Source organism: Bolinopsis microptera, chromosome 6, assembly GCF_026151205.1.
Source record: "Bolinopsis microptera isolate Bmic1 chromosome 6, MBARI_Bmic_1.0, whole genome shotgun sequence".
Lineage (NCBI taxonomy): Eukaryota > Metazoa > Ctenophora > Tentaculata > Lobata > Bolinopsidae > Bolinopsis > Bolinopsis microptera.
In genome coordinates this window covers 20,684,747-20,756,835 of record NC_087077.1, presented here as the reverse complement: position 1 = coordinate 20,756,835, position 72,089 = coordinate 20,684,747, and the positions used below count along the sequence as shown (strand labels likewise).

Sequence of the window (72,089 nt, the reverse complement as noted above, 5' to 3'; positions counted from 1 at the left end):
AGACTCAAAAGACTTTAATAATTATTACCTATTACATATAAAATTTTTGTCTTGTAGCGCGATGCACTACTGGGTTGCGTCACGCATCAAATAATTTTTCTTGCAACCACAATCTTCGGTAGATCGGTGAAATGCACCACTGTGCCTCACCGAGCTGCGAAGGAATTTGTATCACGTGGTGACCCCCACTGTCGCTTCACTATACCCCTGTAGAGTTTGACAAATTGACAAATTTTTGTCGTACGTTGTATGACCCGCCGCGCACGAGTGCACGGTTCCCCTAGCTGTATCGTAAGAACACCTAGTGAAACGACCGTGGAGGTCACAACGTTGTACAATTTAATTTTTAACACCACTTGGGGGTACAATTTTTGGGCTTTAAAACTCGAGTTTTAAAGCCCAAAAAACCCTGGTTAGGTGAAGAATAGGATCCATATGCTTTTGCGCCACTTCGGGCGCGCTTGTTTCACAAGTGAGGCGGTCGCGCGCTACTGCAAGCGCTACTGCAAGCGCTACTGCAAGCGCAAGGGCTCTGGATATAATAATAGAGCAACTCCTTTTCCTTGGCCAATTTTTATTTTTCATGCTGATTTGGAAGCCATTAAAGCATTTGACCCAATCAAAAAGGTTTCAGTTGTATATCTTTTACGGTTTTTGCGGAAAGTCGCGTTAAAGTTGATGCCGTGGTGTCAGTAAAATGGTACGGATCCATTAATATATACCGTATCGCTTTATATATTATAGTAAAATTAATGCTGCACATTTTTAAACATCCTTTACTCAACAGAAAAAATTAAAAATCTACCTGGACTGTTGACTGACTTTTGTTAATGACTTTTAATGTTAAAGAATAAATGATATTATTTGTAAACTATTATAATATAGTTTATTAAGGGTACAATGGGTCGTTCACATATAACGTAATCATGTTTTGGACAATTTTCAATCCCTCGCCCCCCCTCCGTAATTTACACATTGTGTAAATTATGCAATGTGTCAAAATACACTAGCGTAATTATTTGGAAACCCCCACCCTCCCCCTAGGCTGATTACGTAATATGTGATTGACCCCATAACCAATAACAGGTAGTGAAAAACAACATTTATTTTTGAAAAACTATGATCAGCTGCACTGCAGGGCTGGTCACGACCAGGGTCCTCTCGGATACCCCGTCTCGGAGGTCGGGCCAATGGAGCGCTCCATTGCTGTACTAACAACCATTGTAACCCTATTTTGTCTGCTTTAATTGATACTAAATAAAATTGTTGTTTTCTTGAAATTGTTGTTTTTTATCACTCTGAAGGCCCCACAGTTCCTACATGGACGCACGGCCGGAAGCACATGTAGGGACGGAAAGTCCCAAGAGTCGCTCATAGCATCCGTCACAGATCCAAAGCAGAAGGAAAAGGAAAGAAAGAACGAGAAAAACAGAAGAGAGCTGAAGGACTACTTTCCATCTTCATCACGAAGGCTGTCTTTGTGCTTGAGGTTCAGACTGTACATTTTTCTGATGGTTGAGCATGAAAGTCTAATCAAGTTCACATCTTCGTTAAGGTTGCCGTAAAGATCTTGGGTACGAGAGAGAGAGTGTTGACAATGTTGGTCAGTCCGTTGTCATAATTGCTGTTTTCCAAGCAGCTTTACTAGCTCTGGTAAACTTGTCTCTGATAGCCTTCCCTTGAGGGCAGGAAGTGATAAAGTGTGTTTCATCCTCTATGATCCCGATTGATCCTTTCAGTTCACAAAAGGTGCAAGTTCTGCTCTCAAGAGGTGTGTTGTCGTATCCCCCAATTTCTATGCTGAGTCTGTGAGAATTGCACCTTATTTGAGCTGTTGATCTTCTGTCATCGAGAGTTCTTTCATAATCGAGGTAAGGCTCCCATGCAAAGACTGTTTTGACGTCCTTGTAGAAAGTGAGTTTCCTGCTCTCATTAATCTTTGATCTCCAGGAGTCTGTAAACAGCTTTTGAAAGTTATTAACCAGCTCGTCTGGACTGGAAGCGTCTGCAAAGGCAGTTGCATTGAGTAGAAGCGAACAGTTCCTTGCATATGCTTCAGGATCAATGTTGTTGAAGCACTTGATGATGTTTTCTATTCCAGAGTACCACGAAAGGAATCAGCGGACTTTCAAAGTTTTAGGACTAGAATTATCAATAATTGACACATTAAAATGTTTGTTAAAATCCTCCCTTTGTCTAAAACCATGATCCGACAAATGGAAATGTAAGCCTAAAACAGCACTTAAAATTTTATAATATTTGACCCTATAATGTTCTCCAGTCCTAACTACTATCCTATACTTGTTCAAAAGTGGTAGAAAATCATAAAACATTGACACTAACATGTTTGTTATATTTAGGTGTAATGAGATGGCTGAATACAGTAATCCACTCCGAAAATTCAAAGTTGTCTTCCTCGGCGAACAGAGTGGTATGTTTGATTACTAGATTAAGATATTGAGTTTTTGACTGAAAAGCATGTCGCTTACAAAATGTAACATTATGCTCGGACTGGTGTATATCATAATATTGATTTTAAATAACTTGTTACCTTATTGATAGATATCTTTACGTATTCGATAATAATGTCTTATTAATATAATATGTAAGTTAATATACGATTCAACTTAATTTCAGTTGGAAAAACCTCTCTAATAACAAGGTTTATGTATGACAGCTTTGACACCACTTATCAGGTACGCAAAACCAAGTTTTTCTGTTTTAAAATCTGATCAGCTTGCTCGAAAAACGAATTAGATAATTTGTAACAGCCAGACCTGTCCACTTGTACTTTATCTAGTGTATGATATATTATGCTGTACATATTGTTATGCTATTGTTGTGTGATGATATCATTATGTTGTCATGTCCATCCAGGTTATGTATTTAGCTTATTTGAACTTCTATAATGCTTGTGGTCACTGGATACCTATCCGTACCCAAAGAACAGATTTGCAGTTAGCCATCTTATAGATAACTAGACTCGGATTATTACAAAGTGGCAGCAGCATTCATAGAATTCGACAAGTCGATATCGAGGATCGATTAAATTTAAACAAATTCTTTAATAAATAAATAAATAAAGTAAAACATTAAACTTATATTATATATATTATATTCCTTTTATTTGTCACAACTAACATGAACACACCAGGGTCCCACAAATTATCACCAGAAGCCACATCTATTGAATACCATTATATCGGCAGGCTACGATTGGTATTGACTTTCTGTCTAAGACGATGTACCTGGAAGACCGAACAGTAAGACTACAGTTGTGGGACACGGCGGGACAGGAGAGATTCAGGAGTCTTATCCCATCTTATATTAGGGACTCTACTGTTGCTGTCGTCGTATATGATATCACTAGTGAGTACTGACTACTTAGTATACACTATAGCAGTGTAGGAATCATGTATTATATACATTTTTATTACGACTATATTATGTATTATACATTATTATGCATTATTTAAAGGTATTATTATTAGGAATAAATTATGTAGTATACACATTATACACCTTGCCTCATTACGAGCAGCCCTCGCTGGAGCTATTCAATATTAAACACAAGTTTTATCTGTTAAAAGACAAGTCACATGCTGCATCACAAGAAAAAACTCCTATAATAACCTCCTAAACTCAGATGCAAGTTCATTTCAACAAGTCAACAAGTGGATTGACGACGTGAGGACAGAACGTGGACACGATGTTATCATTATGTTGGTGGGCAATAAAACAGATCTCGCTGATAAACGGTCAGTCTACTTTCCTTAATCTACTTTTATTGAAGGATTATTGCATATTATCAAAGAGTACTTTTATGTATTTCTCACAATTGCATGCGTTAAATAAAATATATCAATACTATTGAGTAAGAGGTATCAGGTATGGCAATCTTTGGCGAAAGATTTCAAATTTCAAATGGCCCAAGTTCTTAGGCCGCTTATAATAGGCCAGGCTCAATGAAAAAATCTGGTGAGGCCGGTTTTCAGCTGTTTTATTGGGCATGAGATCATGCAGCAGCTTCTAGAAACTGAACTGTATCCATTTTACTGAACAAATTTGATTTTACATTTGATCGTATATATCCACCTACATGATCACATAATTTTCACCTGTAGCTGTTGTGAGTTGAGGCCCTTTCCGTATTTCAATATCACACCAACACGTCAGTCAAGTAACTAATAGAATAAGCGCACTGCTGCCAACCACGTTAAATGGGGGGGGGGGGGGGGGGGGGGGAAGGGGAATTTAGCGGGACATTTAGCCGGATATTTCTTTAAAAATGTATTTCCTATATACCCTGAAATGCATATTTTTCGTCAAAAGTTGACTTAAAAATGTTGAAAAATTATGTTTATGTAATCATATTAATCAGGGTAGCATGAAACGTAAACAATAGTAGTTTCCAGAAAAACTTTGGAAACAATTTTGACTTGGTAAAAAGGTTTCGGTCCGAGTCATTCTCGAAACTTATCTCTGAAGGCAGGGCCCCGCTTCCGAGCTCCTATTCCATAGAAGACTAGAGGCTTGAATTTTGAGATCGCATTACAAGGGGGAACCTTGGGGCTTGGAGTCCAAAATCGTTTATCGAGGGGTGAGTGCGGACTTCGAAAAACTAAACAAATATTTTCGGCTCATAATAATCAGGGTAACATGAAACGTAAACAAAAGTGATTTCTAGAAAAACATTCGAAAACACTCAGAAAATTTTCTTGATACGTACCTCTGAAGGCAAGCTCTTCGCTTCCAAGCTCGGTTTGCATGCTTTCCGGAGGCATGCTTTCCGAGATTGAATCGCAAAGGAGAAGCCTCGCTATGTTATGAATATAATTATAAGCTATTTTTAAGATAGGATCCTTCCGATTGCCCAACATATGCGCAAAAAATTCTCATAATGTTTGTACGCCAATGTCCGCTAATGTCCCAAAAAACACGTACGTTGTCTCATAGAATCCAAAAAGGACAAGATATTGGCGGACATGTCCCCCCCCCCCCCCCCCCCCCCCCCCCCCCCCATTTATGGAATTCCATTTACTGGACCCGATAAATCGCAATCGGGTACATGAGTTACATCAAAGTGCCGCAGATGATCAAATAAATGAAACCAGAAACGTTACGGTGAATGGACATTGAACAAAGAAATGTATACGTTAATTCCATGATGTTATCATTTTATCTTTCACGGCGGTGAAAACATCTGTTTTTTTGAAGAGCAACCTTTGTAAAGATTAATTTTGCATAATGCTGTGTAACTTTATTAATTGTAACTCTAAAAACAAAGAGAGTTCCCACCACACATCTGATTACGTTGCTCAAGAGTCTTATCTTGCTCAATTTAAAGATGTTTTGATAGATAATGGAGTGGGCTAAGTTAAAGTTACGTTTCAACTCTTCTCGCCAGTAAGCTTCTTTTTTCCAGTAGTCCTGATAATAACTTTTTGGGTTTAACATCAGGAGGGGAGGTAGGGGGAGGGTGGTTGTCATATCTCGTGAGATGAAGTCTAGAAGGGGGAAGAATACTTCTTTACATTGTACATCTCAGTTGTGGCTCTTCTGTTTTAACAAATTTTATGTTTAAATTTCTTAATTTTACCTCTAAATTCAAGGACGTAAACTGTTAGAGAAGAGTTTTCATTAAGAGTTTTTGTTTCAGTGACAAAATTTAACTGTATTTTTCACCCTCTCATTTACTTAGGGGGTTAACGAAATCCTCTTAAATCAATCTATGGTTTAAATTTAGAGAACAGTCTTGTCACCCTAACTGTATCTAATGTATAATCTGTAGTCTGTATTTGATAGTTTAAAATATAAGTAACTAATGTACAGCCTGTAGTCTGTATTTTATATATCAATGTATTATATATATATATAAGTAACTAATGTTTTTATTAGTTTTATGTATAAGTAAAATATCTCAGTCCTTTAGCTTTCTTAAAGACTTTATTAACCCATTTATGGTGTACTCACATGGAAACCCTTTACAAATACCAATATATGTACAGTACAAAATAGTGCAGTATTAATATATAGGATTTCTTAAAACATTAATCAATGAAACACAGGTTTCAGCTATGCTAGGGGAGGCCGAGGGGGGGATCATGTGGGGACCACATATCCCAGCCTCCAAGGATACTCAAAGGGCACAACAAATCAGCCTAGAGAAACAATCTGAAAGAAAAAAAGCTCCAGAAAAAGAGTGTAATTGCAGGACGCCTCGAAGTGCCCCTCAAAGGACAATGGCGCTTGGCCAAATGCATAGTATACCAACAACCGTTATAACGGCATCTTAACAAGGAAAACGCCTAATGGGATTGAGCTGAAAACATTTTAAGACACGGTTACAATCATCGACACGGGATAGTTTTAAGAATTCAAAAGCACAGACTGAGTACCGAGGTTATTCAAAATAGATATGGGACATCAAGGAGAAGATGATGAATATAGCATAGACTGGAAATTATTACTAAATCGAAGAAATATAAGGCGGAGCGGTGCATTGTGGCCTCTGCTAGAACGAGAAAACTATACATACTTAAAACCCCAGGCATTATTAATAAAGATCAGAAATTATTTCTAAATGTAGGCACTCTAGGAAATTCTAGTTTAGACATATTTAGGTAGTATTTATTAGTTATTAAGGATTTGTATTATTTATAATAGGTTTTAGTATAATGAGTAAATAATTGTTTATTAATTGTTAATTATAAAATTTGATAAGGAGCACTGAGTAGTATTTAAGTTTGCCATTTTTATGTTAAGTAGTCACAGAAGATTGCTTTTTCAAACATGAAAACTTATAGATTGACAATTGCATAGTTTGCTTTGTACCGATATTTCATGCTCCCTAGCTACAGCTTAAAGCCCTTTTTCTATAAAGAAGAAAACCATTTGTGTATTTTATATATAGATATATAACATATAACCCTTGTTAATGTCAGCTGTTTGGAGCTCAAATGAAAGTTTATCTATGGATTGAAATAACCTCCAAACTACAGTAAAACAAGTTACATGCCTCTAAAATTCTAAAAAAGCGGTAAATAACTAAAAGGATAAATCTACAATTATTGCTTGTCCACGATGTCTTAAGGCTTTGACCAAGGGATTTGTTGAATGGAGCTGTTTTCGAAATCAACCAACCACAGTCTGTGATACAGTACGGGACCAGTTTAGAACGTAGAACCAGAGGCTGGTTTCAAATACATGTTCCAATTGGGATACAATTTAAAACCCATTTAACACAAACGTGTTCCAGCTGACTGATGACGCAATTAAAAATGATTGCCGATAATGAAATATTAAATACTGAATAATTGCGTTAACCAAGACAAGGCCGAGTTAGTACCGTCCCACTTGCCTGTTGCAACATAGCCTCACAAATGGGAGTAGGGTAGATACGGATAATAATAATAAAATACAATGTAAGACATAAGACGTAGGAAAATAATTACAAGAATACAAAAAATTAAATAGAAAAAAAAAAGGGAAAACAATATAAAGAAATGTGTTTTGACGGAAGGAAAAAAGTCTTAAAAGGATAATGAGGACAAATGGAGAATAAGAGGGGAAATTATAGGGGGCACCCAACTGTTGGTAGTGCGGTAATTATCGTTAATTATGAAGTGGTTGGGGTCCTGTGGGACGCTTATTGAAGCGCAGCTTTATTAAAAAGTGGTAAATTACAGTACTTTTTCCCTTCTTTTATCATTGGTAAATATTAATACCGTAATATGGTGGTCAAGTAGCGGGTTCAATGAGTTTTAGGAGAACCTGCAAATTTGCATTGACGGAAACCACATTTCACAACAACCTTTCAATGATGAGTTATAAGATACGAAGTCTGGTAAACCAAAGGTTAGAGAGTAAGTGGAGGAATATTAATTTTGAGAAAGCGCGAAACTTAGGTGCCCTCAAAAATTATCTGATTGGAGTGGACAAAAATCGAGCTGCGATAATTGTGCATTGTAGGCTCATTTTCATTATCAACAGTATGAAAGATTCGTCAAAATAAGAGATTTTGCCCCAACCGCTGTAAATAATATCTCAAATCGATTGATCGAGTATGCTTTTTCTTAATAACTTGGCAATTTCCATTGTCCTGACCTATTAAAATTCAAGACAATCAACCATTCGAAAGGAGAGTGATTAATTGACAAAGTCTTTAAATCCAAAAACATGACCAATGCAAGCTCCACTTAACAGATTAATATGGGCTCCCACAGAATGGCGTTCACTATTTCTATGCTGCTTTTAATAACAGCTCAAAAGGAAAGATGAAACTAAATAAGACATGGTTTTTTGAAAATAATATTGGAACTGGAAGAGTAAATACGAAAAAAATTCGTCGACTAAAAGAGACTCGTTTAAGCTGCGATGTATTATAAGGTTTGACTTTTATTTGAGGAAAGAGTTTTGAGTTATAATCAGACACCGAATGAAATCAAAAATCTGTGATAATTGAAAAGCAAAATTTTATAAGGATCCAATGATACCACTGTGTATCCAGACGTTTTTAATAGGTATCTGAGAACGTTTATTAGTCTTTAAAGGAGGGAATACATGTCTCCTAATGCCCTCTCTAATCCCAGGTATTAGAGTTTTTATTAGGAGTTTCTATCAGACTGGAAATAAAACACCAATTTTAATTTCTGAATCACACAACTCTTTTATAATTTAACCGCGAAAGTTCAGCCGGATGGGGGATGAGTAGAAATAAAATTTAGTTCCTGGTCAATCTCAGTAATCAAAAAACAACTGATCTACCTATTATAGTGATAGTAAAGTAAAACTGATCGACTGACCAATAACGCATCTATGAATGAGTAATAGTGTAAAATAGATGAATAAATCAACAAATTGTGTCTCCCACCTGCTGCAATTTGTGAGTAATTCAATCTCAAGCCACTACACAATACACACTACACTATTACACATTACAGCAACACTTCATGGTGCTGCATCATGTACCGTAAAATTAAGAACAACAGGCCAGATCACACGTTTTTCATGCAAGTAGTGAAGTGACGAAAGAATCCAAAGAAGACGATTTTTTAAACCAACGATTCAGTACTGCAACGGCAATCTGCATCCAAGGTATCAAGGGTCCGGACTGTGAATAACTTCACATAATTTCACTTTTCCGTCAACAGGATGGTTGAACACACCACCGGCACCCGTCTCACATACTAAAATATTTTAACAGCTATATAGTCAGGCGGTGAGTAGTGGTTTATAATTTGGTTCAATGATTTCCTTTATGACATGTCAAGTATCATGACAAAGGACGGATCAGTTCAATGAAATCCAATATTTTTCACAGATCTGAGATCTACATTATATAACATGACCTGATGTCCCTGGCCAGCAAGTCTTTCTGACATTTTTCACTGCTAATGAGGTTATATTTAAAAACGATTTCAAGGCGAATCTTGACGTTGTGACGTCGTGACGAGGAAAAACATTATATTCCATTTAATTTGTAAACTTTTGGAGAGATGAGATCATTCTAGATATTATGTTAATTCATTGAAGATACCAAGAGGCAATAATCCATTTTTTTTTCAAAAAAACTATTTTGAGTGGATCCTTTCTGACTGATTTTCCGAAAAATGAACAATAACAGGGATTTATCTGTTCGGTTTAATAGAAAGTGATCTTTGAAGTGAATATCACGTGATCCGCCCTGGTGTCCACTCTTTAGAAAGTATCTTGTGTCCTTTGCCTTCGTGTCCGGATCCCAGAACTTGTAATTTTTTATGTCTTAGGGAACTACGAGACTTTCTAGAATCTTAGTATGGAAAGGAGTTGGCTTAGAAGTATATTACATACCTTGCTAGAAGGTAATAATATACCTTTCACAAAAAAAAACGTCAAATTATGTCAAGGAAGAAACCAGGAACGATTAATAATATATTAAATTGATCATGGTGCACATCACGTGCATCACTAAAGTAACCGTGTACTGTCAGCAGGACTATAGTGGTTAGTTAGAACAATATCTCATCTTAAGTATGAATAAGTGTAGTTTAACCTCACGTACTGTCAGCTAGGACAAATATAGCACATGCTGTACTGTTCGATAGTTATGATAAAGCTAAGAGGTTAATCATGGACATAATTAAAATGCAGATAATTCTCGAAATTCCCTAAAATATTTGGCTTGAAAAATGCAACAAGATTACGAACCAAAAGGCATAGCAAAAACAGCTGATGTATCAGCACACAAGATTCAGGACAGTAAGCAAAAGACTGGTCACTAACCGCGAAATAAATCAACCTGACAATCAGTCGTCAAAAGTCTTAACGTGATGAACTTTGAGTTTTTATCAATCTTGTAATTGGTTATCCGCCACCAACAGTCTCCTTAAAAAAGGAGTTCATTCACGCGATGTACATTCACTTCTTATACTTAACTGCAGTATTTAGATACCGACCCAGACAGCTAGTGCCTTTAATTACAATACATAAATATAGCTCTTGATCAGGTAAAGCAGCTCCCACTATTGAAAATCGCTCCCGTGATAATAAGAACCCGATAATCTGTCCAAATTTAATGGCTTTAAAATAAGAATTTTAAATCACCTCGTACGATCAAGCTCAACTCCTTATTTAAGTAGAAACATAGGTATGCGACGGTGTATAATCTTTAAAATGCAAATTTTAAAACTATACTCAAGCAGCTTGACGACAAATCAGCTCAAATAGTAACTTTAAGTGGTCAGTCGCATAACAAGTTCGTGCGGACGATTACAATTACATCTCTCTCGGCGAATATCTTATAGACATATCAAAACCTATTAACCTTTTAATCAAAGACTTGCGGAAATTAAATCTCTTCTTCATTTTCGCTGGTACGTTCAGATAAGCGATGGCGTTGCGTATATCCACGGTACAAGGGTACGCACAGAGACTAAAGACTCAAAATGTGTTTTTAACTAGAAGCTAACATGATCAAAATAGTTTATTAATCAAATGAAATGTAGATTTTGCAACTCAGATTGACTATTTTTATAATCGGTGCTTCTTAAATCAATAGCAAGCACGAAAAAAAGCTGTGCCGCTCTGCCCACTGCCGCTGAGGATGTGAGCTATGAAATGAACGTGAAACTTTCTTCACAAATATCTTTGCAGAGATTTTCGGGAAAGCCCGAGTATATAGAACACGGTGGACATGGCAAGTACTTGTGTAGAACACCCTGCTACCGCAGCCCTGATATATTGCCAGGATAAACCCTACAACACTAAATCTGACGTTGGTGAGTCGTCTCGACGTAATGGAGACAGTAGATGAGTCTAGTATGAGAGGTATGAGTATGCTGCGCTATAATTTACATTTAAAATACGCGTTATTTTGCAACGACGTCGCGTCGTCATATTAAAAAGAATTCCAGCCAAAACGGGTCGTCTGGGGTATGAAGTTTCTAATGCGTTTTTTTTGAGATCCTAACCTGGAGTAATGATTAATTTCGTTCAAAGAATGTTATATTGACGAAATAGTAATATTCTCAATGGTTATACTTTAAAATGTTCACCAGCTGCATTTTGATTTGCTCGCCATTGGTAATATTATGGAGAACTCCGTGCCAAGGAGTTGGGGGGAATAAATAAATTGAGTATACTCATCACGAGTTCGCTGATTCGGCCGTAAAATATTGAATATGGATCATGCCTGGAGGAGGATTATTTGAAAACATATATAAATAAGTGCAGTGATAACGAAAAAGTTTTGTTTTAGCAGCGAGCTTTTCAAAATACCTGTGATAAAAAATCGTCTTCAGCGTGGGATCATGGGATGTTGCCCCGGTCAAAATAACGTGCTTGATATTTGACGTATAAAATGGTATGATGTTATTTAGGTTTTGCATTAGCAAGTTTTGGTTGGATTGGGCTGAGCGGCGAGATCTATCCGCAATTAATGGGCAGGGGGGTCTTTATGAAATTTCTCTCGAAATTGATTTTTAAAGTTGTTTCTAATAGAAGGGGAGTGAAATCTACCTGCTACTTGGTCCCATGGAAAAAATTTTGTTCCTAGCCGAAAATTATTGCCGGTCAAAGTTCAGCAAGCGCTCAATTGTTATTGTATTGCGCGGAGCGATTTTCAAACGCGCGGCCCTGCAATCGAGTCTAAAAATCCATCTTCCTCCTACATTTTTTGAGCAATCAATCACCTTGAAACTTTCAGGATAAGTATCTAAGGACCTGTTAGAACTTTTGCTTGTTTTAGGAATATCGAGATATGCTTTACAAAAATTTTTTATTCGATTTTGAAACTCTTCTCTTGGACCCCCCCCTCCCGTCCCCCCCCCCCTCCTCCTCGTTTTTTGACGAATTTTTCAGGTCCAAGATTTTCAAAATCGAAAAAAAATTTAAAAGGCCTATCTCGAAATTTCTAAACGAGCAAAAAAAAAAAAAAAATTATTCTAAATGGTCAATAGAACTTATCCTGAAAGTTTCAAGGTGATTGCTCAAAAAGATGTAGGGAGAAGATAGATTATTTAGACTCGATTTATCCAGAGGCGCGCATTGAAAACGCTCGCGCAAATACAATTACACATGAGCGCTGACCTTTGACCTGAATAATTTCGGCTAGGAAACAAATTTTTTCGCATGGACCCAAAAATAATCTGGTAGAATCACCCCCTCTATCAGAAACAACTATAAAAAATCATTTCGAGAGAAAATTGCATAAAGACCCCCCCCCCCCCTGCCCCCTTAACAAGTAAAATGGACGACATCGGACCCCCCCACATTTTATTTTTGGTCGAATTGTCGAAGTCCGTGGTGTGCTTTGTTGTGGCCTTGTGCAGTATTATAGTAGCGGTATTATATCAAGGTGGGCATAGTGACTACTGACTGGCGTTGGGCGATTGCACCTAACATTACACCGGTAAGAAGTTTCCAATAGTCCTCGATTTATGGTATCAATCAATAAATTCCACTTCGACATGCGGCAAAACTTTCGAGAATGCACCATTTCAAGATTAAGGTTGGATAATATAATCTGCAGAAACGTCGAGACAATCAAAATAAAACACATATCCGCCTGATATCTCTTCCTTTAAGAGATAAGGTTAGTTCACAAATCAACGGGCAAGATTATCAACTAAAAATAACTAATATGCAATTAAGTTATGAAATATTACCCATCGTTCATTATATGTTATTGTAACTTACAGTTACATTATTCAACGTTTTAGAGAGTTTATTCATGAAATATAAATATCAGTTGGTCAAAATCATATTTTCAGGCGTAAGGGATTTTGCTTTACGAGCTTTGTCGCATTGAAAAACCAGCTTTCAATGCATCTAATTTGGTAGTTTTTTCTCTAAACGTGAACCGTAACTTCAGATAATAGTAAAACACACCAGACGGACATGTAAACTGTTCTAGGTGCGATATATTTTGGTAAAATAGTGCGATTCCGCACCCGCCCACAAACTTCATTATGAGCGGCAGATTTTGGACAAAAAACATCTGCCAAATTTTCAGTCTTTAAGTATTTAATTCGGTTTGATTATTCAAGTTCAACACGTAGTATTATAAAGTGTTGCCTTATATTACACTATTGTTATATTTTAACACGACAATTCAAGATTTTCGGCATTTTTAGTTTATTTATCGGACTAAGTTATACCAAGATTCTTCCTACTGTATTAAAAAACGATTAAAAAAATATCTGCTAAAATTGTAAAAGGACGCCCAAAAAATTGACAAATATTGCCAAGGTTTGTCAGTAGCTTTGTAGGTTCATAAAACAATAGAGATCTGCCTGTCCGTTACTAATAACATTCGATAAGGTAATTGAAGTAAGTAATCAATATTATTACTTTTAATAAACTAAAAAGACCTTCACAATGCAACATGAAGTTCCTACTCCTAGTCCTACTCATTGTGTATTTGTGCACGTTGGCGACTACCTGAAGTAAAGTGAGTCAATTTCATCTGTCCGACCGAATTGCGATCCAGCTTGACTATTTTACAAGTTTATTCAGTTGTAAAAATTTCACCCCCATTTGCCGGCCGGCCGCAAAAGGCCCGGCCATCTCTACGCGCCGAGAGATGGCCGGCTTTTGCGGCCCGGCCCGCTAGCGGCGCGATCAATGGTCCAAACACACACAATAGTCACGCAGAATTGATCTCACGAGAATTATCTCAGATTGAAATAACGAATATACTATGAGGCTCTCACCTGGCCCAGTGTACGTGGCCCAGTAAATATAATCCTTACGATTGTCAATCTCATATTCATCAGCGTGGCACTTTGAATTTATTACGATGTTTACAGATTGATCACGAAAACCACCACCAGTGACCTGATCTTGCCATGATAGTGGAATCTGCTAGATTGTAAACTAAATATATAACCATATTTATTATGCAACCAATCATATTCAATTATTTAATCAAATCGCGGGCAATAAGTCTGATAATTTTTACATAGATTTAGAATCTAATCTACAAATTGAAGAACGGTTGACAAATTTAATCATAAGCATTCTTGCTCTCATAAGAAAGAACTGTTGTATTGTGTTTTTCATTAGAATCACCAAACAATCTCGGGTACTTCGAAAGAAAGTCTTGAGACTTTGAAAAAAATATCTTGAAAACTGTGCGAAACATCTGTGTGACATAAGTCAGGTAGCTGTGTTAACAAGATAGTGAAAGGAAGTACGAGAACGAAATCCCATGATGTACTCAAACGTGGTGAAGATGCTGATCGAGAAGAGTTTGCAGAACTCCGCCGAGTCCCGGCCCACGTAATAAATATTCTAAATTATTTTTATTTGGTGGGTAATACTGATCTCAAGGAAAGAGAGTCGGTTTTCATCTTGGGAGGCAAACAGTTTGGCAGGAAGACTAAGGACGTAAAGTTTATTTCCAAAAATGAGAGCCGATATGGTAACTCTGTCAAATAGATTAACGCGAGATGAACGCTCGAGTGCAATCATGAACTTGGTCGGTCCTTTCTTATTAAAAGATTATTCTATGAACAGTAAAATGTTAAGACTCATACTAAGAATAATAGTATATAATTCATTGCATTCTCTACAAAATCCTTTTAATATTCTCCCCCTCTCCCTATTCTGTCCTCCCCGAATGATGAATGATAAAACTAGATTGAACAGCAGATTCCACGTTCGCGATCGCCAATTTGAATTATATTCAACTTTATAGAGATTAGTTCTGCACTGCCTAAGATCCTTGTCACAATAAAAATGACAGTAACACACGTTAACATCGAACGTCTATCCTAATCTGCCAGAAGTAAAGGAACAACTTTCCGTTTTACATCACCGACAAAGAAACTGAAAGACATACGTAAATTTCATGATTTATTTGAGAAATGACGATTAAAGGATGGCAAAAACTCTAGAATTGGCTACTCTAGTAGCTATTTTGAGAATCATTTTACCTGTAGCTGTGCGTGCTCCTTATAACAGGCTGTTATGTAGAGAATTACTTTAGTGTCCAGTAAAATTGGTTTCGTTGGAATGATGGACAGGGTTTAATCCTGCCTTCCGAGACATTAAATGGCGTTATAGAGTCTGCGACAACTGCTTAAACTGTCCCTTCATTCTGTCAATGAAATAATGAAGGAACTAACTGGGGGTGTGTCTGGCAACTGACAAGGTGCCAATCAGCACATTCCCGGTCTCTCTAAGACTAGGTAATATAAATTACACGTGATACTGATCACGTTGGTAAACTGATGGATTTAGGATGTTCAGCACAGTAGCATGACACCCATCTCAACTGGGGACCAAGATAAGATAATGACAAAACAATAACAAGTTACTTGGACCTTTCAAATAGATTAACCCTCGCCTTATCGAAAGAATTAGAAGGTTCGGAAATTTTCCCTGAGCCCGCCCCAGAGGTCGTACTGTACCTCATTCTAATTGATGGTGATACACGTTTTTCAGATCACAAATTTTTTTTATCAAGACACTTATTTTACTTCAGGTTTAATCCAACAGCCACATTGTTACACGAAGTGCAACCAGCCAATTTGAACAGGAAGCCAAAGGAATTTTATCTGGCCCATTGACGGATTAAGGAGTGTGTACCATACTTTCTTTCGCCCGAGACTTGTGCTGCACTTGTGCAGCTCTCATTTAACCCTCACAACCCGATTTCTCGAATATTCGGCTGAGTAGAACGGGGGCCTGCATAGACCACTCATGATCCATAGCTGAACGTCAACGACGCCCGCCCCACACCCGAGGCAGACAGTGGGATTTTAACTCGCAACCTTACGATTGTAAGGCTGGCGTTCTATAACCAACTGGCGCTACCTGGCCGTTAATATATTACGAAAAATTAAATCCCAATTCTATACAAGGAAATCTAAACTTAAAAGATTTAATTTTTAGTTTTTTGTGATTATTTACTTTTTGATTCAGAAAAATTGGGTGTGTGTAAGAATTAACGACAAGTATATCAAAACAATTATCCAATTTAACGCAATATAAACTATAAGCAATACAATCTAATGCAATATAAACATACATGTAAACCCTATCAAAAAACAAAACTCACAAAAGAACATTTCAAATTTCTTTAGTGAATTACAAAGATTAAACAAACTTTCTAACTCTCGAGAAGAATAGATAGCTTAAAAAAAACAGTTAAAATCACAGATACCTGTTCATGTCTCATTTCCAGACGTGTTCAATACTCAAACGCTAATAAACAATTGTTTCATGCTGGATCAGTTTTACTTCTCACTCAGCCTTCATCTTCAGCTCACACCCGTCAATCCACAACACCCTCTTCAAATGTTCTCTCAACATCAACTCAGCAGGAGTCAGGATATTATCCAGACAGATCCCTCTTAACGGAGAGGTCGGTGTACCCTCGTATACACACACACACTTGGGCAACTCAGGTCGAACACTGAGATCCACAATGTGTAGTCGGTGTGTTCATGTATTGTCACCATTTTCATCAACGTAGTGGGCAGAACATATTCCTTGGGGATATCAGCAAGTCGTTCAACTTGTAACCATTCGAGTCACGTCTTGTTCTGCATTCTTTGTCTTGCCGCTGTGAGTGGCCATGGTCGCTGCCTTGACGAAGCGACTGGGTGATCAGTAATCTCCTGGTGTCCAGAGAAACCTGTTCCAACCTTTGGGTTCATCATTGTTTTTGTCCTTTGTGATGAATATTTGAAGCCTCAACTCTGTTCGCAGCATGGTAGGGTAGTTCATCAGGTTTCGTCATGTCCATTCGTAGTCTGAGAGTTGGTCATAGCTCCGATGAGTGTTCTCGCAGTACTTCATTCCGTGCTTGGTGTAATCAAGCACCAAAGCTGTCCAGTGACTCGTGGAAAAAAAAAAAACGTAGTGTAATGGAACAGACCTCCAGTCCAAGATCTCCTTTGGGTCCAGACCTTTGGGAAGACTTTGTTCTTTCAAATCCTTCCTCGCTGTTTTTAACCGTATGTAACATAGCCAGGACGTATGATGCTAATTTGGTCTGTGGGATGAATCTTGTCCACATTCTTCCTTGATGGAAGCAGGGTCTTTGAATGGTCGTATTCGGTGAGATTAAGGGTACTGGCAACCATAACCTTCACTGTTGATTCCTCTAGATTGCTGTTGCCCATACATTATGAAACGATACCTTGAACCTCAATACGTCAAAGTCGCTCTCCAAAGACAAAAGGATCGTCCACAGTTTTACAGTGAGGGGCATCACGTGTTTCTGTGTCCCTGCTGGCTTCTGTCACGATAGAGTTGCTGCGTGGAACTGGAACCTCACAAACTCCAAACTCCGTCCGACCCAAGACACTTCCATCATCTGCCATGAGTCGAATGTTCGTGGCATGAGAGCGCCAGGAGGAGGAGGGGTTGCTGCGAATACTTGGACCAACATCTTAATTGAAATCTGGAGGGTTTAGGCAGCTTTATAGAAACCAAACGATGAAAGGAATTACTCCGACCTAATTATCTCTAAAGCTGCTATAATTTCCTCCCTCTAAGTAATTAGGCTTGTGTGCTGCAGATGCTGAATGGCGTAAAGACCACGAACAAACCTCCTGGCATAGACATACTGATTGGATTCCTAACGATAAACATAACCCATATAAGATATAGAGGATAGTACCTGACTAGTAGCTATTTGCTGAATCGGACGATGGGGTGATCCCAGGTCGTGAATGCTGATTTGATTGTAATTTACTGCTTCGGTTCTAATTGTTCCCTAATGGGCTATTATTGTGAATAACCTGTACCCAGTAAAACTTGACTAATGAAGCAACTCGATTCGATCAGGACTAGCCAGGATTCTTCTTTGAGGGGGGCCTGTCGCGAGCAAGCGAGCCGACCGTCCAATCAAGCTGCGAAGCGAGCCAAGCTGTGGCAGGGGGTCTAGGGGCGCAGCCCCCAGCGGGTCCCAGGGGGGGGGAGCCCCATGGCGGGGCTAGGGGGGCGCAAGCCCCACGAAATTTTGAGTTTGCGAAACAGGGTGTTTTAGACACTTTTGGCAGTAAAGAAATTTGTTAGGACAGCAATAAACTGGGATTTGACAAGAATCAAGTACTCCGAACATTTGGTAACTTTCACAACAGCAATCTGCATTCCTCCAATCAGAATTTACGACTTACCTCATGCCTCAATCGTCTTAAGATATTTTACATTCCTACGGTCTAGGGGTAAACTATTGTCTATAATTATAGAAGTCTTCTAGACTGTTTGCTTGGATTTTAATGACATATTATTTACTATTCCACCAGATTCAAATCTTGTTGACTGACTGCATATAAACACAGCCCAGTTACCAGGCGACCATGGGCTAGGGGGCTTTATCATTTTATCTGGGTTCGATTTTTTCCGGGGGGCTGTGCCGCCCCCCTAGCCCCCCCCCCTGCCTACGTGCCCAGTCATCGATCACTATCAGTACAAGATTCCTATCTTCCGTTTACTTTTCATAGTCCCCCTGTTTTGTTTGACTGACTGCAGTCTAAACCACAGCCCAGTTACAGGCGACCATTGGACTAGGGGGCCTTATCTTTTTTCTGGGGTTCGAATGTTCCGGAGGGGGGGGCTCCGCCCCCCTACCCCCCCCCCCCCCCGGCAACGTGCCTGTCATCGATCACTATCAGGTACAGATTCCTATCTTTTTTCCGTTTACTTTTCATAGTCATGTTTTGTTTTCCTTCTCAGTTGAAGGATCTTCAAGGGAAAACAAGTTCTTTTTCACTAGACTCGAAAGAATTTTAGAAACTCAATTAAGAATAATATTTTCGATATGGGGAAATTTTTTATACTCCGAATCTCACATACGATAAAGCTCATACGAATAAAGCACATACGAATAAACTCAATATTGCTTTATTTGTGATAGGCTTGCATCGCAATTTCAAATCGCGCTTGATAGAAAGCGATTCTGGTCTAACACTCAGACTGACCCACGGACCAAATCATCTGGCAAGACAAAAAGATTGGGATTCCCTACGATAAACATACCCCAAATAGATATAGCGATAGTACTGACTAGTAGCTTTTTGCTGAATCGGACGATGGGGTGATCCTAGTCGGGAATGCAGATTTGATTGTAATGTTACGCTGCTCGGTTCTAATTGTTCCATAATGGGTATTATTGAATAAACATGGTTATCCAGTATAAACTTGACTAATGAAGCTACTCAGCGCTCATCAATCAGGTACAAGATTCTATCTTTCCGTTTTATTTATCATGGTCATGTTTATGTTTAACCTTCTAGTTTGAAGTTGAAAGATCTCAAGGGAAACAAGTCTTGTCACAGAGCTCGAAAGAATTAGAAACTCTTTACAGATAATTTTTCGATATGGGGAAATGTTTTATACCCGAATCTCACAACGGATAAAAGCTCATACAAATAAGCACATACGAATAAAGCCTCAATATTGGCTTTTTATTTGTTATAAGCTTGCACGCAAATTTTCAAATCGAGCTCCGATTCTTGGTCTAACACTCTAACTTATGGTCTAACGTTATGGTATAATCTGATCTAACTTATGGTCGATCAGGTCGGCATCACCCAGCAAAAAGAGGAAAGCCGGATCAACAACAAGAAACCGACGAGTAGACGGCCCCGTACCCAGGTGGTTAACTTTGGTGCTAACAACTTAAGGGGAGCCGTGAATAAGGCCCAAGAAGTCCACTGAGAATTCAAGTAAACATTTTAAGAAAATATTTAAGGTTTTAAGCATAATGGGTTTTGTTTGATTAATCATGTGTATATATGATTAGAAACATATGTTTATTGTTTAGCTATGAATCACAGAAAGCAAAAAGAAAACGGGAAAATATTTCGAACGGGAAGTTCTTGATAAATTTAAGGGAATTTCGTTTGTTAACCGTTTTTTCTTTGAAACGATTCCAATTTTCCAGCAGAGAAGTATATGATACAAGCCCAGCGAAAGATCTTTTGAAAACTGAATATCATACACCACAAAAAGATTGAATGTCGACCCTCTTATTTCATAATGAAAGAATAATAGTAATACAGTCCCCCGCAGAAAACAAATCTTAAAACAGCTTTGAGATCAACTGTATAAATTGTATAAAAAACAAAGTGAACAGTTGATGGATAAACGACTTAAAAAACCGTTTCCCGAAATTGGAGGTTAAAGCACTGGCAGTCAAGCGTTAAGCGTTTGCGTGATTTTTATCGACTTTTTCGACATGAACGATAAAATATTCTATTTAGATACACTGGTAGACTAAGAATGACAGTGGTGTAAAATTGCAATGTGCTACTCTCCTGCTGCGTTTCAAGAAAAATTCGATTCAAATTAAACTAATGTCAATATGACCAGCTTGTCAGGCCTCTCACAGCGAATAATTTCCGACGAACTGTCCAGATTTCTCGTAAACCCGGGATTTAAACCTTCCTCGTCCTCGCCAAATTTCAACATCCGGATGACCTATATTTTGACTTAAATCTGCTCGAAGGTTGTAAATAAGTCGGTAAATATGAAGTCTCGTACGAATTAATACAGCAAAGAAGCCCCAAGAAAACCCGTCACAGATAGGGAAGAAAGTAATGAACAAAAACAATTGGTCTTCGTGGTGTTGATTAATGATTAAAAACGCTCGGTATCTCGTCCCAGGCTGAATCGTGAAGTTTTATTGTAACTATATCGTTTTGGGATTAGTGGGTTTCACGTTAAAATTGATGGACCATGCATGTTTAAGTCACCTTTTTTGGTTTGATTACAACTGACGCATAATTAAGAATTAACAGTAGGAGCCGGCCACTGGCGGAGCTGAAGATGATCACGTGCGCACTGTGATGTAGTGGCACGATCTCATGAGTAATTACAGTGTTCACAAAATCAATAAAAAATATGTGTCGTCAGGAAATTAATTTTAAAAGTTCTATCCAATCGCGATATTGACATGACGATCATGTTTACAAACCAAATTATTGATGACATTAAGCATGCATGTTGTGGATTTTGCTGGGGGAAGGAATGCCTGGGCGGGTTACGACCCACCATTTTGAAATTAACAAAAGTTTCTTGTCCCAGATTCGAAGGTTACCAAGAAGAAGTAAGAAGAAAAAGAGCAACAGCAGAATCTCAAGAAGCTTGAAGATGTTTAAGAAACCAAACCCGACGAGATTGTTCCTTCTAATTAGAGACCCTGTTTGTGGCTGACATGAAGTTGAACAGTTCACATGAGGCTTATAAAAAATAGAAATAAAGGTAGATAATGCTATTATTTTAAATAACTAGCTCGTTCGTTAGGTTTGTCGTGTCCTAAAACAGAAAAAATGTTTTCCCTTTTGTTATTGAAAACAATATTGTTTAATCATCCCGGTAACACACGTTGAACCTGCGCTAGCCGCAATGTTCATTGTGAACTGAAATGCGCTTAGTATCACCCCAAACTCATCCACGAATGATATTTGTCTCTTAACCAAGATAGCACATCAGTAGCCCCCTGGTAGACTGCAGTACCCCTTCAGACCTGCAGATGAACTGCTGCCCGTCCCATCTAAAACAAAATGATCCTGATAGGATAACAGTTCCCCCGACTATCCGGAGAAGAACCACCTCCTCCTGCACAGGCTTCGCCAAGAAAGGTATGTAGCGCGAGATCTTGAATACACTTTTTACATGGTTTGAAAATATAATCGTTATACATCTAAATATAGATGAAGACCTGAAAATAAATGACGTACCCATAAAATCGGTAACAAATATCAAGAAACTGTTGGCTTATAATGTACATAATTGGCTATGTGGCCGATAACTATTTCCACTAAAAGATGACTAAATGTCTGTCTTGCAATGGTTAGATTAAAAAGAGGGGTAAAAGCTAACGAATTGGATCTAGTTTGATAGGAACCGTTTTACCGGGAACTACTCCGGCCCTACCAGACGTTTTTACTATTTTATAATTCTTACGTATTGCTTGCAAACTGATAGACCAAATACTCCAAGGGTATAATATGCAAATTTGTGATGCAGTTTCCCTTTCAGTTTCCCTGAATCAAGACAAGAAGGTTTTTATGACCGAATACCAAACGTCTGCAACAGAGGTTCCTCTCCAGGACCACCTGCCTCTCATTAACCAACCTCACCCCACCCCCGGCTCCATTCCACGTGTCTTCACACCCCCCACGTGTCTTCACACCCCACACGTGTCTTCACACCACCACGGGAAGTCTTTCCAATGCCCTACCTGCCCCTCCAGTAACGCACGAAGTTTGTTGCTGTTTCCTAACAGTAAAGTGTCGTCAACCAACAACCCAGCCAAGCATGGGGACAAGTGAATTACCTAAACGCGAGAGCAGCACCATTTGCTCCCAAATCTTCTTCTCTCCACATTTTCAAACAGTAATGTTGACAGTAGGACCGTACGCCATAAAACCACCTGTCAACACCCCTATTTCGCATTCCCAAAGGCCAAGCGGCACAAATCACGACCACAAATACCAAAAATTTCCATTAAGCCTGCTAGAATTTCTAAAGCAGTATATTATCCAGAAGAAAGTTTTGAGGTAAATGGATCTCTGATCAAAAAACGGTGGAGGTCCCAATCCACATACTTCTCCTATGAACGCTGACAGATTCCTGAAATGGTAACTAACCATTTTTATGCATATGTTTAGAGTTACAGTCGCTAGATAATTAATCATACAAAAAATTCAGTGAAATGGTTTAAACTTTAAATCGCTCTTATCAATACTGCGTTGATATTTGGTGAGGTGCTATTAAGTGGTATAATTCAACTCGATTTGATACCTATAGATTTCTATTATGACAATGACCATAGCTGCAATTTGTGTAATCTGCAACTCCTTATAAACTCTCTTTAAATACTCTTGTAAATTCTTTGTAAACTCTTTGTAAACTCCTTTGTAAACTCTTGTAATCTTTTAAAACTCTTTAAAAAACTCTTTGATAAAGACTATGTCCCACAGAGAGGGTGGTGAAGGTAACATTACACCACGTCCGGACCTGACCTGCAAGTACCTGTTTCCTGCAAATCCTCTCTCTGATCTCAGGAAAATGAGCCTCCAGGCAAGCTTCCGGAGGTACATGGAAGAGTTGGGGGCGCTGGTAATGCCCACAAGTGGGAAATACCATTGATATCGGGCTATCGGTTAGAATGCCTTGGTTTTCCCCATTTTTTTTTTTATTTTCCTATTTCATTAAACAATTGTTTTGTTCTACTATATCGGTGAGAGAGGTTTCTTAAAATATGGCTTTTGCTCTATTGACCTCATAACACCGGTCAAAATTAGATAGTTTTTGACAATGTGGAATCTGATTGAAAAGCGAGACCATTTTGATTTTTGGGCAGCAATAATTGTTGGACGTGGGTATCGAGAGAAATTGGTCAAATTAAATCGAAATCAAATCAAGAAAAATGGCATTTACATCATCACTACATCTAAAAACAGATGTCTCCTAATTCGTTGTCAAAAAAAATCAAGGGAAATTTAAAACGCTAATCAAGACATGCCCCCTGCAGAAACTGGAACACTGAAAGTCTCCTTTCAAGCGATACAAAGATCCGCAGGAACTTCTTCCAGGACAATACGAACAACATATTTTATTTTGAATTATTCTTTCTACCGGATATTCTCTTTTCCCATTTTCTGCGGATATATTTATGACAGACTTAGTCTTGTGATCCCCTCTCGTGACGCCAAATACTTTGATAATAAACGTGGTGCGATTAAGGATTTTCTATAGAAAGGGATTTGAACTAGTTTGCTAACTAAAACTCAATATCATGAATATGTTTATCTGTTAGCTGTAATACCATCACTGATTTTTAATGCGCTTACGGACAAAAGATCCAGCCGGAAAAATCGTAGGTGTACTGGATAAACATAACCATAAATATAAAGGGGTGAAGTTTTAAAAAATTTTTTTAAAATTAAAGAGGGAAATTTGGTGGGGGTTTAAAGGGGTCAACAACTCAACAGATATTGGTACTGAGACGTCTTATAGAGGGTGTCAAGAGTCGGAAACTGCCAGCTGTTCTGACATTTATAGACTTTAAGAAGGCTTTCGACAGTGTACATCGTGGGAAAATGCTAAAGATTCTAGAAGCTTACGGCATTCCAGTCAAAATCGTGCAGCTTATACGGCTCATGTACGAGAAGACAATGGCCAAAGTCCTAACTCCAGACGGAGAAACTGAATTGTTCGAGATACTTGCAGGTGTGTTACAGGGTGATACCTTAGCACCTTACCTCTTTGCAATAGTCATCGACTACTGTATGAGGCAAGCCATAGGCGATGATGCGGAGCGACTTGGACTCACCCTCGAACGTAGAAAAAGCAGAAGAGTGGGGCCCAAGATCATCACCGATGTGGACTTTGCAGATGATATAGCACTTATATCTGAGGACATGGACAAGGCTAACGAGTTCCTGCTCAGAGTAGAATCGGCGGCAGCAAGCGTGGGACTACACATAAACGAAGGCAAGACCAAGGTCATGACACTGAATATGGAGGATCGATCTAGCGACCTACAAAGTCGATCCGGGGAAGCCATAGAAAATGTAGATGATTTCATCTACTTAGGCTCCTGGATTGAGAGCACAGATAGGGAGATAAGGGTTAGAAAGGGAAAAGCGTGGGGTGCCCTACATAGACTGAAGGATATCTGGAAATCCAAACTGTCAAAGAGCCTAAAGATTAGATTGTTCATAGCGGCTTGTGAATCAGTACTGCTCTACGGATCAGAAACCTGGACACTGACAAAGGCTCAAGAGAAAAGTTTGGACGGGACATACACAAAGATGTTGCGTATGGTGCTGGGTATCTCATGGAAGGACAAGGTCAGCAATATAACTTTGTATGGTAGCCTCCCAAGGCTGTCAAACAAGTTACGAAGCAGGAGATTAAAAATGGCGGGACACTGCATCCGACATCCTGAGCTACTTGCCAGTGATTTAGTCTTATGGGAACCTACGCACGGTAGAGCACAGCAAGGCCGACCAAGACAAAGCTACTTGTCTATGTTACTGAAGGAAGTTGGGACAAACTCTAAAGAGGAACTGCGAACCCTGATGCGGGACAGGGATATATGGAGGGGGTTTTCTGGCGTAGATCGGACTTAGCTCCGACATAGTAGTAGTGTAGAACCTTCTCGCAGTGCAGTGAGTGCTCACAGTGCTAACTCTTACTGTGAGACTGTAGAACCTTCTCGCAGTGCAGTGAGTGCTCACAGTGCTAACTCTTACTGTGAGACTGTAGAACCTTCTCGCAGTGCAGTGAGTGCTCACAGTGCTAACTCTTACTGTGAGACTGTAGAACCTTCTCGCAGTGCAGTGAGTGCTCACAGTGCTAACTCTTACTGTGAGACTGTAGAACCTTCTCGCAGTGCAGTGAGTGCTCACAGTGCTAACTCTTACTGTGAGACTGTAGAACCTTCTCGCAGTGCAGTGAGTGCTCACAGTGCTAACTCTTACTGTGAGACTGTAGAACCTTCTCGCAGTGCAGTGAGTGCTCACAGTGCTAACTCTTACTGTGAGACTGTAGAACCTTCTCGCAGTGCAGTGAGTGCTCACAGTGCTAACTCTTACTGTGAGACTGTAGAACCTTCTCGCAGTGCAGTGAGTGCTCACAGTGCTAACTCTTACTGTGAGACTGTAGAACCTTCTCGCAGTGCAGTGAGTGCTCACAGTGCTAACTCTTACTGTGAGACTGTAGAACCTTCTCGCAGTGCAGTGAGTGCTCACAGTGCTAACTCTTACTGTGAGACTGTAGAACCTTCTCGCAGTGCAGTGAGTGCTCACAGTGCTAACTCTAGATTAAAGAGATGAAGATACAGCGTGTCCCACAGTGCTAAAGAGATGAAGATGCAGCGTGTCCCACAGTGCTAAAGAGATGAAGTTACAGCTTGTCCCACAGTGCTAAAGAGATGAAGATACAGCGTGTCCCACAGTGCTAAAGAGATGAAGATACAGGCGCTGTGTCCCACAGTGCTAAAGAGATGAAGATACAGCGTGTCCCACAGTGCTAAAGAGATGAAGATGCAGCGTGTCCCACAGTGCTAAAGAGATAAAGATACAGCGTGTCCCACCGTGCTAAAGAGATGAAGATACAGCGTGTCCCACAGTGCTAAAGAAATGAAGATACAGGCGCTGTGTCCCACAGTGCTAAAGAGATGAAGATACAGGCGCTGTGTCCCACAGTGCTAAAGAGATGAAGATACAGGCGCTGTGTCCCACAGTGCTAAAGAGATGAAGATACAGGCGCTGTGCCCCACATTGCTAAAGAGATGAAGATACAGCGTGTCCCACAGTGCTAAAGAGATGAAGATACAGCGTGTCCCACAGTGCTAAAGAGATGAAGATACAGCGTGTCCCACAGTGCTAAAGAGATGAAGATACAGGCGCTGTGTCCCACAGCGCTAAAGAGATGAAGATACAGGCGCTGTGTCCCACAGTGCTAAAGAGATGAAGATACAGCGTGTCCCACAGTGCTAAAGAGATGAAGATGCAGGCGCTGTGTCCCACAGTGCTAAAGAGATGAAGATACAGGCGCTGTGTCCCACAGTGCTAAAGAGATGAAGATACAGGCGCTGTGTCCCACAGTGCTAAAGAGATGAAGATACAGGCGCTGTGTCCCACAGTACTAAAGAGATGAAGATACAGGCGCTGTGTCCCACAGTGCTAAAGAGATGAAGATACAGGCGCTGTGTCACATACAGCGTGTCACAATTTGATTAATTACCCCAGCTAGTGTTGTTCCCTCATCATCAACAACTCCCTGCAATTTAATATGTTTTATCCACCACTTAGCGCCCCGTATTCTGAGGACGGACCAATCAGAACACGTGCTCCCAATCACGTGACCAAGAGTTTGAGAGAGAGATCACTAATTTAATTAGTAGATTATAGAGAAGGTCACAACCTCCTAGCTTTGTCGCGGGCTGGTGATGAAGGAGCGGTGGGTTTTCTCATCTATCTCTTAACTAATGTTAACTTAATGGTTTCATTATAGCTGTTAACGTTTGTGCTATTGCCTGGTGACTGTTACCCTGGTAACTGGTTTGTGCTATTGCTTAGCAACAAGACCACAACTTTTATCGTTTTTACTTAGTCGTTAAAGCGTTACTTTCGATATCGTTACTTGCGATATTTGTAAACCACGCAATTTATCAGGTGGGTATTTGGTGATATGCTAAGTGTTTACGTAAATTGTGAATACATATTACTAACTAGGTAAACTAGGTTACCTAGTTACTAACTAGTTACCTAGTTACTAACTAGTTACCTAGTTAATAACTAGTTACCTAGTTAATAACTAGTTACCTAGTTACTAACTAGTTACCTACCTTAGTCGGTAATATTATGGTGGGTCTAATTTGGTCCTTTTTCGGGGTATTTTTACCACCAATAATTTACCCCCCCCCCCCCCCCCCCCCCCCCCCCCCCCCCCCCCCCCCCCGAGTCAAATTTTGGTGTCCCTTTTGGTATATCAGTCATAATATGCTTAACGTTTCTTTCATTCATGTGGTGCAGGCCACTCTAACGACTAGGAGGAGACCTTTTCAAGTTTCTTTCATTCACGTCCAGAAGTATGCTTACGTTATTGTTTGCTGAATTGAAGATAGTTCTGGTTCAAACTAGAGCTACTGTTTAAAAAGGTATGGGAAGAAGAGGTGAGAAGAGGTGATCCCTGAAGATTTATTAAAGGGGGTTATAGTGGTTATCGAAAAGAAGGGAGACACCTCATACTGCTGCAATAATAGGGGTATAACTCTTAGGGCAACGTCTTCTAAGGTTCTTCAAATGGTTCTTCTTAAGAGGCTGGATGTTGGAATGGAGTGTCTTCTTAGGGAAAATCAGTGTGGGTTCAGGCGGAACCGCTCATGTATTGATCAGATTTATTCCATCCGCACCATTATTCACAACTGTATTGAGTTTAACATTCCACTTTATGTTAATTTCATTGATTTTAAGCGTTTGATTCCATCAGAAGATAGTTTAATTGGTCAAGCATGAGACACTATGGACTTCCTGAGAAATATGTTAGAATCTTTCAGGCATTTTTCAACGGGACCATGAGTGCTGTCAGGGTTAATGGTAAAATGTCTGATTGGTTCTCTGTTAATTCAGACACTGGACAGGATGATATCCAGGGCCCTCCTGTATTTAATTTTTGTTGTCTGAACTTTGCAGAATCTTTTTGGCCGAGGTTCACAAGGCAATCAGTCATGGCGCTGTACTGCAAAAGGAACTGAAGGGTGCAGATGAAAAGTTATCATGGATAGTGACTACGCTGATGATCTGGCAGTGATGGACAATACTGAAGAAGGGCTGCAAGAGTCCACTGATCTTATAGCTTATTACACCTTTTATGCTGGGTTAAAGATCAACGCTAAAAAGACACAATGCATGGCGATCAGCAAGTGTGCGTCCCAGCGACCTTACACCGAAAAAGACAGTATAAAGCTAACAGTGGAGAAGAACCTGTTGAACAGGTCAGTAACTTTGTTTATCTTGGTGCCAACATCAGTAGGGATGGTACCATTGACCGAGATCTTGACATCAGGATCCAGCGTGCTAATGGTGCGTTCCATCAGCTTTGGAAGATATGGAACAGTCGAACTATAAGAACGCCCACCAAGATCCGTATCTACAAGGCTGCTGTTATTACTATTCTGTTATATGGAGCTGAAGTCTGGAACACAACAAAGAAGCAGATGAAACGGTTTGAGGTCTTCCATCTGACCTCCCTGAGAAGAATCTTGAAGATAAAGTGGTTCTTCCATGTCTCCAATAAAGAAGTTCTCAGGTGTCCTGGAATTAGGTCTAATGAAACTTTCATCGGTTCGGCTAGACTAAGATGGTACGGACATGTCAGAATGCCAGAGACACGGTTTCCCAATTTCTTACTGGATTAGAAACCAAACTATGGAAAGAGACTGAGAGGACGACCCCGCAAAGGCTGGATGGCCTGTGTACTCGAGGATGCAGCTGAATTTACAGGTGTCCATAACATCAGCAGAGACGCAGTAAAACAGTTAGCTCTAAAACGAGTGGAATGGAGGAACACGTTACACCGTAGAAGAGATGTGTGTGATGCCACTCCAACGACTAGGAGGAGACCTCTTCATGTAGCATGTATGTATGTCTGGTTCAAAAAGTCCGATTTGTCTACTATTCCCCCATCCTTTCAATTTGAGGTGTTAACTAGGAACAATTTAAATTTAAATTTCAGATGAATAATACAAATTCAGCAGCAGCTGTTTCGTTGCAGTGTACAATCCGTGAGCTGTACGGGCTAAAACATATACTTATAGGGGAGTTTGTGAATATTTACACGATGTGTGAGGTGTACGGGCTACTATTTTTTTGCAACTGAATTTTAATCACCAGATTTCGATAGCAGTCAGCCCCACATTCTAAAATAACGCTCCATATGTAGCAGAACAAATGTACTTTAACACCTGATAGGGACCGGATATCTAATGAAAAAATATTAAATTTGCTGTGAAAGCGGCAATGTGGTTATAATTTCGAAATTTTCAATATTGATAAAATAACGGCTAGCTGATTTTGATAAAATAACATCGTGATCCGGCGTGATCAATTATTTTGATTGAAGTTGTAGTACAACGGCTGCACCTTGACTTTTTAACTAAATATAAGAGATATATATAAGGACATTTGTAATCTGATAAAATTTAAAGTTTTGCCGTGTGAATAAAAGCTTGGTGTGAGAATTAGTGTGGAAATAAAAAAGATATTTATTTTATTATAATACTAGAAAACCCGTGGTCAAAGGGAGGAAGCTAATAGTATTTTTTGTTAGTAAGTTTAAATTGCGTCAAAAAATATCCGTCACAACCAAAGATACAGCCGATTTAAATGTTGCTCGTACTAAACACCACGTAATAACAAAAAACCGATCAAAATGACGTTAAAACAATCATTGCACGTGCACGTGCGTTTAACAATCCTCGTTACCATGGTTACTACGCAACTTCCTATTTCTTATCTATTTGCACGTGGGCGGTCGTACATACACCAGAAAGAATTCTCTGAATTATAGTAGAGATCACATATTTTAATTAAGTGACAGTATTATTATGTTTCCTACAGATTATATTATTCCAGTTAGTATCGACATTAATGTTACGATTGCAGTTTATTTTTGTATTATGTCGTATTTAATAAACCGGTTTCAAAGCCCTTAAGGGTGGCCTTCGGGTCTTTAAAACAAACAATTCATAGATAAAATTTGTATTCAAATACGTCATATCTTAAATTGTTAGCGACCAGACAATATGTTATCTATTTCCATGATATCATTTTACCTAAGCATAGTTTTCAAAATATTCGCTAGACTTCCTAGAAAACGAAGAGATTCTTCCATTTCCAGTCGTAATGAGAATTCTATTTTCTTTTAATCATAACCACTTTAAAACTTGATAATCCCCCCTCAACGTAACCGTGCTCCAGTAAAAAGGTTTTCATTTCGCCAATAGCAATCTATTGGTTGGAATCAGTAAAATTGCACCTACCTTCTTTGACGTGTGCTCACTAAACGTGGTTCAGTTTTAATGAGCTTCGCAATAAAGCTCCGTCACGTTACCCTGGCAACAGTATCACGTGACAACCACATGATTCCCCTCATTGGCTAACAACTCTCCCTGCCTCCCTCTGATTGGTCAGTGACTGTTAGACCTGCGTGATCGTTGGTTAGTTCCCCGGTTAACCCTTTTGTCAGTAGTTTTAATACTCGCATCTGTCAGAAGTTAAATAGCGGACCGTCTGGACCATAACTGAATTAATATGCTTGGTGGTCTATCCGTTTAGCGATCTGATTTCAGACCGGGGATATATAGCGAGGGTATACGTGTAGGGAGGGTTAAAGTGAGAGTGAGAGGTCTATATCCAATTAGTGAGGCAGTTAGACTCGCGCTCCCTAAGCAACCGTTGCTAAGGTTACCCTTCTTATTCAGCTCTCATATCTGTTAGTAACGTTATACTTATGTTTTTATTTTTAAGAGGAAGCTTGGTATGATGCTCCAGTACTGATTCTTCGGTGACTTTCATCAGTGTAGCCACCAGCCCATATAGAACATGTTTCCTCGGTGTTATTTCTTATGTGTCCCCCAATTGTGTTCAGACGCCGTATTTTATTATTGTTATCGTTATTGTTTTATTTTGAGTAAAGATTGTCTGGTGGTGCCGATACGTTAATTTACAGAGTGGAGGTGATTATGAAGGTACTACTACTACTATTAACCTGCGTTAAATTATAACCTGCGTTCTCATAACGTCTTACTTATTAATGCTGAAACTCGTAACCATCATCACAACGTTAAGTTACCATGAAAACGTTAAGTTAAGCAGGAGCTGTTCTAGTAACCATTATCTTACAACGTTAAGTTAAGCAGGAGCTGTTCTAGTAACAATTATCTTACAACGTTAAGTTAAGCAGGAGCTGTTCTAGTAACCATTACCTTACAACGTTAAGTTAAGCAGGAGCTGTTCTAGTAACCATTATCTTACAACGTTAAGTTAATCAGGAGCTCTTCTAGTAACCATTACCTTACAACGTTAAGTTAAGCAGGAGCTGTTCTAGTAACCATTATCTTATAACGTTAAGTTAAGCAGGAGCTGTTCTAGTGACCATTATCTTACAACGTTAAGTTAAGCAGGAGCTGTTCTAGTAACCATTATCTTACAACGTTAAGTTAAGCAGGAGCTGTTCTAGTAACCATTATCTTACAACGTTAAGTTAAGCAGGAGCTGTTCTAGTAACCATTATCTTACAACGTTAAGTTAAGCAGGAGCTGTTCTAGTGACCATTATCTTACAACGTTAAGTTAAGCAGGAGCTGTTCTAGTAACCATTATCTTACAACGTTAAGTTAAGCAGGAGCTGTTCTAGTAACCATTATCTTACAACGTTAAGTTAAGCAGGAGCTGTTCTAGTGACCATTATCTTACAACGTTAAGTTAAGCAGGAGCTGTTCTAGTGACCATTATCTTACAACGTTAAGTTAAGCAGGAGCTGTTCTAGTAACCATTATCTTACAACGTTAAGTTAAGCAGGAGCTGTTCTAGTAACCATTATCTTACAACGTTAAGTTAAGCAGGAGCTGTTCTAGTAACCATTATCTTACAACGTTAAGTTAAGCAGGAGCTGTTCTAGTAACCATTATCTTATAACGTTAAGTTAAGCAGGAGCTGTTCTAGTAACCATTATCTTACAACGTTAAGTTAAGCAGGAGCTGTTCTAGTAACCATTATCTTACAACGTTAAGTTAAGCAGGAGCTGTTCTAGTAACCATTATCTTACAACGTTAAGTTAAGCAGGAGCTGCTCTAGTAACCATTATCTTACAACGTTAAGTTAAGCAGGAGCTGTTCTAGTAACCATTATCTTACAACGTTAAGTTAAGCAGGAGCTGTTCTAGTAACCATTATCTTACAACGTTAAGTTAAGCAGGAGCTGTTCTAGTAACCATTATCTTACAACGTTAAGTTAAGCAGGAGCTGTTCTAGTAACCATTATCTTACAACGTTAAGTTAAGCAGGAGCTGTTCTAGTAACCATTATCTTACAACGTTAAGTTAAGCAGGAGCTGTTCTAGTAACCATTATCTTACAACGTTAAGTTAAGCAGGAGCTGTTCTAGTAACCATTATCTTACAACGTTAAGTTAAGCAGGAGCTGTTCTAGTAACCATTATCTTACAACGTTAAGTTAATCAGGAGCTGTTCTAGTAACCATTATCTTACAACATTAAGTTAAGCAGGAGCTGTTCTAGTAAACATTATCTTACAACGTTAAGTTAATCAGGAGCTGTTCTAGTAACCATTATCTTACAACGTTAAGTTAAGCAGGAGCTGTTCTAGTGACCATTATCTTACAACGTTAAGTTAAGCAGGAGCTGTTCTAGTGACCATTATCTTACAACGTTAAGTTAAGCAGGAGCTGTTCTAGTAAACATTATCTTACAACGTTAAGTTAATCAGGAGCTGTTCTAGTAACCATTATCTTACAACGTTAAGTTAAGCAGGAGCTGTTCTAGTGACCATTATCTTACAACGTTAAGTTAAGCAGGAGCTGTTCTAGTAACCATTATCTTACAACGTTAAGTTAAGCTGGAGCTGTTCTAGTAACCATTATCTTACAACGTTAAGTTAAGCAGGAGCTGTTCTAGTAACCATTATCTTACAACGTTAAGTTAAGCAGGAGCTGTTCTAGTAAACATTATCTTACAACGTTAAGTTAATCAGGAGCTGTTCTAGTAACCATTATCTTACAACGTTAAGTTAAGCAGGAGCTGTTCTAGTGACCATTATCTTACAACGTTAAGTTAATCAGGAGCTGTTCTAGTAACCATTATCTTACAACGTTAAGTTAAGCAGGAGCTGTTCTAGTAACCATTATCTTACAACGTTAAGTTAAGCAGGAGCTGTTCTAGTAACCATTACCTTACAACGTTAAGTTAAGCTGGAGCTGTTCTAGTAACCATTATCTTACAACGTTAAGTTAAGCAGGAGCTGTTCTAGTAACCATTATCTTACAACGTTAAGTTAAGCAGGAGCTGTTCTAGTAACCATTATCTTACAACGTTAAGTTAAGCAGGAGCTGTTCTAGTAACCATTATCTTACAACGTTAAGTTAAGCAGGAGCTGTTCTAGTAACAATTATCTTACAACGTTAAGTTAAGCAGGAGCTGTTCTAGTAACCATTACCTTACAACGTTAAGTTAAGCAGGAGCTGTTCTAGTAACCATTACCTTACAACGTTAAGTTAAGCAGGAGCTGTTCTAGTAACCATTATCTTACAACGTTAAGTTAATCAGGAGCTCTTCTAGTAACCATTACCTTACAACGTTAAGTTAAGCAGGAGCTGTTCTAGTGACCATTATCTTACAACGTTAAGTTAAGCAGGAGCTGTTCTAGTAACCATTATCTTACAACGTTAAGTTAAGCAGGAGCTGTTCTAGTAACCATTATCTTACAACGTTAAGTTAAGCAGGAGCTGTTCTAGTAACCATTATCTTACAACGTTAAGTTAAGCAGGAGCTGTTCTAGTAACCATTATCTTACAACGTTAAGTTAAGCAGGAGCTGTTCTAGTAACCATTATCTTACAACGTTAAGTTAAGCAGGAGCTGTTCTAGTAACCATTATCTTACAACTTTAAGTTAAGCAGGAGCTGTTCTAGTAACAATTATCTTACAACGTTAAGTTAAGCAGGAGCTGTTCTAGTAACCATTATCTTACAACGTTAAGTTAAGCAGGAGCTGTTCTAGTGACCATTATCTTACAACGTTAAGTTAAGCAGGAGCTGTTCTAGTAACCATTATCTTACAACGTTAAGTTAAGCAGGAGCTGTTCTAGTAACCATTACCTTACAACGTTAAGTTAAGCAGGAGCTGTTCTAGTAACCATTACCTTACAACGTTAAGTTAAGCAGGAGCTGTTCTAGTAACCATTATCTTACATCGTTAAGTTAATCAGGAGCTGTTCTAGTAACCATTATCTTACAACGTTAAGTTAAGCAGGAGCTGTTCTAGTAACCATTATCTTACAACGTTAAGTTAATCAGGAGCTGTTCTAGTAACCATTATCTTATAACGTTAAGTTAAGCAGGAGCTGTTCTAGTAACCATTATCTTACAATGTTAAGTTAAGCAGGAGCTGTTCTAGTAACCATTATCTTACAACGTTAAGTTAAGCAGGAGCTGTTCTAGTAACCATTATCTTACAACGTTAAGTTAATCAGGAGCTGTTCTAGTAACCATTATCTTACAACGTTAAGTTAAGCAGGAGCTGTTCTAGTAACCATTATCTTACAACGTTAAGTTAAGCAGGAGCTGTTCTAGTAACCATTATCTTACAACGTTAAGTTAAGCAGGAGCTGTTCTAGTAACCATTATCTTACAACGTTAAGTTAATCAGGAGCTGTTCTAGTAACCATTATCTTACAACGTTAAGTTAAGCAGGAGCTGTTCTAGTAACCATTATCTTACAACGTTAAGTTAAGCAGGAGCTGTTCTAGTAACCATTATCTTACAACGTTAAGTTAATCAGGAGCTGTTCTAGTAACCATTATCTTACAACGTTAAGTTAAGCAGGAGCTGTTCTAGTAACCATTATCTTACATCGTTAAGTTAATCAGGAGCTGTTCTAGTAACCATTATCTTACAACGTTTAGTTAAGCAGGAGCTGTTCTAGTAACCATTACCTTACAACGTTAAGTTAATCAGGAGCTGTTCTAGTAACCATTACCTTACAACGTTAAGTTAAGCAGGAGCTGTTCTAGTGACCATTATCTTACAACGTTAAGTTAATCAGGAGCTGTTCTAGTAACCATTACCTTACAACGTTAAGTTAATCAGGAGCTCTTCTAGTAACCATTACCTTACAACGTTAAGTTAATCAGGAGCTGTTCTAGTAACCATTATCTTACAACGTTAAGTTAAGCAGGAGCTGTTCTAGTAACCATTATCTTACAACGTTAAGTTAAGCAGGAGCTGTTCTAGTAACCATTATCTTACAACGTTAAGTTAAGCAGGAGCTGTTCTAGTAACCATTACCTTACAACGTTAAGTTAATCAGGAGCTGTTCTAGTAACCATTACCTTACAACGTTAAGTTAAGCAGGAGCTGTTCTAGTGACCATTATCTTACAACGTTAAGTTAATCAGGAGCTGTTCTAGTAACCATTACCTTACAACGTTAAGTTAATCAGGAGCTCTTCTAGTAACCATTACCTTACAACGTTAAGTTAAGCAGGAGCTGTTCTAGTAACCATTATCTTATAACGTTAAGTTAAGCAGGAGCTGTTCTAGTGACCATTATCTTACAACGTTAAGTTAAGCAGGAGCTGTTCTAGTAACCATTATCTTACAACGTTAAGTTAAGCAGGAGCTGTTCTAGTAACCATTATCTTACAACGTTAAGTTAAGCAGGAGCTGTTCTAGTAACCATTATCTTACAACGTTAAGTTAAGCAGGAGCTGTTCTAGTGACCATTATCTTACAACGTTAAGTTAAGCAGGAGCTGTTCTAGTAACCATTATCTTACAACGTTAAGTTAAGCAGGAGCTGTTCTAGTAACCATTACCTTACAACGTTAAGTTAAGCAGGAGCTGTTCTAGTAACCATTATCTTACAACGTTAAGTTAAGCAGGAGCTGTTCTAGTAACCATTATCTTACAACGTTAAGTTAAGCAGGAGCTGTTCTAGTAACCATTATCTTACAACGTTAAGTTAAGCAGGAGCTGTTCTAGTAACCATTATCTTACAACGTTAAGTTAAGCAGGAGCTGTTCTAGTGACCATTATCTTACAACGTTAAGTTAAGCAGGAGCTGTTCTAGTAACCATTATCTTACAACGTTAAGTTAAGCAGGAGCTGTTCTAGTAACCATTACCTTACAACGTTAAGTTAAGCAGGAGCTGTTCTAGTAACCATTATCTTACAACGTTAAGTTAAGCAGGAGCTGTTCTAGTAACCATTATCTTACATCGTTAAGTTAATCAGGAGCTGTTCTAGTAACCATTATCTTACAACGTTAAGTTAAGCAGGAGCTGTTCTAGTAACCATTATCTTACAACGTTAAGTTAATCAGGAGCTGTTCTAGTAACCATTATCTTACAACGTTAAGTTAATCAGGAGCTGTTCTAGTAACCATTACCTTACAACGTTAAGTTAAGCAGGAGCTGTTCTAGTGACCATTATCTTACAACGTTAAGTTAAGCTGGAGCTGTTCTAGTAACCTTTATCTTACAACGTTAAGTTAATCAGGAGCTGTTCTAGTAACCATTATCTTACAACGTTAAGTTAAGCAGGAGCTGTTCTAGTAACCATTATCTTACAACGTTAAGTTAAGCAGGAGCTGTTCTAGTAACCATTAACTTACAACGTTAAGTTAATCAGGAGCTGTTCTAGTAACCATTATCTTATAACGTTAAGTTAAGCAGGAGCTGTTCTAGTAACCATTATCTTACAACGTTAAGTTAAGCAGGAGCTGTTCTAGTAACCATCATCTTACAACGTTAAGTTAAGCAGGAGCTGTTCTAGTAACCATTATCTTACAACGTTAAGTTAAGCAGGAGCTGTTCTAGTAACCATTATCTTACAACGTTAAGTTAAGCAGGAGCTGTTCTAGTAACCATTATCTTACAACGTTAAGTTAATCAGGAGCTGTTCTAGTAACCATTATCTTACAACGTCAAGTTAAGCAGGAGCTGTTCTAGTAACCATTATCTTACAACGTTAAGTTAAGCAGGAGCTGTTCTAGAGAAGGACAGCTTCAATTACCCAATATCAATACCCACTGCTTACATATCTATCCGGCTTACGGACACGCACACGGTTACCATGACAACACGCACTCGGTCCTCCTTGGTTAAGTTAGACGATCTACATCTGTCAATATTGTGTTGTTGGACCGTGTTCTGTCAGGTCTGACAGGGAGAGCGTTGTTGCCTGGTAACAGGGAGAGCGTTGTTGCCTGGTAACAGGGAGAGCGTTGTTGCCTGGTAACAGGGAGAGCGTTGTTGCCTGGTAACAGGGAGAGCGTTGTTGCCTGGTAACAGGGAGAGCGTTGTTGCCTGGTAACAGGGAGAGCGTTGTTGCCTGGTAACAGGGAGAGCGTTGTTGCCTGGTAACAGGGAGAGCGTTGTTGCCTGGTAACAGGGAGAGCGTTGTTGCCTGGTAACAGGGAGAGCGTTGTTGCCTGGTAACAGGGAGAGCGTTGTTGCCTGGTAACAGGGAGAGCGTTGTTGCCTGGTAACAGGGAGAGCGTTGTTGCCTGGTAACAGGGAGAGCGTTGTTGCCTGGTAACAGGGAGAGCGTTGTTGCCTGGTAACAGGGAGAGCGTTGTTGCCTGGTAACAGGGAGAGCGTTGTTGCCTGGTAACAGGGAGAGCGTTGTTGCCTGGTAACAGGGATAGCGTTGTTGCCTGGTAACAGGGATAGCGTTGTTGCCTGGTAACAGGGAGAGCGTTGTTGCCTGGTAACAGGGAGAGCGTTGTTGCCTGGTAACAGGGAGAGCGTTGTTGCCTGGTAACAGGGTGAGCGTTGTTGCCTGGTAACAGGGAGAGCGTTGTTGCCTGGTAACAGGGAGAGCGTTGTTGCCTGGTAACAGGGAGAGCGTTGTTGCCTGGTAACAGGGAGAGCGTTGTTGCCTGGTAACAGGGAGAGCGTTGTTGCCTGGTAACAGGGAGAGCGTTGTTGCCTGGTAACAGGGAGAGCGTTGTTGCCTGGTAACAGGGAGAGCGTTGTTGCCTGGTAACAGGGAGAGCGTTGTTGCCTGGTAACAGGGAGAGCGTTGTTGCCTGGTAACAGGGAGAGCGTTGTTGCCTGGTAACAGGGAGAGCGTTGTTGCCTGGTAACAGGGAGAGCGTTGTTGCCTGGTAACAGGGAGAGCGTTGTTGCCTGGTAACAGGGAGAGCGTTGTTGCCTGGTAACAGGGATAGCGTTGTTGCCTGGTAACAGGGAGAGCGTTGTTGCCTGGTAACAGGGAGAGCGTTGTTGCCTGGTAACAGGGAGAGCGTTGTTGCCTGGTAACAGGGAGAGCGTTGTTGCCTGGTAACAGGGAGAGGATATCTTAGTTGTGGAGATGATGGTTATGTGTTAGAGAGGACTACAACCGGGGGTAGTTTTGTGAACATAGATTTTAGCCTGTGGTTAGCTTGTAGAATCATTTAGATAATGTGTATATATCCTATTCGCTTGAGCGCGATGTTTTATTATGTTGAAATTACATAATTTGTTATCTGCTGCTGGCGTACGCTGGGAAACATAGTTAAGTGCGCACGAACCAACTATGCAGTGGGAAATGTTTTCGTTTACTGACAGCAAATCTGATATGCAAGCCAAATAAAAGCCTCAGAAAGGTGTTAGACAGTAACATTCTCAGTGAATATATATTTATTTATAGTGTGAAATTATTTTATTAAAACTTCTTTCGTTCTATTTTTTGCCTTCGACAGATTTCATTTTTTCGCTGATCTGATTCTAGAAGCTTTTCTTTTAGTTTTATTTTGGTTCTCTCAAAATAATCACCATAGAGCTTACTTTGAACCCCCTAGCCAGGGTACTTTCTCTTTAATCATTTGGAATATCGTTAATTCTGTCCTGTGAGTCTTGCTCAGTAACCATGGTAACGCTGTGAGTCAGTAACCATGGTAACGCTGTGAGTAACCATGGTAACGCTGTGAGTCAGCCATTATACACACTACTCTCGAGACTTGCGCAGCTTTACCGGAGCTTTAACCCTTACACTGCACATAACTACAGTAACCATGGTAACGCTGTGATACACTGCACATAACTACAGTAACCATGGTAACGCTGTGATACACTGCACATAACTACAGTAACCATGGTAACGCTGTGATACACTGCACATAACTACAGTAACCATGGTAACGCTGTGTTACACTGCACATAACTACAGTAACCATGGTAACGCTGTGATACACTGCACATAACTACAGTAACCATGGTAACGCTGTGATACACTGCACATAACTACAGTAACCATGGTAACGCTGTGATACACTGTACATAACTACTACAGTAACCATGGTAACGCTGTGATACACTGCACATAACTACAGTAACCATGGTAACGCTGTGATACACTGCACATAACTACAGTAACCATGGTAACGCTGTGATACACTGCACATAACTACAGTAACCATGGTAACGCTGTGATACACTGCACATAACTACAGTAACCATGGTAACGCTGTGTTACACTGCACATAACTACGTGTGATCCAATGTATACACCCTGTTTACATTGTATTTTATAATGAGAGTTGGAGTTGGAGGTTCTACTGTAAGTTTATAACGAATTTGGAGATGCTGTGGTATTTCTGAACTACAGAATAATTTTAGAATGCGATGTTATTGAAAATGGAAAGTTCATTTCACAGTTTTTGAAATTTCAAAATGAAGTGAAGCATTTTTTGAAACTGTTTTTACTTTTCACAAGTACATTAACTCCTGTGCACAATTAACAGTTTGACAGTCCCGAGCCCCGAGCGCACGCGCATGAGATTACTCAGTAACCATGGTAACGCATGATATTACTGACCCATTCCATTTCCCGTACAAAGGTTACAAAACACAATTAGCATGCTCATTGCTGGCCCGTAATAAGATTTGATTTGACTCGGACTTATCTAATCCACTCAACAACGTTTATCTGTACTATTCGGGACTGATTCTGTAGTATCGGCCACGTGACCAGTGTGTATCCGTCACGTGACTCGTGTAGTATCACATATGGGTTAGCTCACGTGATCCCGGCTCATTTCCTCCCGGAGTTACTTGTGGCACAGCTTACAGTTTATCAGCTGGGGCTCACTTTACAGGTCCCTGCGATTTATCAACGCCATGAAATTAGCCCTAATACAAATTATATCAACGCGCGGTTTCGGTACGTTTCCTGATTGGAGGGCTGGTGTCACGTGGTCTGTTTGCTGGCTTCTGATTGGTCGGTTTGCTTGATTGGATTACCAGAAGAGCTCTGCGCCAATTCAAATAATTAAATTAGCTGATATGGTTCTGGAGACCATGAGTTATATTGCGTATAGCTGCATTTGTCATGCTTATTTTCTTATCGCACAACCTTTCTTGATTGATTTGCAGCGGTCAACAAATACGTTTCAACCGGAATAGTCAAACGATGAGGTACAATGACTATGAGTTATTCAGAAATTTCACGAGTCGCTTTTGTGAAAATTTACTTTTGTGAACATTTCGACCGTCGTGAAAATTTTAATATTATTTGTCTGTTTAGTTGATTGCAACATACAGTTTAACCTCACGACCATGAAAGATTTAGGACATTTTGTTGAGGGTACAAATGAATAGGTAAAAATTTAGTGCAGTCTTCAATGAGAGTAAAACTGGTCGTTAAGGAGGTATGTAATTATTTTATCGTTTGAATTATCATCTGTACGTTAAAATACTTTGCCAACTTGCTCCTTGTAAGATGCTAAGTTAAGTTATTGTGCTAAGTTAAGCTATATAGTGCGTGATCGGATGCTTTTCCGTATTAATCCAACAAATCTTACATTTTATTTTCACAATAAAATCGAATCTAATCTCATTGAATAAGCGCCGCGCGCACGTTGTTCTTCAACCAGCCCTCTCCCCGAGTAGTTCCCAACCAGCCCTCTCCCCGAGTAGTTCCCAACCAGCCCTCTCCCCGAGAAGTTCCCAACCAGCCCTCTCCCCGAGTAGTTCCCAACCAGCCCTCTCCCCGAGTAGTTCCCAACCAGCCCTCTCCCCGAGTAGTTCCCAACCAGCCCTCTCCCCGAGTAGTTCCCAACCAGCCCTCTCCCCGAGTAGTTCCCAACCAGCCCTCTCCCCGAGTAGTTCCCAACCAGCCCTCTCCCCGAGTAGTTCCCAACCAGCCCTCTCCCCGAGTAGTTCCCAACCAGCCTCTCCCCGAGTAGTTCCCAACCAGCCCTCTCCACGAGTAGTTCCCAACCAGCCCTCTCCCCGAGTAGTTCCCAACCAGCACTCTCGCCGAGTAGTTCCCAACCAGCCCTCTCCCCGAGTAGTTCCCAACCAGCCCTCTCCCCGAGTAGTTCCCAACCAGCCCTCTCCCCGAGTAGTTCCCAACCAGCCCTCTCCCCGAGTAGTTCCCAACCAGCCCTCTCCCCGAGTAGTTCCCAACCAGCCCTCTCCCCGAGTAGTTACCAACCAGCCCTCTCCCCGAGTAGTTCCCAACCAGCCCTCTCCCCGAGTAGTTCCCAACCAGCCCTCTCCCCGAGTAGTTCCCAACCAGTCCTCTCCCCGAGTAGTTCCCAACCAGCCCTCTCCCCGAGTAGTTCCTAACCAGCCCTCTCCCCGAGTAGTTCCCAACCAGCCCTCTCCCCGAGTAGTTCCCAACCAGCCCTCTCCCCGAGTAGTTCCCAACCAGCCCTCTCCCCGAGTAGTTCCCAACCAGCCCTCTCCCCGAGTAGTTCCCAACCAGCCCTCTCCCCGAGTAGTTCCCAACCAGCCCTCTCCCCGAGTAGTTCCCAACCAGCCCTCTCCCCGAGTAGTTCCCAACCAGCCCTCTCCACGAGTAGTCCCCAACCAGCCCTCTCCCCGAGTAGTTCCCAACCAGCCCTCTCCCCGAGTAGTTCCCAACCAGCCCTCTCCCCGAGTAGTTCCAACCAGCCCTCTCCCCGAGTAGTTCCCAACCAGCCCTCTCCCCGAGTAGTTCCCAACTAGCCCTCTCCCCGAGTAGTTCCCAACCAGCCCTCTCCCCGAGTAGTTCCCAACCAGCCCTCTCCCCGAGTAGTTCCCAACCAGCCCTCTCCCCGAGTAGTTCCCAACCAGCCCTCTCCCCGAGTAGTTCCTAACCAGCCCTCTCCCCGAGTAGTTCCCAACCAGCCCTCTCCCCGAGTAGTTCCCAACCAGCCCTCTCCCCGAGTAGTTCCCAACCAGCCCTCTCCCCGAGTAGTTCCTAACCAGCCCTCTCCCCGAGTAGTTCCCAACCAGCCCTCTCCCCGAGTAGTTCCCAACCAGCCCTCTCCCCGAGTAGTTCCCAACCAGCCCTCTCCCCGAGTAGTTCCTAACCAGCCCTCTCCCCGAGTAGTTCCCAACCAGCCCTCTCCCCGAGTAGTTCCCAACCAGCCCTCTCCCCGAGTAGTTCCCAACCAGCCCTCTCCCCGAGTAGTTCCCAACCAGCCCTCTCCCCGAGTAGTTCCTAACCAGCCCTCTCCCCGAGTAGTTCCCAACCAGCCCTCTCCCCGAGTAGTTCCCAACCAGCCCTCTCCCCGAGTAGTTCCCAACCAGCCCTCTCCCCGAGTAGTTCCTAACCAGCCCTCTCCCCGAGTAGTTCCCAACCAGCCCTCTCCCCGAGTAGTTCCCAACCAGCCCTCTCCCCGAGTAGTTCCCAACCAGCCCTCTCCCCGAGTAGTTCCTAACCAGCCCTCTCCCCGAGTAGTTCCCAACCAGCCCTCTCCCCGAGTAGTTCCCAACCAGCCCTCTCCCCGAGTAGTTCCCAACCAGCCCTCTCCCCGAGTAGTTCCTAACCAGCCCTCTCCCCGAGTAGTTCCCAACCAGCCCTCTCCCCGAGTAGTTCCCAACCAGCCCTCTCCCCGAGTAGTTCCCAACCAGCCCTCTCCACGAGTAGTTCCCAACCAGCCCTCTCCCCGAGTAGTTCCCAACCAGCCCTCTCCCCGAGTAGTTCCCAACCAGCCCTCTCCCCGAGTAGTTCCCAACCAGCCCTCTCCCCGAGTAGTTCCTAACCAGCCCTCTCCCCGAGTAGTTCCCAACCAGCCCTCTCCCCGAGTAGTTCCCAACTAGCCCTCTCCCCGAGTAGTTCCCAACCAGCCCTCTCCCCGAGTAGTTCCCAACCAGCCCTCTCCCCGAGTAGTTCCCAACCAGCCCTCTCCCCGAGTAGTTCCCAACCAGCCCTCTCTCCGAGTAGTTCCCAACCAGCCCTCTCCCCGAGTAGTTCCCAACCAGCCCTCTCCCCGAGTAGTTCCCAACCAGCCCTCTCCCCGAGTAGTTCCCAACCAGCCCTCTCCCCGAGTAGTTCCCAACCAGCCCTCTCCCCGAGTAGTTCCCAACCAGCCCTCTCCCCGAGTAGTTCCCAACCAGCCCTCTCCCCGAGTAGTTCCCAACCAGCCCTCTCCCCGAGTAGTTCCCAACCAGCCCTCTCCCCGAGTAGTTCCCAACCAGCCCTCTCCCCGAGTAGTTCCCAACCAGCCCTCTCCCCGAGTAGTTCCCAACCAGCCCTCTCCCCGAGTAGTTCCCAACCAGCCCTCTCCCCGAGTAGTTCCCAACCAGCCCTCTCCCCGAGTAGTTCCCAACCAGCCCTCTCCCCGAGTAGTTCCCAACCAGCCCTCTCCCCGAGTAGTTCCCAACCAGCCCTCTCCCCGAGTAGTTCCCAACCAGCCCTCTCTCCGAGTAGTTCCCAACCAGCCCTCTCCCCGAGTAGTTCCCAACCAGCCCTCTCCCCGAGTAGTTCCCAACCAGCCCTCTCCCCGAGTAGTTCCCAACCAGCCTCTCCCCGAGTAGTTCCCAACCAGCCCTCACCCCAGCTGGTTGAGTGCTGGGAGAGTGCTGGGGATAGTTCTGTTAAGGAGACCAGCCCTCATCGCACCTTCATAGAGTTAGACGGGTTCCTTCTAGTAATCCTAATGCCTGACAATAACATTGTCTCTAAGTGGCTTATTGTGCTGCAAGGATTTATACTGCATTAAGTAATTATTGTTGCTTTCTAAATCAATTAGCGTATTTATATAACAATAAAATTATTCCATCTTGTCTACAGCTTGACTCAACGTGTTCGCTTTATTAGATTAGGTCGCTTAGTCAGAGCTCTGTTAATTTCAGCCCTTGTTTTACTCAACCCCTACTAGTAATAGCTGCTGGAGTACTTGATTTATAGCTGTTTTACGCGTTTATAGGCACTCAACGCGTAATCTTATATTAGTTATTACCTTATTAATTTACCGAGAAAACATGCACACATATCAACTGTTTTGTTTTCCTTGAAATTTACTTATTTGCGTAGAAAACGTTAAGATTTGAGTGTCAAAAAGGAATTTGTTTGGGACTAAATTTATTTGTTCGTGCCTGCCCACGTCATATTGTACTCCGACTGGATCTTCCTCAAACAGACAATTCATATGATAGAAAATGGTTTAATGATTTGTTAATTTCATCTGTTAATTCTTATATATATATTCACATCGTAACGCTCTTATTTACATTTTTAGTATCGGATAACGCTGCAATCATTGAGCCAAAGAACATGTTCTGTGGATTATCACCAGGTAACTACTACTTCTAAGAAACTATCACTAAGTGTTACCATGGAAACTATCACTGTAACCAACTATCACACATAAACCACCTCATTTTTATAAATCATAAATAATGTTCCACAGAACTCTAACGTTCTGAGTTCTTATTAGTAACCACCATTTTTATAAATCATAAATAATGTTCCACAGAACTCTAACGTTCTGAGTTCTTATTAGTAACCACCATTTTTATAAATCATAAATAATTTGTTCCACAGAACTCTATAAGTAACGTTCTGAGTTCTTATTAATAACCATAGTATTTATTGAAGATTTCAGCCCTTTAACTCCATCTAATTCGTATATTAAACTACTTACCAGTAACAGGATTAGTAGTAACATACAGCTAGCTCCCTTATTTGGGTCACTTCCTCTATATCTAACTTATACTTGGTCTAAGTTAAACAGCTGGGGAAACTTTATTAAAGTATGAATTAGGTTTCTGATTTGTTGGCCACTTTAAGATTAAATACTGTCAATATTTCATATCATATAATGTAACATTCAAACGTGGAGTTAAAGCCTAACTCACATGAATTTTTTGCAGTCAGCAGCAGCATTATATTATAGTTGTATAACATAACGAGTTCTAGATATTCGTTATAAAGAGCAGCAGTATATAATAATATTACAACACCACTACAACACCACTACAACACCACTAGAACCCCTCTCTTCAGGAATGATGGGGGTAGAGGACGCACTGTTGATGAAGAAACGGAAGTCGAGAAGGTTCCGGACTACTTTCACCAGCTGTCAGCTACAAGCTCTGGAAGGAGCTTTCCAGCAGACGCACTATCCGGACATGTACATGAGGGAGGAGCTGGCGATGAGGATAGATCTCACAGAGGCTAGAGTACAGGTCAGTAGTGGTATTTACTGAGGCTAGAGTACAGGTCAGTAGTGGTATTTACTGAGGCTAGAGTACAGGTCAGTAGTGGTATTTACTGAGGCTAGAGTACAGGTCAGTGTGGTATTTACTGAGGCTAGAGTACAGGTCAGTGTGGTATTTACTTGATACTAGGCTTTCTTGCTAGAAGCATGGAAGAGTAAGTAGCTGGCGCTAGATGTAAGATATGAGAGTTTGTCACCTGAAAGGGAAAGGGGTTCACCTTAAATGGGTCTGATGATATTATAACTTTATAATTGTTGTATCTCCAGACGCCATCATCTCATTATTGAAAATAGTATTTTGACACAAAATGCAGCTTAGGTGGCATTACAAAATTGTTACCTAATATTGCCAAACATGTCTACAATGTCTACATCACATGGAATACAAGGAATACAAGGAATACAAGGAATACAAGGAATACAAAGAATGCAAGGAATACAAGGAATACAAGGAATACAAGGAATACAAGGAATACAAGGAATACAAGGAATACAAGGAATACAAGGAATACAAGGAATACAAGGAATTTATTTTTAATTGTAGTTGACGAAATGAGAGTCTCCACTCAGTGTGTTAAAACATAATTCTTTGTCGACGTTTCGGCTACATGCCTTTGTCATAAACAGGACGTACTGAAAACTTACATAGCTGCAAAGATACAATGTTAAAATAATCTATTAATACTACGAAATATAACAACAAAAAATAACATCTTGAAATACAACAACAATCACAAATTTATCCAAAAGAAACATAAAATATAACGGCTAAAAGAATCCACACCGCAACAACCCGTGAACAATTCCTCATAGTACTACAAACATTTTACCAAGATAGCTCCTTCATAAAACTGATTAATCAAAAATTATCTAGGTTTATAAGTTCAATATTACATTAACTTCCAAGTATATTTTATCCAATCACCTTCATTTACGGACTCAGACAATTGAGTATTTATTTCTGGGTTTTCACGTTTTATTAGAACCGACTGCCACAATTGACGGTCCACATAGTCTTTACATCTTTTTCGAACTATAAACCGAAACGGTATGTTTGGCATTGAAATGTCTGCATGCTCCTCTAGGTAGTGCTTCCCCATGGCCGTAGATTTGTTGCCATCCCTTACTGATTTGTAGTGTTCCCAGGCTCTACTTCTTTTAAACCTACCAGTTTCCCCAATGTAGGACTTATTACATATTTGGCATATTAATTGGTAGCAAATGTTTTTGATCATGCAGGATTTATCGCACTGGTAGCATTTGCTGTCACTTTGTTTATTGCATTTTGTTTGCTGTAGGCTAGATCTTGTTAAAGCTTCCATGAGACGTTGTCCTGATGTGAATGTTACCCTGGTGGAATCCAAGAGGTTTTGATTTCTTAGGGTATAGTAGACTTTTCGACACGTTTTATGACAAAGGCATGTAGCCGAAACGTCGACAAAGAATTATGTTTTAACACACTGAGTGGAGACTCTCATTTCGTCAACTACAATTAAAAATAAATGATTGACCCACTCATAAGAGCAAAACAAGATTACCAGAATACAAGGAATACAAGGAATACAAGGAATACAAGGAATACAAGGAATACAAGGAATACAAGGAATGCAAGGAATGCAAGGAATACAAGGAATACAAGGAATACAAGGAATACAAGGAATACAAGGAATACAAGGAATACAAGGAATACAAGGAATACACGGAATACACGGAATACAAGGAATACAAGGAATACAAGGAATACACGGAATACACGGAATACAAGGAATACAAGGAATACAAGGAATACAAATCTTAAGCTACAAGATTAGCTGTCAAGATAATAACAATATATCTTAACGCGATTTCTTGCCCCATCAAAAATAACAATATTAACAAAGAATGAAATTCACAATATTAGGTATTTTTTAATTTACCCAAATTAATTTTTACTTTTAAAAATATACATACATACATACATGTTACATGGTAAGGTCTCCTCCTAGTCGTTGGAGTGGCCTGCATCACACACATCGCGTTGGCGGCGTAACATATGTCTCCACTGTACTCGGTTGGTAGCCAAAGCTTCTGTCGTGTTGTTGTCGATGTTTTCAACACCTGTAAACTTAGCAGCATCTTCGAGTACGCAGGACTTCCAGTTCTTACGGGGTCTGCCCCTTGACCTCTTTCCATAATTTGGCTTCCAGTTCAACAGAAACCTCGGTAGTCTAGAGTCTGGCATTCTAACTACATGTCCATACCAACGTAGCCTGGCAGCACTGATGAAAGTCTCGACTGACTTGATGTCAGCCCTCCTAAGAACTTCTTCGTTGGTCACATGAAAGAACCATTTAATCCTAAGGATCCTTCTCAAGGAGGTTTGATGGAAAACCTCGAAGCGTTTCATCTGCTTTTTGGTGGTGTTCCAGACTTCAGCTCCATACAACAAGATGGTGAGGACAGCAGCCCTATAGATCCTAATCTTGGTTGGAGTCTTTATAGTTCTGCTATTCCAAATGTTCCAGAGCTGATGAAAGGCGCCATTAGCCTTCTGGATACGGACATCCAGGTCTCTGTTGATTGTCCCATCCCCACTGATAGTTGCACCCAGGTAGACAAAGTTGCTAACCTGCTCGACGGGTTCGACGGTTTAAAAATATACGTATTGATAAAATTTTCTCAAATAAAAAGAATAAAGATTTTTCACACGTGTCAGTATACATACTGCTAAGTAAAAAATAACACATGTATCAGTATACATTTTACTAAGCACATTGTACATTATACATTGCACATTGTACATTGTACATTACACATTGTACATTGCACATTGTACATTGCACATTGTACATTGTACATTGCACATTGTACATTGTACATTGTACATTGTACATTGTACATCTTTGTAGACGGTTCAGGTTGTAATATTTACGCTAATCAAAATATTTGTTGCCTTTAGAAAGAAGCTTAGAAATATTTACGAACACTGATTTACCCAAATTATTTTTTACTTTTAAAAATATACGTATTGATGAAATTTTCTAAAATAAAAAGAATAAAGATTTTCACACGTGTCAGTATACATACTGCTAAGTAAAAATAACACATGTATCAGTATACATTTTACTAAGTACAGTGTACATTGTACATTGCACATTGTACATTGTACATTGTGCATTGTACATTGTACATTGTACATTGTACATTGTACATTGTACATTGTACATTACACATTGTACATTGCACATTGTACATTGCACATTGTACATTGCACATTGTACATTGTACTTTGTACTTTGTACATTGTACATTGTACTTTGTACATTGTACATCTTTGTAGACGGTTCAGGTTGTAATATTTACGCTCATCAAAATATTTGTTGCCTTTAAAAAGAAGCTAAGAAATATTTACGAACACTGATTCCACATTGAAAAGCTTTAGATCGCATCGTATTTCAAGTATCAGAGATACTAAACACGCCAGTACGTTTACTCATGGAACTACAGTTGTTATACTCTGGTATTTAGTTAGTATAAGCCATAGTCTTTTTGTTGCGATTCTCTGGCTTATTCAAATAGCAATCAATACATAGCTTTGCACCGCTTCAAGTTTTGAAAATTGCGGCCCAATCACGTCAGACACTTTGTTTCGTTTGAAAAGCAGGAAAAATCCAAAAAACAGAGGAATATTGAAGTTGTGGCAGGTTTGAATGTGTAAGCAGTTTAGCCGGTGTGTTTGTATACTTTATGTATGAATAGTCACCCACCACACGACCACCCGTGCTGTGTTGTTCCGTGTGTTTACTCAGCAGTAGTCATGTCTGATTTCTTTCAAAACATAAAGCGGGGAGTGAAGGAGTACGCCCGGAGCAGCAGGACGTCGGACGGCCGGTCCACACTTCACATAGCAGTGCTCACCAACTCCTGCTCTCCAGTACAGACCCTGCTGGACGCTGGGGTGGACAGGTTCGCTCAGGATAGAGCGGGGAACACGGCACTACACGTAGCAGCTGCTGAGGGTGCCGGAGTGGCACTCAGGACTCTGCTCACTTACGAACCAAGGAACCTTACTCCTGATCCTGTGGGCTTTGAGGGCGAGGAGGTTTCTCTGCCTCCTCCGGCACGATCTGTCGCTGAAATGGTAGATCTAAAGAACTTGAAGGGAGAAACAGCCCTACATTTAGCTTGCAGAGCTAACAGTTTGACTTGTATTGAAGTACTGCTAGAGAACGCCTCGGACATGTACAATATGACATGTGAAGGGAAGCAGCCAGTCCACTACGCTGTTAAATACGACAGCGTGGAAAGTGCTACCCACCTTCTTATGAAGGATATTGGGTTAGCTCACACTGACTCTAACGACGAGCCCCTTATCCACCTGGCTGCTTCAAAGGAGATGGTGGAGTTACTGGTAAAGTACGGGGTAGATGCTAATGCTAGGGACTGTACTGGTCTCACTGCACTTCACACTGCTGTTAAGAACAAGAACTTCCAGCTTCTCATGGCACTGCTTCTCTCAGGGTGCCCTGTTGATCTGGTCGACTCAGAGGGGAACACTGCGCTGCACACTTGTGTCTCTCAGAATGTTGAACATGACTTCCCCAAGACACTCGTAGTGTTTGGTGCTCCGTTAGAAGCTAAGAATAACAAAGGTAACACAGCGTACCAGACAGCTGAACAGGCTGATAATGAGGAATATGTGAGTTTGCTGACTGAGGTCGGGGGTCATGATGATCTGTTCCTGGCTAGGGGGGACAGGGAGGGTAAAGTTAGGACCTCTCAGGAACGCGATCACCCGAGGAAACGTCCAAATTGGGGGGCTAAAGACGCTGCTGTTCTCTGCATTGATGGTGGTGGGATGAAGGGGCTGGTTGCTATTCAGATTCTCTTAGAGATAGAGAAGTGCACTCAGACGAGTATAGTGGACCTGTTTGATTGGGTGTCAGGATCTAGCATTGGGTCCCTTGTAGTCCTCGCTCAGAAACACGCTGTCATGGACAATGTAAGACCCGGCGGTCAGGTGGAAGACTACCGTAATCTACAATGGTGGACCAAACTGTACTTAGATAAACCTAGGGTGGAGTGCTTATTTTAGGCTCCACAAGAGCGCTCCTACAACTCTTGAAACATGATTATGCCTGGCTAGCCGGAGTAACGAGTTCGACTTACCTACATCATGTCCTCCTTCAGGTCCACCAGGGTCCCGAGTTCGTAACGTCCCACTAATATAGTGGTACCCAACCACGGATACTCGGGAGCATTATTCCCGCAAGTGGCGGGAAGGAACTTAGTAATTTCAATCACAATTATAGCTCAGGATATTTCCTGGCTGGTGACTCAATAGTCACATACTTCAGTTTAGAGACTAGTAACATACGCCTATTTAAGGGGGCCGGAATAGAACTTCCGACATCAAGGTAATTAGAAGTAAACATACAATAGTCTTCAATAGAATATTTAACACGTAACCTATTAGCCCGTCCTAGGAGTACTCACCTCAGTATAGGAAAGGAGTTAGTTACAGGAAAGGAGTTCCGATGGGTTGGACTCTAGATATGTGATGATCTCCGCTGTTCACCACGATATGTCGTCAGTGCTCCTCCAAGAGTAGTATTCCATCCTGTCGTAAGAGAGTCCGTTGTAGAGAGAACCCAGGTTGGTGAGGACTGGAGAGAGAGAGCCCCAACTAAGTATTGTGCCGTATATTTATATCCTCCTCGTTAGGAGGTCGTTAATGAGAATGGTGTTATCTTGATTACTTCTCGATTGACTAACTTCGTTTAACGACCGTGGAGGGTTCCTTAGAGCGCTATCTTAACTTAGCTTGATTAGTTATGATTGACTGCGCTCGCTTCAGCTTTGTGATTGCTCCAAAACGCTATCTTGGTTGTCACTTTTATCTTGGTCCTTCCTTTGACGTGGGTTCACCAATTATCGTTGGCTGAAGTCAATTAACTCCGATAATCTAAAGAATTAATATCCAAGAGGCATTACACACAGGTAACTGAACACATACTGGTATGCTGAATACACACCGATATGCTGAACCATCGGAGGTTCTTACAGCTTTCTTCTTTTTAACTTTGACGTCCGCGTCAAGACTGAGGCATCCCAGTGGTGAGAACCTCGGCTGTGAGTCCGGCTTTTCCTAGAGTCCAAGGGTAAGGAGTGTGGGTTTTCCTACACGAACTAGGGGCTATTTAACACATATAAACAAAAGGTCTAGTGATTTGTTCAATGATACTATAAGGTATCGCTCCGTTGAACTTGAACATAACTAGGCTAGGGTAACGTCAGTTACCCTACTGGTGATTATGGTCATTGGCTAAATAATTTAACTCTCTGGTCCTATTGCATTCTTTAGTTCAGGGATAAATAATTCAACGTTATTGTTCTACTGCAATTGTCCCGTTCCTTTGGTGGGGATATATTTGTAGTCCCGATGGAGGTATAGGGTTTGAGAGTTGTTCTCTGGCTCTGGTTTGTTGATGCGTTCCGTTCTCGTCATCAATAGCCGCGTTCTGAAAAAGGGGGTAGTTAGTGATTCAGCTTGGAGAAAGTGTTGTGTTCCTTCAGAAGTGAAGGGACTTAGTGCTAAGTTTTTATAGGATGCATCATTTTACTATGGTCGTAGCTTAGTGCATATATAGTTAGTATTCCCGTTAATGATAGTTTTACTAACTTAAAAATGGGGCCTAAAAATGAGGCCTATAAAAGATGTCATCAGTTGATACCGAATTTACTGTGACAGGTAATACTTAGACAGGTGGGTGTGGGGGTGTTTCGAAGGTAGCTGTGAAGAAGGTGTCGGGTAGATGTTCCGGTAGGGTTGTCGTTGATCTGGTGCTACGAAGCCTCGTGGTCACGTTTCCAACTTGTAGCTTTTGTCGTTATCACCAAGGAGATGTAGCTCCCGGCTCGTTATAAATGAGTTGGTTAACTTCCAATTGCTCCAGTCGTAGGGATATGTCGTTTAACCGTTGCCAGAGCTCATCTCTTTCCAGCTCGAAATTCCCGTTGTCCTCCTGGTAAGTTACCACGTTGACTGGCTTTATTGATGCCGTTTGGCATCCGTGTAAGGTGATCGCTGCATCCAACAGCTGCTCCATTTCGAGCTCTTGTAGTTCCCTTAGCCGCGATGCTAAATAGGAGTCGTTGATGTTGGCGATAAATGATTCTCTGAGAGACCCGTTTCTCATAGCATCATTGTTTGGATAAGCCTTCTTTACCAGTTTGTGTAACTCGAGGTGGTATTCCCAGATACCTTCTGTCCGAAGTCTTTTTCTGTTGCGTAACTCCGTTATGTACCGTTCTCTGTTACGGCCTTGCCCTTCTGCACGCCTGATTTGGGCGATGAGTTCGTCTAAATCGCCCTGCACGAGTTGAACCGTTCTCGAGATCCCTTCTAGTACCTTGTCCTCCAGCAAGCTTATTAGAAGGTCCGCTTGTTCGTTTGCCGGACAGTTAATGGATCTGGAGTACGCCCGGAACCGTTGTAGGTATAGGTCCAGGTCCATCCCGCTCTTGAACTGTGGTGGTGCTCTTATGAACATCGGGTTGAGACGCTGCGGCATTCTGGCTGCTGCTGCGGCGGCGTTATTACCTTGTGGATCGGCCATTTTCTGTCAAAGTACCGATTAGTAGGGGTGTTATTTAAGTGCATTTTTTTTAAAAATAACTTTGTACTTTGTAATCAAAACTCTAACTAGTACATTGTAGTATAAGAGTATAATATGAGAGTATAAGAAATGATCTGGATTTTTGGTTACTATGATCTCATACGTCCAGGAAGAACAGTTTGCACATAATATATGAGTGTTTGGAAATGCGGATTAATTGCGACTTATTGTCCGCACACATTTTTTTTAAAGGAACTTGATCTAAGATAAAGCTGATTCGGGATGCGGCCAGTTGCATTTCACGTGTGACTTTTGCCATTTCCAAAAGAACGACAGTGTCAACTTCAAAATTTCAAAGGTGCAAGTTGCTTTTCTCTTATTCCAGAACGCTGTAAGGTTGTGAATTGTGATTATGCACTATACTACTGAGATCAATTATAGACGGTACTGTGTTAAGGAGGTAATTTCTAATAATATGATTATTATAAGTATTAATACTAAATAGTTCCACTTTTGTTGCACGATGGAGCAAATCCAGATCATCAGTACTGGTAAAAATAAACGTTGACGGTTTTTAAAATCAAAGTGTATCTGATGCTTTGCCAGAAGTATTCGTTCACTTCTGGTCTTCGACCTCCTGTTACATTTGTGTAACCAGGCGCAGTCTGAGCTGACCCCATTTCCGCAGTTTAAAGAACTGCCCATTGCTTCCCAAGGTTCACTTTTTAATCCCCTCGATCACAACAGCTACATTCGCTTACTAACTGGACGATCATAAAGACCAAGTCGCTTTTAGCTTATGTAGGCCCGACTGTACATTGAGCAGATCACGCAACCTTTTACATAAAAGGATGTTACGCATATGTGAACCTACCGGCAAGGGACCCAGTCTGTAGCGATGGATGACCAGTAAGTGGGATTGGCACTCCTAGGTTCCACCGACGGTCTGACCCATAGAGGACTTAGCTGTCACAACTATGAACTTTGACCGTTTTCTCTTGCCTTGCCTGTTCACTAGATCTTATCATCCAAATTTTCATAACTCCCGTAAAACATGGGTAATTTTCCACCTTTGTGGGGTTCAAAAAGATAAGATACTAGCTAGGTGTGGACTGTCGTCCACGTACCACCGTGTTCCACTTGCCTGGGGACGTATGTTCAGTCCTGGGGGTGACAAGCTCCAGGTACTGAACACCAGGTAGCCCGAAAACACGGCCGACTAGAGGGTACCAAGGCAGTGTGTTAATTCACACTTCGTTAGACACGGGAGCCTTCAGTTTCCTCTCCAGCACTATATATTTGTTTAACGTGTCCCCGGATCCTCGCGGATCCACCTCCCCCTGTTAGAGACTGGGATTATAAGGAGCTCATCCCTCTTCCCAATCTCTCAAATAATATAATAAATATCTCACGTGCAAAAACGAAGCTTGCTGAGTTTGTATACAAGTATACAGTATTCCGATGTTTTATAGTAGTTTTTAGAATAGCACTACCCGTGCATTGACTTTACCAAGGGAAAATCCCAGGTGAATTTGGTAAAGCAATCAAGTACCGTGAAAATAAATGCATTGCCGTTTGCATTGCTAGCTAGAGGGAAATGCCGTTGCAATGATGTATGTGACGACAAGGGAAACAAAAAGGGGGAGCGGGAATGGAGCAATCTGCTTGTTTACCATATTTGTGTAACCAGGTTACCAGGTTTGTTACCGTATGTGTAATCAGGTTACCAGGTTTGTTACCGTTTATGTAACCAGGTTACCAGGTTTATTACCGTTTATGTAACCAGATTACCAGGTTTATTACCGTTTATGTAACCAGGTTACCAGGTTTATTACCGTTTATGTAACCAGGTTACCAGGTTTATTACCGGTTATGTAACCAGGTTACCAGGTTTATTACCGTTTATGTAACCGGGTTACCAGGTTTATTACCGTTTATGTAACCGGGTTACCAGGTTTATTACCGTTTATGTAACCAGGTTACCAGGTTTATTACCGTTTATGTAACCGGGTTACCAGGTTTATTACCGTTTATGTAACCAGGTTACCAGGTTTATTACCGTTTATGTAACCGGGTTACCAGGTTTATTACCGTTTATGTAACCGGGTTACCAGGTTTATTACCGTTTATGTAACCAGGTTACCAGGTTTATTACCGTTTATGTAACCAGGTTACCAGGTTTATTACCGGTTATGTAACCAGGTTACCAGGTTTATTACCGTTTATGTAACCAGGTTACCAGGTTTATTACCGTTTATGTAACCGGGTTACCAGGTTTATTACCGTTTATGTAACCAGGTTACCAGGTTTATTACCGTTTATGTAACCGGGTTACCAGGTTTATTACCGGTTATGTAACCAGGTTACCAGGTTTATTACCGTTTATGTAACCAGGTTACCAGGTTTATTACCGTTTATGTAACCAGGTTACCAGGTTTATTACCGGTTATGTAACCAGGTTACCAGGTTTATTACCGTTTATGTAACCAGGTTACCAGGTTTATTACCGTTTATGTAACCAGGTTACCAGGTTTATTACCGTTTATGTAACCGGGTTACCAGGTGTGTTACCATATGTGTAACCGGGTTACCAGGTGTGTTACCATATGTGTAACCGGGTTACCAGGTGTGTTACCGTATGTGTAACCGGGTTACCAGGTGTGTTACCATATGTGTAACCGGGTTACCAGGTGTGTTACCATATGTGTAACCGGGTTACCAGGTGTGTTACCATATGTGTAACCGGGTTACCAGGTGTGTTACCATATGTGTAACCGGGTTACCAGGTGTGTTACCGTATGTGTAACCGGGTTACCATATGCCGAAAATACGTACAATACTGACGTTCTCGGTCTTATCACTTCTAATGTCACCGGCATTAGTTATTTAATTAATTTTATAATTGTGGTCGTAACTTGTAACAGTTCATTACATACGTTGGGTATATAATTGAATAATATAGAAATTTCTGCTTATGGAGTGTGTCCAATATAGTACCTATACTACCTGTCCTGTGTTACCTTACCTAAACGAGTGGCCACTCTTACCTGGGACACACTTCCATGTATGCATGCCTCTCTTAATCTTTCTTAAGATTAACTTACTTTGAACTTTTATAGAATGAACTGCTTTTGCCTGGGCCTTTTTAGGTATACGGTATTTTTATGTTTCTTAACTTACTTCTTATAATCTTAACATACACCGTATATAATTTAAGGGCACGTGTGATTGCATCGACTGCGGCGGGTGCTGGGCACTAGTTGCTCTTGGGAGTAGATCAAGCCGACGGATCCCCGATCCGATTTTCAAGAGAATTATTGCATCCATTTAGGGACACTTGCACCTTCATCCTGTACCCAACAATCTGCGAGCAGAATTGCCGCTTACCCATTGGTTCGCTGAAATACAGGGAGAGGGGGGCGCTGATTTCCAGCATCCCTTGGTGCTCCCAACTACGCAGCCAGACCCGCACAATCGACGCAACCACCCGTACACTCCATAGTAGCTGCCATTGTGATGTTATGTATACTTCCTAACACTTGTATCTAACATGTGATACGTGGTGATTTGTTAACATAACACCTGACAATCTGTGAGCCCTCTCATGGCCTTTTAACAATTGTTACAACCTGTTATTTATTTAGATTTCTTACTTTGGTTCCACACGTGACCTTTCACATGGCTTCTAATGCCGTTTACATTATGTGACCTTTTACATGGCTTCTTATGCCGTTTACATCACGTGACCTTTCACATGGCTTATTTATGCCGTTATAACATGTGACCTTTCACATGGCTTATTTATGCCGTTATAACATGTGACCTTTCACATGGCTTATTTATGCCGTTATAACATGTGACCTTTCACATGGCTTATTTATGCCGTTATAACATGTGACCTTTCACATGGCTTATTTATGCCGTTATAACATGTGACCTTTCACATGGCTTATTTATGCCGTTATAACATGTGACCTTTCACATGGCTTATTTATGCCGTTATAACATGTGACCTTTCACATGGCTTATTTATGCCGTTATAACATGTGACCTTTCACATGGCTTATTTATGCCGTTATAACATGTGACCTTTCACATGGCTTATTTATGCCGTTATAACATGTGACCTTTCACATGGCTTATTTATGCCGTTATAACATGTGACCTTTCACATGGCTTATTTATGCCGTTATAACATGTGACCTTTCACATGGCTTATTTATGCCGTTATAACATGTGACCTTTCACATGGCTTATTTATGCCGTTATAACATGTGACCTTTCACATGGCTTATTTATGCCGTTATAACATGTGACCTTTCACATGGCTTATTTATGCCGTTATAACATGTGACCTTTCACATGGCTTATTTATGCCGTTATAACATGTGACCTTTCACATGGCTTATTTATGCCGTTATAACATGTGACCTTTCACATGGCTTATTTATGCCGTTATAACATGTGACCTTTCACATGGCTTATTTATGCCGTTATAACATGTGACCTTTCACATGGCTTATCTTGTAAGTACCCTAGTTATTTCTAGACCTAGTACTTCTTCGCCCAATATTTTACATATGCAATAATTTTACGTTGGCGGAATCGGCAATATCAGCCGTAACATCTGCAGGAATATACCATCTGCAGAGGTTAATAACTACTTCGTTTGAGATCTCTACACTCACTTACCTTTTTATTTTATTTAATAGGGCCGGTGGCTAGTCCTTACCTAGGTTTGTTTAAGACTCGCGAGTCACCTGTTAAAGCAACGGCACGTGTGTTCGGGAATGCGTTATAAGGATAACACTGATCGTAAGGTTGAATAACCAGGAGTTCAGTGAGTATACCTTTATCGCTTTACAACACATAACTTACTGAATCAGCCGTGTCCTTACCAGGTACTTCCAACTAGTCCTTAATGGCCCTATTAGTTCGCATATGATTAACTATATTCACTCCTTATATACTCTTATTATGATCGTTAGCAGTTGCACCCTCCAGCTCCCCTCCCCAGACGACGTTTTAATTGGCAATACGGTAATAGTAATTTTATAAAGGTCAAAATATAGGAAATTTCAGTGGTTTTGCTGTATATGGTGGATAATAACTATTTAGTTGACTGATATCCACCCTATTAAGCGCCTAATTGAAATAACAAAAATAATGACTGCCCTTTATCTTAATTTATAGTGGGTCAGTTATACCGATTATTATGTTGAAACCCGTTGTTTGATTAACTTAACCAGTGTTAAGTCTGTTTAGCTCTGTTAAATGTGTTATGCGCCCACAGTCCGATTACGTCATTCGATCACGTTATATATGGGTGTTTTCAGCCGTATTTTAATATTATATTGCCACTATAGAGTCAACTTACTTAACTTGAATTACTGCGTGTCAGTACGCTTTTCAGTGCTCGGAGGTAAGTTTTACGAAAATAAGTCTTAGTGTCTTATCTCTTCTAGTTAATTTTAGGGCTCTGTGGTAATACGGTTAACGCCATATGCTTTTAGGTTCACGCTGGTGACACACAAGGTCTCCTAGTATAGTGGGTCCGCAATCCCACTGAGGCTAGATGGCGTGTACTGCTTGTTGCACCTATGTACTTATGTAAATGATTCCCGATGATGATCACATCCAATTAAAACAAGTGTTCCATGTAACGTAGGATCAAAGGTAGAATGTGGCCGATTACTTAATTTGCACTATTTGTGACAGTTAACTATTTGACTACAGCGTGTACATTATGGTTAACTAACATTTCACCACTTCTGGTAACTACTACTACTGGTGTTTTTAATCTCAGCCTCGTTAATGTAATGTTATTAATGCCATGAATGTTAAATCATCTGTTAACCTAGGTTCTACGGTATGGAAAGGTGTGGTATGAATATGTGCAATTAGACCTTTACCAATACGTTACCCAGATCAAGTGGACTAGATTTCCATTGGCCATCAGAGGTCTATTAACGTGAGTCCTTGGTTACGGCCAATTCTAACGTACAACTCTTACCTAGGTAACTGAAAGTGGCAGTTCACTGAAAGTGGGGATCCAGAAGGAGTACAGGAATAAAATGATATATGTGAAGAAATAAGGGGGGAAAAAGTCAATATTGTAAATTTGGAATTTTCTACCTCAAAAACCGCGGTAATTGGCCCCGGTGGCCCCGGTTTCTAGACGGAGTGGTTACGAGTTCCACTTTACCACACAACAACACAACATCACATTTCCCCTGCACTTTAATCTGACGGAGGAACACTGCTACTCTGATCGGAAGGTGTTTTAAGCTATGTTATGAACCATTTGCCGGCCACTGCTGGCTTATATTAACGAGCCACCGCTCGACCGTGATGGTTCATTATTGACTCCTTTCAACGAGCTATTGCTCGACCGTGATGAGTCACTGTGGGCTCTTTTTAACGAGGCACTGCTCGACCGTGATGAGTCACTATTGTAAATTTCAACGAGTCACTGCTCGACCATGATGAGTCACTATTGGCTCATTTCAACGAGTCACTGCTCGACCATGATGAGTCACTATTGTAAATTTCAACGAGTCACTGCTCGACCATGATGAGTCACTATTGGCTCATTTCGACGAGTCACTGCTCGACCATGATGAGTCACTATTGGCTCATTTCAACGAGTCACTGCTCGACCATGATGAGTCACTATTGTAAATTTCAACGAGTCACTGCTCGACCATGATGAGTCACTATTGGCTCATTTAACAAGTTACCACTCGTAACTTTTCACAGTGTTCCCAACACTTAGAACGTGCCTAATAACACTAAATGATATTCCGCACAATTCTTTTTTTTCGCATATAAAAAATAATCATGACACGTTAGTTAGACAACCATTAGGGTTAGCACCCCTTGGTATGACCCGTGAGTGACGAAGTGTTTAGATCCCATCAATTAACCAGTGTCACGTGATCCAATTTTCGGTCTCCACACATAAACGGTGATGGAGTGGAATTTGTTAATCATGATATAGCTCGTAGCGCAGAGCGCTGAACGGTCACGCGAACTTTATCAAGGTTTGGCATGACACCAGTTTAATGTCCGGGCTCTGTTTAATTTCCTTAAACACAATTTTCGTTACCCCGGTTACAGTCAATGAATGTGGATTTTGGTTGGGTGATAGTGATTATGAAGGTAACCAAGGTAACGCTACGGTGAATGTGAAGTGATCCTAGTTAATAATATACTGGACGCATTGCCTCCCTTCTCCGAAGGTTGGTCAAATATTAACTCTTAAACCTCACTATCGTCATCTCGCTGTGACTGGCGATTAACGATCAAACTTGTAACTTAACACTCCCGTTTTTAGATTTAAAAATTGCTGTGGCAAAGTGCCTACACTACAGTATCTCAGTGTATTTGAAACTTCTTGGTACAATGTCAATATTTTACGAAAGATTACCCGATATAAAAGAAGGGGGTGGCTAGACCCTGAGTTAATGATCCATAAACGGGGATCGATATTACTGTGGATAGCCAATAATGTTGAATACACGGACCTGTTTTTCCTAGATTTTCATCCTGGCCGTGGATTCCATAGTGTGTAGTGTTTCCAAGAAGTGTCCTCTGGAGTCGTTGTTCCCGTCATCACTCGTACTGTGTTTCTCGTCTAGATCCACGTCAGTGTCACTCCAGTATAATATGCGGGAGAAGTTTGTTAACAAATCTTTTAGATCACGTACGCTTTTACTTATGCGAGCTATATACTCGTGTTTGTACTGATAAGGACGTGTTACGTATAATATGTAGGCTCGTATTTCAATTGAAGTACTGTGAGTGAATATATCAGGCCTCAATTAGAGCGTGTTATTAATAATATTTCTCGTTCATTTCCTGCTTCCACACAGGGTACAATACTGCCCGGGGACCCGCAGTTGGGTCCCGTATCAGGCTCCAATTTGTAAGACCCGGCGGTCAGGTGGAAGACTACCGTAATCTACAATGGTGGACCAAACTGTACTTAGATAAACCTAGGGTGGAGTGCTTATTTTAGGCTCCACAAGAGCGCTCCTACAACTCTTGAAACATGATTATGCCTGGCTAGCCGGAGTAACGAGTTCGACTTACCTACATCATGTCCTCCTTCAGGTCCACCAGGGTCCCGAGTTCGTAACGTCCCACTAATATAGTGGTACCCAACCACGGATACTCGGGAGCATTATTCCCGCAAGTGGCGGGAAGGAACTTAGTAATTTCAATCACAATTATAGCTCAGGATATTTCCTGGCTGGTGACTCAATAGTCACATACTTCAGTTTAGAGACTAGTAACATACGCCTATTTAAGGGGGCCGGAATAGAACTTCCGACATCAAGGTAATTAGAAGTAAACATACAATAGTCTTCAATAGAATATTTAACACGTAACCTATTAGCCCGTCCTAGGAGTACTCACCTCAGTATAGGAAAGGAGTTAGTTACAGGAAAGGAGTTCCGATGGGTTGGACTCTAGATATGTGATGATCTCCGCTGTTCACCACGATATGTCGTCAGTGCTCCTCCAAGAGTAGTATTCCATCCTGTCGTAAGAGAGTCCGTTGTAGAGAGAACCCAGGTTGGTGAGGACTGGAGAGAGAGAGCCCCAACTAAGTATTGTGCCGTATATTTATATCCTCCTCGTTAGGAGGTCGTTAATGAGAATGGTGTTATCTTGATTACTTCTCGATTGACTAACTTCGTTTAACGACCGTGGAGGGTTCCTTAGAGCGCTATCTTAACTTAGCTTGATTAGTTATGATTGACTGCGCTCGCTTCAGCTTTGTGATTGCTCCAAAACGCTATCTTGGTTGTCACTTTTATCTTGGTCCTTCCTTTGACGTGGGTTCACCAATTATCGTTGGCTGAAGTCAATTAACTCCGATAATCTAAAGAATTAATATCCAAGAGGCATTACACACAGGTAACTGAACACATACTGGTATGCTGAATACACACCGATATGCTGAACCATCGGAGGTTCTTACAGACAACACTATCAGGGGGATGCAGAGAGTTCTCTTCGATTTGAAGAACAGGGTATTCGAAGGATCCAGACCTTACAAGTCAGATAATCTAGAAGCCATCACCAAAGAGATAGTAGGGCCAGAGACCAAGATGTTAGACTCCTTTTACCCGCGTATAGTGATCACCACGACAGTAGGTGATGTGAGACCTTGTGAGCTCCACTTGTTCACAAACTACGGTACTGATAATGAGTACGCTTGGAAAGCTGCCAGAGCTTCAGGTGCTGCCCCAACTTACTTCTCCCCTTTTGAAAACAAGTATCTAGACGGAGGTGTCATGTCAAACAACCCCACTCTGGACACTCTGGTTGAGATGAGAAAGTTTTACAACAGATCTGACTCAGATGAGCCTTGTCAGCCTAAAATAGTTATCTCCGTAGGGACAAGTTTAGTCCGTCCAGTGCAAGTTAAGGATCTAGACGTAGGGTTCCGCCCTAAGAACCCCATGGAAGCAGCCAAGTTCGCCAGCAGCGCTCTGGAGATGTTCAGTACGTTGATAGAGCAGTGTGCACTGTGTGATGGTCCCATAGTGGAACAATGTAGGTACTGGTGCGACAGTGTGGGTAGTGAGTATTACAGACTTCAGCCTGACATTCAGTCTGTCACGGCCATGGACGAGAAGAGTGATTCAGTTCTAGTTCAAATGTGTTGGGAGACGTGTTCCTGGGTTTATAAAAGCAGAGACGTGTTTGTTATGTTAGCTGATGCGCTGTATTCGGGAACTTGATGCGCTGTATTCGGGAACTTGATGCGCTGTATTCGGGAACTTGATGTACTGTATTCGGGAACTTGATGCACTGTATTCGGGAACTTGATGCGCTGTATTCGGGAACTTGATGTGCTGTATTCGGGAACTTGATGTGCTGTATTCGGGAACTTGATGTGTCGTATTCGGGAACTTGATGCGTTTTATTCGGGAACTTGAGGCGTTTTATTCGGGAACTTGAGGCGCTATATTTGGGAACTTGATGCGTTGTATTCGGGAACTTGATGTGCTGTATTCGGGAACTTGATGTGTCGTATTCCGGTATTCGGGAACTTGATGCGTTTTATTCGGGAACTTGATGCGCTGTATTCGGGAACTTGATGCACTGTATTCGGGAACTTGATGTGTCGTATTCGGGAACTTGATGCGTTTTATTCGGGAACTTGAGGCGTTTTATTCGGGAACTTGAGGCGCTATATTTGGGAACTTGATGCGTTGTATTCGGGAATTTAAGATGCGCTGTATTCGGGAACTTGATGCGTTGTATTCGGGAACTTGATGCGTTGTATTCGGGAACTCAGCATTTTGATCGTGACAGAGTTTCAGGTTTCTAGCCAGGCTAGATTAAGATGACAAAGTTTCTTTGTGTGTTATTTGATTTTAAATTCAGTCGAATTAGTTGTAATTTTATAATACGTTTGATAAACGAGCACAGATATTTTCTTTGTTTCATTATCACGCCCGAATTGCAATATTCAGTCGACTAGATTAATTATCATGATTAATTTACAATTTTCTTAAAGGATGAGGGGACCTTAGAAAAAGTTTTTTTCTCGTGCAAATCCTTTTATTACATTAATCGTATAAACCACTTTAGTGAAATCCGCAAAGTTGTATTTCATTCGCGCGCCGAGATATCCAGCCAAAACAATTTGAACCTGTGACGTCAATTATGTGAGTTGCTCTGATCCGCGCATATAGAAATACAGGTAAGATGAGCGTGCGGGCCGACTAAATTACTAATTAAGAATAAATTAACAATTTACGATACTAACGAGCCTATAACCAATGGAGAGGAGACTTTTTATGGCCGGTTGAAAAAAGAATTATCACCCTACGATAACCATGAGCCGAGATACACCTGGAATAAGATTGAAGTCACACAGAAAGGCATGTAAATTATGTATATTTATAGCTCCCAACGTAACACCTAGCAACACCTGTTTCGTACCACAGTTGATATATCATCATGTCATATCAACACAACACGGTCCTAATAAAAATGGATCGGGTAGGTATGAAATGCATGTCTTCATTCCAGTTGGACAAGCACCAAGCACCAAGCTTTTAAGTTCTAACTCACTATGTGACACTACTTATAACGTAAGCAAGATTTGCAACTATTACACCAAGCAATATTATACCAAGCATAGCAGACGAACACATCCACATTCGTTACGCTTTACACTCAAGTCACAGCAAACTAAAACGGTAAATTATAAATGAGTGTACAACTAAAGGCCGGTACACGCGCAGTGTCAAACCGCACGTGCGTACTCAGATAGGACTAGAGGCGCCAAGGGCCAGCTAGTAAAATGTCTTCTACTACATCATACATTCTTTTTAATTGTGTCCATATCGGGTTTCAAACAAGTCAAAACAAAATAGCAGTTTGTGGTTTAGTTAGCGGATGCTACTTATCTTAGCTATTTATAAATAGAAATACATACTACAACTACAAGAAAGCCTTTCTGAGTTACATTTAACTATTATTATTAAAGAGAATTATTCGTAACTTAGACTAATTCAGTGCAACCAAAGATACCGCTCTCGCAAACGCCAAAGGTAACACGACGTAATTAAAACAGAACCAAGAACAGAACAAAATGTTGACACGAGCAAAGGGTGCGCGCGCACGTTGGTCTTAACACATAAGTGACGTCACAGCCCAAAATTGCTATCAGCCAATAGGAGCGCGGCGTGATATTGCACGAATTATCGATTTCACAGTCCGGCGTATTTTTTGATTCTACACACTTTCACAGGACTTAAACGCGAATATTTGGAAGTAAATTCTAAGGTCCCCTCATCCTTTAAGTTGGCGCCGTAGCATTGTTTACCAACTTTTGCAATTAAGTAACCTATTGTTATTTTTTTATATAGACAGATCTGATTAGACAGCTTGTCCCACACTAGAATGCGTGGTAAATATGCAGTTTGGTCTAAGCTTCATGAGTTCATGTAGTTACTTGTACAAACTTGCAGAGAAATAACTGAAAGTAATCCATATTTGGCTTTAGTATCATTAACCTTTTAAAATTGTTCCAAAAGTGATGCGAAGCATTATACGTTATATGTATATAACGTATAACGGTATATACCGTGTATACACGGTTTAGAGTGAAGATTAATTATCAAAATTGATATGATTACTAGTGGTGTCTGCAGTTGCTACTGCTACAAATAGACTGTTGAGTTTTGGTGCAACTAATAAATAAGGTAATAAGACGCGTGTATATTGCTTCCTTTTTGTGATGGCACAAATATTGATAGATTGAACATTCATAGTTTTAAACGGTGATGTTTTAAAAACCTAATCATAAAGATATCAGACTGGAGAATTATAACTAAATCTAATAGCTACACAGCGAGGGCGGGGTACTGCAATCATTGTCTTGACGTTACCTACCTATGTCACCTATGTTGAGATTCGTTAGGCTTTAACAGGACCATCACACTGTGTGACCACCCACAGAGAGGAGATCTCTCTGTCATTCCTCCAGCAAAGCAGCGAGTTTGAGTTCTGAGGAGTGTAGCCCCTGATGGGCGGTGTATCCGGAAGAGACAGCATGAACTGGGTGAGCTGCGATTTGAAATGCTCTCGGTCGCCGATGGAATTCAAATGGTAATGCATCGCATTCCACAATTTTGGGCCTACGACTGCAAATGAATTATCATACAGTGACTGATTTGCTGCTGAGCTGTGTCTGCATGCAGATGGAATGACTGCAAGGTTTCCAAAACGTAGCCTGGAGACAAACTGCACGTTAATGTCGTTGCTGGTATGGTGATGGAGAATCTTCTACATATGAAGTAAAATGAACCGCTCCCTGCGACGCTCTAGAGACATCAAAGATAGCCGTTGAAGACGGTCCCAATAATGGAGATCACGCATTCCAGTGATCCTTGCGGCGAAAGCTTTCTATACGCTTTCAAGCTCCTGGATGTAACATATCTTGGAGGGGTGCCATAGCGGGCAACAGTATTCCAGTAGACTACGAACCATCGACTTGTAACACTACTAGTTACCATAGTTACACTACTAGTTACCATAGTTACACTACTAGTTACCATAGTTACGCTACTAGTTACCATAGTTGCACTACTAGTTACCATAGTTACTTAGCATTATGACTGGATATCGGGTCTGAAAGACACTGAAAACCCAGGCAGCTTTTTGTCGAGCCTTGTTTGCTATGGTCTTTATGTGGGGTTGCCAAGATAGAAACCTAGAATTGGATGAATACTTTTCGTTTTTATTTATATAAACTGGCGAGAAATTCTGCAATTCCCATTATTTCAGGTTTGGTTTCAAAATCGTAGAGCGAAATGGAGGAAGAGGGAGAAACTACAGAACATAGCGTCCGGAAACAGCAGGTAACCAGTTAACCAACTAGCAAGATGGCTTGGCTAGCTGGTCAGTATTGCAGTTATTCTTGAAATTTCCGGTTGATTTCCAAACACGTTCTAAACCGGACTGGAATTAGAACCGGATATTGAAGACAAATATCCGGCCAGGACCGAAATTCAGCCGGATGTCCGATCAGTTCCTAAATGTTATCACTATCAGAGTGAAATTGAGTGGAAATTGAATTAAAAACTGTTAAATTGGTGTTAGTCCTGAGGGTAAAATAAAACTTTTGATTACGTAATCAACAGCCACCCCTCAAATGTATTGGATTTCAATCATAATCCTAGCAACGACCTGATACAGGATTATCATATTATATTGTTGTTTCGTCTGATTTCCAAATCATTATTCATTAAAACCGGGCTCCCTCAGCGGCAGTCACGTGACTACTCCTGGAACTGGGAGTCAATGTGAGAGTGCAGCTAGTAGTCCCTATCTCAACTCAGCCTGCTCCCCCTCCCCTAATACCGGTTACAAGAACAAGAGGACAACAACATTCTCTCCCCCGCCCTCCAGTGTAAATGCTCTGTTAGCTGCCAACCCCCTTCTCACATCCTGGTCAAACGTTCTACAAAATCAGTACAGGTTAGTCCAACCCTCTCAGAGCAAGGTTGTTAAAATAAATACGTCTAATTGTATTTGTAAGCTAAAATACGTATGTATTTTATCCTTATCACGCCTTAAAACGTCCGCGTGCGGCGATTGTTTTTTAAAATATGCTCAGACATTTTTAAAAAGCTTATCGGTCGAAATTAACTTTTATATTTTTGCACAAATTTACAGAATTAATGACGTCACGACTCACTCCGCTTGAATAAATAAGTGTGTATTTTGTAATACGTATTAATAAAAATAGGAATTTAATTTTAACAACCTTGCCTCAGAGAGTTGAGCGCCCAGCTGCCAGGTCTGCACAAAGAAGGGGACCCCTTACAGCGAATGAGAGAGGCTCTGGTGGGTAGAAGTGGTAATGTGGACATCTCCAACCACCCTCTTCTACTTAACTTCCCCTTCAAGGATCCACTTCTAGCTGTTTCCAGGTCGGTTATCTAGCAGAATTCTACAGATTAAGAGGACACTTATCAACATTTCTGAACTATCGATTTGAATTTAATTTTGGATCGAGTATGTTTGGTGTACTAGCATTACATTTACTGTTTCGTTGATTGTTACCATGGTTACAGCACTAATCTGTTCACAATCCTACTAGTACTATAACTGTATTTCTCAGTTCATCGCCAGTAACAACACTTGGGAACTTTGTGTCAGAAAGTACTAAAGAAGCGTTCTGAAGAAACAGCACTGTTTACCTAAGAAGCTGCTGATTATTATGGTAATCACAAGAAAGAGATGTGAACTGCCTTGTGACTCCTCGACCTTTCTACGATGATTTAATGAGTCTCAGGGGCCAGAAATTCAGCGAAGAGATAAAGAAGCGAGCACCTTGAATGTTAATTTGTGGTACTTCTTGATCACTTTACATCTTCTAGATTAAAGTTCATTGGAGAAATGATCGGAGCTGCAGTAGACTGTATTTTGATATGTTTATCGTTTAACGGGGAGGATGGTAACTTGTTTGCTTTGAAAGTGTATTTTTCGGAGAAAGCTATGAAGTTAAAGCAACGTTGATAAAATATTATTTATTGATTAACTTTATCGTGAATTTGCGTATAAGGCTGTTTGTGTATAAGATTCCAGATAAAATGTAAAATGTCGTTTCCGGTTTCATGTTCGTATAAAGAAATTTTATGTTGCCGTTGGCTAAAACGATGCTGAAAGTTTTCAGATTCCCTTTTAAAATCGAAAAATTGGTGTTATTATTTTTTTAAACTGAAAACTGCATGTTATGTTGAGCAGACTGTTCTAAAATATTGTGCATTTAAGACAAGAAAAATTTCACGCGGTGGTAAATCAGTGTTACTATTTTATTGACGGATGTTACTCGTCTAAAATTCTTCGAAGTAGCGCGCGCCGCTTTCTTCTCGAAATATTATACATTGGCCCGATGGCAAGTGCTACGAAGTAGCGTGCGCCGGGCCAGACCAATAACAATGGTCAACCATTTTATAGTTTTTAACATTTAAATAGTAAAGTTACGTAACTTTTGATAGTTTGATAATTCGGTGATAATTTCAGCATGGAAATATATCCTGAAGTTGTTATTGTTTTTTCCTTTGAAGACAAATAATCGACAGAACAAAAACATATTACGGCTTCGTGCGAGAAGACTTTGCATTTGGTTGTATCACGTCGTGACCCCGGCCCCATTGTCATTTCACTTAGAGGCGGAGCGAAAGTCACGATCAACGATAGTGATACAGTTGTCACACGTTGTAGGCCTCTGTATCGTAGAAACGGTACCACTTAGTGAAATGACAATGGGGGTCACGACGTGATACAAGTACACCTGCCTTAACGGGTGATACTTCAACTTGTAAAATATTTGTTTCAAATATTACTGTCGACGAGTCCAACTCGGCGCGCGTCCTGGAAGGTTATAAACCTACAATACCTGCCGCGCGCGAGTATTAGTGTGAAACGATAATGGAGGTCTCGACTCACGACGTGATACAAAAATGCAGCCGCGCACTCGTGCGTGCAGCAGGCATACAACGTGATATGGCTCCGGTTAGACTTTTTGATACACGATACATTTCCTTTAACGCTATGCTTAGTGCTTACCTGGGGACCTCAGGCTATTAGAGATTCGGCGGAATGGCAGGCTGAGCGCCGCCCAGTAATTTGTCGTATAATCATAAACAAGTTAATCTTGTTTTCAAGAATGCGCGGCTTTGGCGGCCAGTTATTGACTTATACATTAAATTGAATTTCAAATAGAAATGTGAATATATTAAAATTTAAAACTTTCAAAACGGAGGCTTATAAATATTATTATATTATGATTGTAAAATAAAGGATAAAATTTTAAATTTGTTTCACTAAAATTTGTTTCACTTCAATTTTGTAGCGCAATAATTTACTTATGTCCTAGGGACCCTATAAATGATAAAGTTATTATATTCATAAACATAAGAGACATCCGATAATATACTTGTTAGATGCCACCTGACTAACAAAATAAAAAGAGTTAACATGTTCATAGTCCTTCAAACGCGCATACTTAGGCTGTACGGAAATAGCTATAATTCTACGTCATATTAAAAATAGGTAGTGCGCCATCGACATTGAGCCGCGCGTGCCGACTGAAGGATGGTATTTAGCGCTAATTTCGGCCAGCACAAAATTCTTGAAACAAATGCGTATTGAGCTGAGTAACTTGCTCTACTAACCAGAGCCCTCTCGCTTGCAGTAGCGCGCGACAAGTATTCTACTTTTTTTTTTTTTTTAAATTTATTTTTTTTAAGAGAGGCTGGGCCAAGATAGCCCACGAGAGGATAGCATTGAGATGCTCTGCCTACCTCTGGGGTGTGGCAACCTTGGGGAAGGTTGCCGGTGAAATCAGAGTGATTGGTGGAGGATGGTGTAAGATGATATATGAGTCAAAATGATACGCTTAAATGCCAGCTGGGTTTGGAAAAGTAAAACGAGACGAAACAGCATTTGAGATAATACTTTAAGTCACCCCGGTCTGATCCAGTTCTTCCGGCACAATTAAGCGTTTGGTGCGGTTTGCGAAATTGACAATTGTGGTGATGTGTTGGTTGTCGAATATGTCATTGACAGAGAGGTAGTAGTCCTGGAAATATTGACCTCTAATTTGGGCAATAGCTGGACACTGTCCAAGGAAGTGTGAGACAGTTTCCTCTCCGTCGCCGCACATAGGACAAGCACTGGTGTTTGATTTGCAAATGGTGTGAAGGTGTTTGTTTAAGCCGCAGTGACCCGTGATGAGGTGAACTGCAGTTCTGTAATCTTGTCTGTTTTTGCTGAGTGTAGTGTTGAGGTTTTTGATGATTTTGGCATGCTTGTGGCCGAGTGTCAGTTTGGTGTGTCTGGGACCGTCAGTTAACCAAGTTTCCTGATTTAGTCTGTTGACTTTGTTGTCGATTTGACGCTTGATGTAGGATTGTGGAATTGGACACTTTAAAGTGGATTCACTGGTTGTACCAAGCTTGGCCAGCTCATCTGCTTTTTCGTTCCCCCACAATCCGATGTGTGCTGCAATCCATCGTATCTCTAGCGTGTTGTTGGATCCGAGTGCATTAAGAGAGTCGTAACAGTCTCTTGTAGTTCTACTCCGCGTTGAAAGCGCAGAGATAGCTTGTATAGATGAGAGACTGTCAGACCATATGATGATATGTGTGTTGGTATAGGTAGAGAGATATTTGCAAGCTTCAATGATGGCGGTGAGCTCTGTTTGGTAAACAGTGCAATAATCAGGGAGCTTGAATGATCTTTCTTCAAGGGTGGTGTTATTGTTGTCAGTTGTGATGATATAGCCAGCCCCGCATCCTGAGTCTGTGAGTGACCCGTCAGTGTAGCAGGTGATTGTTTCACTGGTAATGTTGTCAATGGTGTTTTGAAGTGAATTTCTATATTCAGTGGTATCGGCTCCAGGAGTTGTGACGGTGAAGTGCCGTCCCAGCATCATGGTTGGTGTTGTTAGGTCTCTTGTTGCTCTAGGTGGGATAATGAGGTCTGCCATGAATTGTTTGTTGATAGTGGTATGATTTTTGATAGTTCCCTTCCTGAAGGCGATAGTTTCAAGAGTGAGGCTGCCATAAGCTTGTAGCCTGGCCGCACCCTTTGCTGCTTCACCTTGCAGGAACAGTATGATGTCAGAAGTGTCGGTGAGGTGATTCAATGCGATAAAAGGTGTGCTTGGCATGGCACCAGACATCATTCTGAGTGCCAATGCCTGAACACGTTTGAGTTTCTTCGCGTTATAGTCCGTTTGAGTGGCCCTGATCCATATACTACAGCAGTAGGATAGGATTG

General features: G+C 40.8%; 3 protein-coding genes across 3 annotated transcripts; all 3 read left to right on the top strand.

Annotated features, from left to right (window-relative positions):
* The first annotated feature begins 2,359 nt into the window (after positions 1 to 2,359).
* On the top strand, positions 2,360 to 23,592 carry LOC134817509 (ras-related protein Rab-6A-like). Its single transcript, XM_063826651.1, has 6 exons — positions 2,360 to 2,431; positions 2,638 to 2,696; positions 3,210 to 3,369; positions 3,647 to 3,758; positions 16,670 to 16,849; positions 23,424 to 23,592. The coding sequence occupies exons 1-6, from the start codon at positions 2,371 to 2,373 to the stop codon at positions 23,590 to 23,592; spliced, it is 741 nt and encodes a 246-aa protein (XP_063682721.1). The 5' UTR covers positions 2,360 to 2,370.
* Positions 23,593 to 45,186: 21,594 nt separating this feature from the next.
* LOC134816956 (paired mesoderm homeobox protein 2A-like) lies at positions 45,187 to 68,998 on the top strand. The gene is made up of 6 exons (XM_063826015.1): positions 45,187 to 45,243; positions 45,954 to 46,135; positions 67,083 to 67,156; positions 67,563 to 67,775; positions 68,075 to 68,230; positions 68,422 to 68,998. Exons 1-6 carry the CDS (start codon positions 45,222 to 45,224, stop codon positions 68,480 to 68,482), a joined length of 708 nt encoding a protein of 235 aa, XP_063682085.1. The 5' UTR covers positions 45,187 to 45,221; the 3' UTR covers positions 68,483 to 68,998.
* Positions 49,964 to 63,621, top strand: LOC134816815 (85/88 kDa calcium-independent phospholipase A2-like). Its single transcript, XM_063825807.1, has 2 exons — positions 49,964 to 51,204; positions 62,770 to 63,621. Exons 1-2 carry the CDS (start codon positions 49,964 to 49,966, stop codon positions 63,518 to 63,520), a joined length of 1,992 nt encoding a protein of 663 aa, XP_063681877.1. The 3' UTR covers positions 63,521 to 63,621.
* Positions 68,999 to 72,089: the final 3,091 nt, after the last annotated feature.

Coding starts and splice junctions, on each gene's coding strand:
- LOC134816956 (XM_063826015.1), top strand. CDS start 45,222: ATGTTCTGTGGATTATCACCAG. Junction 46,136..67,082: donor TCACAGAGGCTAGAGTACAG/GTCAGTAGTGGT, acceptor CCATTATTTCAG/GTTTGGTTTCAAAATCGTAG. Junction 67,157..67,562: donor ATAGCGTCCGGAAACAGCAG/GTAACCAGTTAA, acceptor GGGCTCCCTCAG/CGGCAGTCACGTGACTACTC.
- LOC134816815 (XM_063825807.1), top strand. CDS start 49,964: ATGTCTGATTTCTTTCAAAACATAAAGCGGGGAGTGAAGGAGTACGCC. Junction 51,205..62,769: donor CTACAATGGTGGACCAAACT/GTACTTAGATAA, acceptor CAACACTATCAG/GGGGATGCAGAGAGTTCTCT.
- LOC134817509 (XM_063826651.1), top strand. CDS start 2,371: ATGGCTGAATACAGTAATCCACTCCGAAAATTCAAAGTTGTCTTCCTC. Junction 2,697..3,209: donor GCTTTGACACCACTTATCAG/GTACGCAAAACC, acceptor TTATATCGGCAG/GCTACGATTGGTATTGACTT. Junction 3,370..3,646: donor CGTCGTATATGATATCACTA/GTGAGTACTGAC, acceptor TCCTAAACTCAG/ATGCAAGTTCATTTCAACAA.